At 38.5% G+C, this 71,070-nt stretch overlaps 5 protein-coding genes and 1 long non-coding RNA gene across 14 annotated transcripts; 5 read left to right on the top strand and 1 right to left on the bottom strand.

Annotated features, from left to right (window-relative positions):
- Positions 1–29,929: 29,929 nt before the first annotated feature.
- On the top strand, positions 29,930–31,573 carry LOC148212135 (mitogen-activated protein kinase kinase kinase 18-like). Its single transcript, XM_088121417.1, has one exon. It carries the CDS (start codon positions 30,095–30,097, stop codon positions 31,556–31,558), a length of 1,464 nt encoding a protein of 487 aa, XP_087977543.1. The 5' UTR covers positions 29,930–30,094; the 3' UTR covers positions 31,559–31,573.
- Positions 31,574–37,736: 6,163 nt separating this feature from the next.
- LOC111018963 (ran-binding protein 1 homolog b) lies at positions 37,737–40,729 on the top strand. The gene is made up of 4 exons (XM_022295238.2): positions 37,737–38,041; positions 38,132–38,283; positions 38,413–38,538; positions 40,104–40,729. Exons 1-4 carry the CDS (start codon positions 37,893–37,895, stop codon positions 40,334–40,336), a joined length of 660 nt encoding a protein of 219 aa, XP_022150930.1. The 5' UTR covers positions 37,737–37,892; the 3' UTR covers positions 40,337–40,729.
- Positions 40,730–42,085: 1,356 nt separating this feature from the next.
- Positions 42,086–46,153, top strand: LOC111018967 (ran-binding protein 1 homolog b). Its single transcript, XM_022295243.2, has 4 exons — positions 42,086–43,020; positions 43,124–43,275; positions 43,357–43,482; positions 45,477–46,153. Exons 1-4 carry the CDS (start codon positions 42,872–42,874, stop codon positions 45,659–45,661), a joined length of 612 nt encoding a protein of 203 aa, XP_022150935.1. The 5' UTR covers positions 42,086–42,871; the 3' UTR covers positions 45,662–46,153.
- Positions 46,154–59,215: 13,062 nt separating this feature from the next.
- LOC111018962 (uncharacterized) lies at positions 59,216–60,482 on the bottom strand. 2 transcript variants are annotated; one of them, XR_002602462.2, is made up of 3 exons: positions 60,244–60,482; positions 59,688–59,887; positions 59,216–59,598 (listed from the first exon to the last, which is right to left on the bottom strand). It is a non-coding gene; the product is annotated as an uncharacterized LOC111018962 (long non-coding RNA). The 2 variants fall into 2 exon arrangements; XR_015789687.1 differs by having other exon boundaries at positions 59,216–59,887.
- An 84-nt stretch (positions 60,483–60,566) lies between these two features.
- Positions 60,567–66,357, top strand: KT1 (potassium transporter 1). 8 transcript variants are annotated; one of them, XM_022295232.2, is made up of 10 exons: positions 60,567–60,694; positions 61,815–61,917; positions 62,738–62,981; positions 63,243–63,488; positions 63,659–63,709; positions 63,810–64,070; positions 64,142–64,194; positions 64,283–64,397; positions 64,865–65,119; positions 65,205–66,357. In XM_022295232.2, the coding sequence occupies exons 2-10, from the start codon at positions 61,864–61,866 to the stop codon at positions 66,203–66,205; spliced, it is 2,280 nt and encodes a 759-aa protein (XP_022150924.1). In that variant the 5' UTR covers positions 60,567–60,694; positions 61,815–61,863; the 3' UTR covers positions 66,206–66,357. The 8 variants fall into 8 exon arrangements, with proteins under 8 accessions (XP_022150924.1, XP_087977644.1, XP_087977646.1 ...); XM_022295233.2 differs by lacking the exon at positions 60,567–60,694 and adding an exon at positions 61,997–62,096 and having other exon boundaries at positions 61,754–61,917; XM_088121518.1 differs by lacking the exon at positions 60,567–60,694 and having other exon boundaries at positions 61,748–61,917; positions 63,843–64,070.
- Positions 66,358–66,504: 147 nt separating this feature from the next.
- Positions 66,505–69,771, top strand: LOC111018977 (pyruvate decarboxylase 2). Its single transcript, XM_022295255.2, has 6 exons — positions 66,505–67,517; positions 67,583–67,746; positions 68,129–68,779; positions 68,879–68,996; positions 69,116–69,304; positions 69,389–69,771. Exons 1-6 carry the CDS (start codon positions 66,891–66,893, stop codon positions 69,557–69,559), a joined length of 1,920 nt encoding a protein of 639 aa, XP_022150947.2. The 5' UTR covers positions 66,505–66,890; the 3' UTR covers positions 69,560–69,771.
- Positions 69,772–71,070: the final 1,299 nt, after the last annotated feature.

The following is a 71,070-nucleotide window of genomic DNA, read 5'->3' as shown; positions in this document are numbered from 1 at the left end:
AAATTTGTAAAAATGAAAATTATATATAATATCTCAAAGGTAGATAGAGAGGTAGGAATTTATCGAACGAACCGCACTCCTTGGTATATGTTAGGAGTCCATTGATGAGAAGTGACTGAAAAAGCTTGAACTCAATTCCTACCGCGATGAATATAATCGTAATTGAAATTCTTAGGAGTTATAAATTTGTAAATTGAGTAACTTGTAAAACTATAAATAATAAAAGTTAAAAACCTTAAATAGTCTTGAGAAAATTGCAAAAGCTGGTACATACAGAAAGGAATAAGAACCATGAGAAGAAAGGAAGAAGGGAAAAAACAAAACAAAACAACCAAAAACAAAAAAACAACCAACCCTGCAGAAATCGCATGCGATTTTCATAAGTACATTGGCTCCAACTTGGCAGCCATTAACTGCGATTTCACTATTATACTTTTGAAAATATTTTCTAAGCTACATTATTTAAAAAAAACATTATTTAAAAAAAAAATCCAATTTGTGTTTTATTTAAATGATTGAACTTGATTTTCATTAAAAGTTTCTAAATTTGGATTTCTCATATATTCATATTTTTAAAAATTAATCCTTGTAGCCCTCCAATTTATTCTCCTATTTTTTTATCAAATAATAATTTCTAAATCATTCCATTTATAATAAAAATTCTCATTATCAATCCTCTCCACCTGCCGTATTTATTCTTTGCAATCATATACTTTTTTATATTTCTAAATTTATTATTGTTTAATTTTTCAGCAGTTGTTGTCTGAATTTTCCGGCATATATTATTTTTTTACGACGTTTTTTTTAATAATATGATAAATATATACTCCTCCAAAATTTTATATAATATATATTTTTTATTAGTTTATACTAAACTGTTAGATGCAGTTGTTGTCTGAATTTTCCGGCATATATTATTTTTTTACGACGTTTTTTTTAATAATATGATAAATATATACTCCTCCAAAATTTTATATAATATATATTTTTTATTAGTTTATACTAAACTGTTAGATTATATAATACGACTTTTATATAATAGATTTTTTGTTTTAATCTTATAATATACAGTATGATGAATATATAGTTCTCATTATATACTAAACTATAAACTACAAGGTTATATAATATATACCAGTATATACAATTTTATCTCTATTTTCTCCTTTAAAAAAAAAAAACAAAACTTTGGACACCTTTATCATTATATTCCTTTGACCAAGCTGCCTCCCTCTATTCTAGCCACCGCACAGCCTCCCTTGCCAACGATGACCCTCCATCAACTGCATCATCCCGGCGGCAGACACACAAACAGGGACGACATTCTCTTCGGCAGCGTGACAAGAAGAACTGACGTGCACGTCCTCTGGTGACCCTCCACAAACAGCAACAATGACCTTCTGCAATCCACAATTAGGTCTGCAACGACATCGACCCTCCAAGCAACATCCCTTTGCGAACAAATGTCGAATCTGGTTAGTAAGTTACTCGTTCGTGGGTGTTGCACCGCAGATATTGTCGTGGGGTGTTGGGCCGCAAATCTGGCCGAGGAGGTTGTCGCATATCTAATCGAGTTCGTGTCTGTTCGTGGGTGTTGCACTGCTATTGAGGTAACTGCAGATCTTGTCAAATTCCTGGCTGTTCGAGTAAGGGGTGGCTGGTTTTGGTGGGAGAGAAAGAGAGAGATTAAGGTTTAAATAAATGACAGGGAGAGGGAGAGATTGTGATTTTTGAGAGATAAAAGAGATTTGAAATGAAACCGATTTTTAAATTTTTCTTTAAAAATTTATTAAATATATATTTAAGATAGTACACTTGTAAAATTTCAGGGGGGTTTTGTTGGCCCATTTTAAGACAAAAATGTATAAAATATTAAACATGAATCCATTCATGTAATATGAATCTTCTTCTTCGTATAGTCTAGTAGTATACTTAATTTTAGTGGGTCGAGATTTGAATGATTTTGACTTAATCTTTGGACTTGACTCATTCGGGTCATAGGCTCAATCCTCAAGATTAAAACTTATTCAAATTTAGTTCTAAGTCAATAATTAATCTACTGTAATGATCTTAGGTTAATTTGGGACTTGAGTCAAATTACAATTTCGAACTATTTAACCTTGGGTTCAATTTTCACATGACTCAATTTGACCAAACTAACCCAATCAAATGTTCCCGAGAAAGACAAGTGGCAATATTTGGATTTAATTTTTCACTTATTTTCATTTAATAACATAATTTTGTCATGGACTAAAATTTGTGCTTCTACTAGAAGTTGAAAATTTTAAATATGTAATTAATTTGGGTTTATATTAGTTTTTTAGTCTATGAATTTTTATTATTTTATATTTTGCCCTAAACTCTTGAAATTTTCATTTTGGTTTCAATGATAATAATAAGGTTGTGGATCTTGCAAATAATTCAACACATATATCACTATAAAAATAGTAGAGATTTAGTTTTTTCAACATATGATGTGATCTTCTTTATTATTCATGACATATGTACATTACAATAATAGGGACTAACTGTGAAGTTTTCAAAAAAATTTTAGGACTAAAATTGAGATTTCAAAATTTTGAAGGATTAAAATAGCAAGTGAAAAAAAAATCAGAAACCAAAATAAAATTTTCAAAAATTTAAGAAGCAAAACTGAACTGAGTGGAGAATCTGGCCCTCGCCTTAGTCACCTCGGCCCGAAGACTTAGGCCGTACTTCCAAGCGCACACCGTCGTAGTACTCACCAACTTGCCCCTGAAAAACATCTTTCATAAGCCAGAAACATCAGGGCGTCTGATGAAGTGGGCAATGAAGTTGAGCGAGTACGACATCCATTTCGAGCCCAGAATTGCGTTGAAGGAGCAAGCAGTGGCAAACTTCATCGTGGAGCTCACCCCACCATCTCAGTCGGCCGAATTCGACCTCCCGTGGACAATCTACGTTGACGGATCTTCCAATGAGAGAGGGTGCAGAGCAGGAGTCCTGCGGTTCAACTTTCAGACTTCAAATAATGAGGCTGAGTACGAAGCGCTTCTGGCAGGCCTACGCATTGCCAAAGGACTGGGGGCCATCCACATCAAGGACTCCAAGATGGAAAAATATCTAGGCAAAGTCAAATCGCACCTCGTCCAGTTTGAGTCCTACGAGGTGAATCAAGTTCCAAGATCAGAAAATTCCAACGCAGATGCCTTAGCCAAATTGGCATCGGCATTTGAGACTGACCTGGCCAGATCGGTCCCGATCGAGATCCTGGACAATCCTTCAATCTTGGAGCCAGATTTGATGGAAGTTGACACTCCAGCACCCTCGTGGATGGATCCAATCGTGGAGTTCATCAAAGGAAATCCACCGCAAGATTCAAAAGAGCACAAGAAAATGGCGCGAAAAGTAGCTCAGTTCATACTCCGAGATGGAGCATTGTACCGACGTGGCTTCTCCCTGCCTTTGCTTAAGTGTGTAACTCCTGAAGAAGGTAATTACATCCTTAGGAAAATTCATGAAGGGGTGTATGGAAACCACTCTGGCGCCAGGTCGTTGTCGGCCAAGGTGGTTCGACAAGGGTACTATTGGCCCACCGTCAAGCAGGATGCAAAGCAGTTTGTGAAAACCTGCGACAACTGCCAGCGCTTTGCAAATATTATCCATCAGCCTCTCGAGCTACTCACCCCCATCTCGGCTCCACGACCATTCGCACAATGGGGAGTTGACATCATAGGTCCTTTTCCTCTAGGCAAAGGACAAACCAAGTTCGTGTTGTCGCTGTGGACTACTTCACCAAGTGGGCCGAGGCCGAGGCACTCACCCACATCACGGAGTCTAGAGTCACGTCTTTTATATGGACAAACATTGTATGCCGTTTCGATATACCAAACTCCATTGTGACGGACAACGGAAAGCAATTCGACAATGCAAAGTTCAAGGACTTTTGCAGGAAGCTGGGCATAAGCCATCTCAGTTCGTCCCCTGTGCATCCAAAAGCAAATGGGCAGGTTGAAGCGATAAATAAAATTATAAAGCGAGGACTCAAGTTGAGATTGGACTCCAGAAAGGGAAGATGGGCCGAGGAGCTACCCGAAGTATTATGGTCATATCAGACCACCCCAAGAGGGTCAACTGGCGAAACTCCGTTCTCACTGGCTTTTGGCTCTGAAGCTGTTGTTCCAGTTGAGATCGGCATGCCGACCGACAGGGTGGAGCAGTACGAACCGCTCAGAAACGAGGCCGAACTGCTCCTTAACCTCGACCTACTAGAAGAAAAGAGGGAAATGGCTCAGCTACAATTAGCAGAGTATCAAAACAGAATGGCCAGACATTACAATGCCCGAGTTCGACCTCGAAGCTTTCAAGTTGGACATTTGGTCCTCGAGAAGATTCAGAGTCATGTGGGCACCCTAGACCCAAGTTGGGAGGGACCGTTCGAGGTCAAAGGCATAGTCCGACCTGGAACGTACATGCTGGTCGACCTGGAAGGGAACGTGCTTGCGCATCCATGGAACGCAGAGCACTTAAAGCGTTACTACCCTTGAAATGTCAAAATGGTCATGAAATGGACTTGTAAAAATTTTCAAGGGAAGGAAGCTTTTAATAAAACGGAGGAATATTTAATTTCATTACTCCGAGTTCGATCAAAAATTAAATGGGGGTCACGGACTCCCATAAGACTTAAAACCTTAACTCAATCCTTTGAATGCTTAAGTTAAAGGTGCGATGTGGAAGGTCCAAGAAATTCAATCCTCTAAACCCACGGGTTCGAGGTGCGATGTGAATATTAATTATGGACTCAAAATTCAACCCTTTGAACATTTAAGTTAATAGTGCGATGTAGAAAGTTCAAATGGTTTAATGTTATCTTTTGGACTTCCGAGTTCGAGGAGAAATATCAAAGACCAGTGAAGGAAACTCTCAAATTCAAACCTTAAAAACAAACATAAGTAAAAAGGGCGATGTGGAAAGAGTTCCTCTCAAACTCAATCCTTTAAAGCTTACGAGTTAGAGGTATGAGATGAAATTATTCATATATGAGTTCAAATTTACAAAAGCGAGTTCAAAAGCTTAAGGAAAAAGCAATAAAAGAACAGTCAGAGTTCGATGTACAGAAGTGGAGAAATGAAGATTCCATTGATTAAAGGATAGAGCCAAAGCTTGTATACCTTGCAGCTCTGCCCAAAAACTTACACAAAAAATTCAAAAAAAAAAAACGAAATAGACAAGAAGCCTCAGCCACTCCCGAGGTGAGAAGACAGCTCGCCTTGGGAGCCAAGAAGGTTCATCTCCTGAGATCCGCCCTACTGTGAAGGGACGTCTTCTTGCTTGGTGCCGACATCAATTGGCTCCTGACTTGGAGCGTCTTCATCTTCCATGTCGGAGTAGTTAGAGTCCAACTCCCTGACATACTTCTCCACCAGCGACTGGCGGCCTGGAGTATTGTTAGGCCCTAGAGGCGCATTTTTCAACGTACTTCTTCTTCAGATCGCTGAGATCGATCTGAAGATGAGGCATGTCGGCAATGATGCCCTTCATCAAGAACTTGAAGCCCGCATCACTAAAGTCTTTGGCAAACCCATCAAAGTCTGGGTGTTGCCTGAAAGCTTCCTTCACCTCCTTGAGCTCGGCGGTAAGGCGCCCTAGCGAAGCGTCCTTCTCCTCAAGGACTTGGGCCAGGTCGTCCTTCTGCTTCAAGAGCTGGAACTTCTCCTTTTCCAGCCCTTTAGTGATGGCGTGGGCAGCTCGGAGGTGACTCTTATGTCTCTCATCCTCCTTCTTCAGCAGCTCAGCTTTGGCCTCCACTTCGGCCTTCAAGATATCCACCTCGCTCCGGGCCTTCAGTAGCTCGCCCTTCAGCGCGGTGGCAGCCTCTAAGGCAGCAGAGGAGTTCTCATTATCCTTCGCAGCCAAAGCCTCCCTTCATCCAACTCAGCCTTTACCGTAACAGCCGAGTGAATGGAAGCAATAAACGCCTGCAAATAGAAAAAACACGCGAGGGTTAGACCGAGCTACAAGTTGTAAAAATGAAAAAGAATAAAAGGAAAGCATGTCTTACCTCAGCGGCGTAGTTGGTGGTCCTCTGCAGCACGAACCCTGGGTCACTCACGAACTTGGACGCCCTGCGGAAGCAGCGATCCAAGCTTGAGGTCGAGATGCGGGACACCAGATCCTTCACCCTGGAGCTTGACGGTTCAACTCGGAACTGCATGGGTACGTCGGACGTCCCCCCATCCTCGCCTCGGGGTCGTCCACCAGGTCAACGTGGCTGGTAGGCAGGGCACCACGAGACCCCACCTCCGAGAAGGAGGTGGTCTTCTTCTTCTTTTTTCTCCTTTTCAGAGGAGATTCTCCCCTCATCTCGTTCAGGGGAGACACGTCTAGCACCTCAGGCTCACTCATTGAGCGTTTTCCCTTGGAGTGTTCCCCGGCAGAATCCAGCTCGATCACTGGAGTGGGAACTTCAGAAGACGGCCCAACGTTGTCTTGGGCCGCAGGTCGAGCCGCAGCAAAAGTTGCTGGCTCCGTGCTTTGAACGGTCTTAAAGGCGTGAGCACTACCCTTGGACTTACACTTCACACTACCTGTGAAACCGCACACCATTGCTGCAAGATAAACAAGTAAAAGGTTAGAGACCACGGTCAAAAGTTAAAATTGAAGCTGAGGTCGAACACAACTTACTGAACTCGGAGTTTGGCCTTGAGGCTTCGATTGGACGAGCTAAAGGGTTGTAATCCAACAACCCAGAGTCGAGGAGAAGCTTGTCGGTCACTAGAGTTCCGATCTTCCTGCCCTTCGGAAAGCGATCCTTGTAATACTTAAGTGTATTAAAGGATGCTTGAGTGAGTTCGGGGATTGGCCTGATTGACACTACACAAGAGAAAGGAAGGCTCGAGTTAGATATGAGAAGCAAAGAGTTAAAAGACTTAGAGCTACATAAAGAAAGCAAAAGCGACTCCATACCTAAGTTTTCAAACCTAGCGGAAACATCAAAGAAGGGATGACCTGACTCGTCCTTTGCCAGCCATTCCCCAGAGGCAAAGAACCACTTCTTCACCCATTCCTTTATGGAGGTCTGCCTTTTAACTATGTCGCATGCGCCTTTCCTTGCGCACATGTAGTACCGACCCGGCTTCTTAGCTATCCTCTTGGCCTCGAAGCACCCAAGGAGTTGGTCAACATTCAGCAGCTCGGCCTCGTCCTCGTCCCGAGGTCGCAACTAGAAAAGGATGGCCAAGGCAAAAATGACACCCCATCCATTGGGGGCCACTTGTGCAGGAACCAGTCCAGTTCGATTTAAGAACTCCTGGACAAAAGGGTGAAGAGGGAGTCTAAGGCCGTACTCAAACATTTTTAGGTAAAGAGTGACCCACCCCTCTGGAGGGTTGTCAGCTCTTTTCTCTTCCTCCGGAATCCTAAGGAGGATGTCATTTGGAATTTTAAACCCCCTACGGAGGGGTTCGAGATAGTGTTCGGGTATTTTTGACGGATCTTCCAAACCCTGGCCCGAGGTGGAAGCATCACTATCTTCCCCATCATCAGAAAATCTAAAATTCTCTACCTCTTCCAGCTCGGATTCTAACCTACGAGATAAGTCCTCCCCAGAGTCATTAGATTTAGGAGGGGAACTACTTATGGTCCGACCTGCGCTACCCATGCTACCACTATTGGAAGGGGATGATGCGAAAACTACCATATTCGAAATATAGATTAAAACAAGAATGACTGACCTATGGAGGGTTCGAGCTGATTCCAGATCGAACTCCAAAAATTCAAGAAGCGTAAGGTTTGACCTGAAGATTCGGAACTATTTATAGCAAACCGGGAAAGAATCTGCGCCACACACGTGTAACAAACGAGCGGCTGGATTCACTTTGGAATTCCGAACGCCGGGGTAATCAAGTGCTCCGACAGCTTGTCAGGTCGAAACGTATTCCGCTTCCGACAACAGTCATATTTCCGCTACAAATCAGAAGTCGCCACGTGTCCAAAATTGAACCAAATGACTTCTCTGTCAGATCAAGATCGAACTTGACAGAGAGGGGGCCAATGTTTGGGGAAGAGTTAATTGCGGACACATGGGGGACGCTCAGTGGAGCTTGAGATTAAATAAAAGAAATCTCCCAAGTCCACCTCGACCCTGCCGAGGAGACCGGGTTTGCCTGTGGACGAAGGCTAAGTATAAAGGCCGAGGTTCGACCTGCTTGGGGTTCGATCTACTGGGAATCCCGATAGGTTCGACATGAGAAAAGACAGATAACCGCTGGTCGTGAGTACTGTCGGGTCCACCACCTATAAATAGAGGGTCTCATTTCATGCTCAGGTATCAAATCTCACATTGAACTTAATATTGAGTCCGACCTACACTAACTTGAGCATTAGAGAGTTTGTCCTCTGGTGCAGGTTCACTCTTGTGTTCAGGTCGAGTCGGGGACCGGGTTCGAACTAAGTTCGTAAAATCCGCGTTGTGCAATTCTGTGTATAAACAAATTGAAATATTCAAAACATTTATTAGATAGTTGAAATTAAATGAGAAATCAAATGAAGGACTAAAAGGAAAATCACAAATTTATTTTCTCAAGCCACTCTTAAAATTGAAAAATTAAATGAGTCTTCAATTTTAAAGGATAATCATAAATAGGATCATATTTTCTTAAAACAAAAATAATTATAAAATACAATTTATTAGTATTGTAATTTTGTTGAAAACTTGTCTAAAAAATTGTTGAAAACTAAAATGTTTATCCAATTTTGGATATATATACTTCTTTATTAGTCTTAACACACCATTTTAAGTTCAAAAAAATAAAGCTGTGATATTTATTTAATCTAATAAATCTAAAATAGTAAATGAAAAAAAAATCTAAAAAATAATTACATTTTAAGTGGATACCTAATATATATAATGTATGCCAATAAAATAAAGTTTCTCTAACAAAATTGCAAACATATACTAAACAGAGTTCATTCAAAGCTATTTTTGCAATTATCTCAATAAAAGGAAAAAATAAAAATAATAAAAATAAAAGGACGTGTGTAATAACTCCAAAATTTTATTTCTCTCTCTCTCTTTTTTTTAAGATAATTTTTGTTTAAATATTCAATTACCTTTGTTTTAATAGAATCAAGTAGCTAGATTAAATTATAAATTAAAATACTAATTACTTTGATTGCTATGTCTATTTTACTCCTTGAATTTTAGGAAAATCTCAATTGTGTTATAGTTGATGTAGAATCATAGTTGATTTAAAAATGAATCAAAAAAATGTTATAGCTCTTCAATAATTTTTTTTCATTTTATCAACTATGTTTATGGAAAATAATAGAAAAGAATAAAATAAGTATCTATCCTCTCCTTCATCCAAACCCCACTTGATAAACATTGTTGATGCAGAAATTTGGTCTCCTGAGATCTCGCCAAATTTGCACCAATCTTCTAAGTATGAAAGTGATCGACGTGACATGGAAAACAGAATAGTACTAGAACCGGTGTGGCTTTGGCCACACATGCTCCTATCCTTAAGTTAGTATTGGAGAAGTCGAGTGAGGAGAGTATGCAGTTTTTACCTCTTTTTAGGGCGTGACTTACTCCCCTATTTATAGAGGTCAAATCCTAATCTCCCTTAGAATTTACAAGAGTTGAACCCTAACATCTTTAGGAGATCTAGACTTCTGGACCCATGTGTTTCGTTATAGGCCTAACGTTGGATCGAAGGTCGAGTTCGGGCGGGGGTTCGGATCGGGCTGCACATGAATCGAGGAGAACCAAATGAGTGTTCTCGATCATTTGGCCGAGAACACCTCGGCGCCGACAATGGATCAGCCCGGGTTGGCCCGGGCCGACGGTCCTCGATGCTTTCTTGCACGCTTCTCTCCCGTCCTCTACTCCCTTTCTGTCGCTTCCTCCGTTCTATGTATTCCTTCCCATAACAAACACGGAAAAAAATAATTGACTTATCAAATTATCTATCGGGCCATAAAAAAGATTCAACCAGTAAACATATCAAACAAATTTAGTATAAAGTGCAATGGGCTGGTTGTCCGACCTCTTGAGGCGATATTTGCAATTATCTCTAACACATCAACAAAAAGTTTATAAGTTTAATCATACATATGATGTGTCTGTTGGGTTTGTAAGGAGTGCAAACAAAGTTTCACATTGGCTAAGAAAGGTGGTAAATCTATAGTATATAAGGAAGGACAATTAGTGAGACCTTTTTGGGTGGAACCAAAAGCAAAGCCGTGAGAGTTATGCCCAAAGCGGAGATACTCGGGGTACAAGGGGCACCACTGTTCTTAACATGTCCAAACTCTACATATTTTGAATATGTCTAAATGCACAATCGCCTATAATAAAAGTTGGAAAGCAACATCAGAACAACTTTAATATAGTTCATGAGAATGCTATAACATTGTGCCGTTTTCTTTTATTTCAACACGTTATAAAGTGCAATTAAAAAAAAGAACTTTAATTTGAGTAGTACTCATCATGTGGTAGCTTTTGGGTGAATAATTAAGTGGAAATATAGATGAATAGTATAAGAGTGAGTTATTAGATGTTGATGGTTCGAGGAAATGATGATGAAGCTACGAGAGAGAGATTAGATATAAAAATTAGGTCAATGCATATATATAAAAAAAAAACCAAACACAAAACACACAAACAAAAACATGGGTCATATGTCATAAGTTGTATTGTCGGCCAATTGTGGCTGTCTTTTAAATATTGGTTCCCAGTAATAATTCAAATATGATAAAACGAAAGGTGTGTAATGAATAATTGTTTTATATTAATTTGTTAATGAATATATATATATTTTATGAATGGATTTTCCAGCATATGGAATATTTTGCATGATGTTGGGATGCTATTTTTAAGACATGGATTTGACCCAAATCTGCGTTTTGGTCTCCATTGTTGCCTACCACACCTTCTTCTTCAACCTCTCCTCTCTCTCTCCCACGCCTTCCATTCAGCATAATCATGTCTTAATATGATATTTGCATGAGACTTAAGTAATTAATTAAAATTTCTGATGTAGAGCTTCCAACTTAATTAAGATTTTTTATACCTAAAGCCTTCCACGGATGTTAATCTTATAACGTTAGAGTTGAGATTATAGATTGACATGAGCTTATAATTGAACTATTCAAGACATTATTTAACTCTCTAAAAGTTAGAGGTTCAAATTTCGTACGTACTCGATATGAAAATATATAAATTATTGATATGAACCAGCAAGCCTACCATCAAACTTCATTGAAGATACAAACTTGACGATTATGTTAATTTCGTTTATTTTCATTTTAGTTAGAGGCTTAGTCAACTAGGCCTTAGTTTCTTTATTTTTGGCCAAGTATTGATCTTAATATTATTTAATTATTTTAGTGGTTTATTTTATTTATTTTTACCGACATAAATTAGGATTAGTATTTGACGTCACCTAGGTTCTTTTTATCCATAAGTCATATATAAGCTTATCATTTAGGTTGTAAGCAGACCAGTTTTTTGAATGGAACTTTGAACTTTCAACCGTTTCTTCAAGCTAGTCAAGAGTGCTTGAATTTTGCCATTCTTGATCTAGGTTACAAATTAAACTTGGAACATTCAAGATGAGTTTGATCAACTGTGGAGTGTTCGACCTCGAGTTATGTGAACTAGTTCTCCAACAAAGTAACTTTATTCTAATACTTCTTTCAAGTTGTGCTAAATTGATTTTGGGATTTTAGTATTTGTAAATTAGGAGTTAACCTGCCAAAGGTTCCTAATTCTAATTTTCAAATCAATTATTTTCAAAGGGTCACTATGATTTTCGGAAAGTATTTTGTGGAGGAACTAATTTTTCTTCTTTTATCTGTGAGAATTTAGATTAAAATTATTACTATTCTAGTGATCTTTCGTGGTTTGAGTTTTGAGTTTTGATTTTGATTTGATATTTATGATTTTTAAAGTTCCATTATAGTTTAAATAGGGGTTTGGTTAAATAATTTCCAATCTCCAATGTTATTAGTGCTGCCACATTTTTGTTATGTGACACATTAACATGTTAGAAAGATCAGAAAATGGGGTGAATTTGAAGAATTAGGGTTTTTGAAAATGTGCATCAACAATATCACCCTCTCGGCACAACTGTTTTTTCTCTCTTTATTAGTTATTACCCAACTTAAACCATAATACAATCAACCAATTTTTTGGAATCGATGTCGTGTGATTTATGCTAGTGGATTTCTGTAACTGAGACTCATTTCTTGGGCTGATCAGTAACAATGCAACCTGCAAGGCTCGAACACAAGCCCTTATGGTAAGACGTGATACCAAAATATCTCATGTCCTTGCTATTGGGCCATCTCAAGAGATATTTTCAGGTATAAATCTTAATATTCATCAATAGTGTGCTCTATCACTCTTCTTTGTTATGTCCAAAGAAAATAGGCTATGGACCCTATAAGAAATTTGTTAACATCTAGAAGTAACATTAAGGCATTTGGACTATAATAAAACTCTGGAAGAAGTACTCACACTCATAGTCATTCAAGATGATTTCTCACCAATCACGTGTGTTGTCATCTCATAGACTAGGAATAGTGAGAATTGACATATAATGAATCACTAAGAAGAAAGACAATAGCTCGGACCTCTCTGAAGGCCGAGCCGAACTATCTATTTTAGGTCGTAGGTATATTGTATGCGGAGCTAATCTACACACCTTTATACCTCAATCATTTGAGTTAACAGCCGAATCGACCTTTATTAGTGACTGCAGGCACAAACCTCTAACAAAATCTCAAATAACATGCCACGATTCTTGAGACTGTTGGAGAGCTGTTGAAGCCCTGTCAGAGGTCTTATCAGAAACTCAATCTATAAATAGAGATTCCCGCCTCATTTTCAAGAACACGAAACTATACTCTCTCGAGCATAGATTGGACAAACACTGATTTAGACGAACACCATATTCAACTTTCTCAACAACAACTATAGGCACTTACTCTCTGTTTTGCAAGTCCCTCACTCGCTTGTCAGTTCGTCGGTCCCACTTTTGCAGTGTTGATCATTTTTCGGATCAAACAACCCTCCTATAGTTTTGAGAGCATCAAAGACATTATATTATAGACACATTATATGCATAATATTCCTTATTAGGTAATTTGATTCCTTTAATTTAATAATGTTTTTCCATATACAAAATCACATAGAAAGGCAAGCAAAAACCTAGACCTATAAGGTTGTTGAGGTGTACAAAGACAAGAACATCTTTTGAACAAACTCCTGTATTTGATTGTGAGAGAGCGCGTGTTGGTCATGCGCATCTACTTGTCGGCCGGCCGTTAAATCCATGTCTTAATTTGTGACGACATCTGCCCGCCTTATCCGACATCCAAATTGCAGCCCCCTTTTTCTTTTTTCTTTTTTTTTTCTTTGGCAATAATTGGATATATATATATATATATTTTATAAAACTAAATAATTAAAATATTCTTTGTGCTACGCTGACCAATTTCATTTCTCCTTTCCATATGTTACATTAATTGCTAAATATAATATCCCCTTATGAGTTTAAAATAAACATTTTTTTCACCATACTCAGTTTCCCATTATTTGAAATCAAATATAATCTCATCAAAATCGGAAGTAACATTCCGTCAACCTCTCGATCCATCGTTGTATTCTTTGTAAAAAAATGGAATTATCTAAAAGCTACATGCTAAGGAGGTATTCAAATAGTTTCGTTCGAGATGAGAATTGATAATGAAGTTGGCTTATGATCACCGACTTTTAGTAATTCTTTTTATTAAATAAAGGAAGAACTAAAAAAGAATACTAGAATTCTAAAAGGTAAGATTTAACAAGTTTCTAATACAGCTACTTTAGGGAGTGATTTCTCCAACTTTTCGAAGATCCTAACACACATTCATTACAATTTCATTGGCGATGTGATCTCTTTGATCATCTTGTTGTATCATCTTGTTGTATGTTTTAAGGAATCCACTTTTAGATTGTTAGTCATCCTATGTACCTCAATAATGGTGAACAAAGACTTTCAAAAGGTCAATTTTTGCTCTATCTAGAATGAGAATTGCTTCAAGGTAATCTAACTCCACATGGAATGTCTCCAAATTGATCGATCGTAATTGATATCAACTTTAATCATGGAGCATATTATCTATTTAGGAACACAGGTTTGTCGCAAGTCTATCTATTTTGAAAATGTTTAGCTCATTATGTTTTGAATAAGCATGAATTTATGAAATTCGAGATAAGAAAAATTGGATTTGAATGGTCTAAAACGAATTAAAACTTAGGTTTGACAGAAAATAATAATAAACTATCGATAGTAAAAATGTTAGTTTCATACGCATGACTTTAAGTAAAAAAAAAAACACAAATTCATGTACCAATGAATTATAGAAGGCTAATTTAAACTAGTCAAATCATAAATATATGACCATATGAGAAGTAATAGAAATGTTCTTTTTTTCTAAATGAAAATAAAAGGAGTTTTTCGAAAAATCCAATGGCCAATTATGAATAATGGCTCGTGGCAATAATTGATGTTGTAGCATTTATTGGGTGATATAATTATGAATAAATGGCAAGTTTCGTAATGATGTTATTCCTTAAAAATTAAAAAAAGAAGAGCATAGTGAATTGTGATGGTAATTATTTTAAAAACCTTGCTATCATCTTTTGAATTATTATGAATTCACACTCAGAAAAATATCTACTTTTCTTAATGGAATAATACGTAGATTCAAATTTTTTGATTGAAGATACTAACTTAATTAGTTGGTACAAGAAACAAATCTATTCATTCTTACTAATAGGAAAAAAAATGTAATCACTTTGCAAATTATAATAATAATAATAATAATAATAATAATAATTTATAGGAAAATTATATAATAAATATAGTGTTTCATTTAATTAATTTAAATGAATGATAGTTTAGTGGTAATTGTCATCCGTTCCCTCCTATAAATTCGGAGATTCAAACTTCCATAACTCTCAAATCGTTTGTTCTAAAACCAAAAAAAAAAAAGAGTATAACTAGTAATGATTAATTGATACATATGTTTTTTTACACTTGTGACTATTTTTAAATTATAATTTTTTTAGTATTCATCCTCGAACATTTTAAATTAAAAGTTTTTTTTAATTCAAAATTCAAACTTTTTAATAAAAAATATATGAGCAAACTGATGACTCCAAATTAAAAGTTGATCATTATGGATCAAAATAGATTAATGATGTCACATTCAAATAAAAAGAAATCAAAATCCCCACCAAAGAAAATTGATCTCTCTTTGTTAGAGAGAGAAAAAAGTTTACCATTTGTTAACCAAATTTAAACAAGTGACATAATTGATAATACAAAGCTTCTTCCCTCTCAAATGGGACCTTTCTCTAAATCATGAATTAAATTTATATACTTTTAAACATTGTATCTATTAAAACTCAAAATTTTAAAACATTTCAACTAATATACGAGTTATTTTTCTGTTTAATTCATATTGTTAACATAATCAACAAAAAAATAAAATATTAAGAAATTTTCACGTTCGTTATTGTATGTATAATATGTTTTAACCAATATTTCTAAATTTTAAAACTTTATGTGGTTATAAATTTATATTTTGTTTTAAAAGTTACTTTTAAATTTTTATTGATTTAAACAATAAAGCCTGTGTTTTTTAGAATTATATTTTCTCTATTTTTAAATTTTAATTGAGAAGATGTCATAAATATTTTTAATTTAACGCAATTCATTTAATTGAACATAAATGTTGTTTTGAATGTTTTTTAAAAATAACAAAATAAAAAAATCATAGATTATAAATTTCAAAGTATATATAAAAGATAAACATGTCTGTTTGGGGGGAAAGAATACCCTGGACACGTGGAGGACAGCCATTGGTGCCCCAAGGTGACCAATGAGTCATGCCCCAGCTCGGACCGCCGAGATCACCACCACTAGCGTTGACAGATGCTAAGTATGAGGGCCGAGATGAACCTGGCCGAGGTCCGACCTACCGGGAAGCTCGGTGGGGACCGATGTGAGTTACTGTCAGCAGGCGTGATTATCGGGGGTAACCGCCGATCCCGAGATTACCGGGTGTAACCGACGGTCCCGAGATTACCGGGTGTAACCGACGGTCCCGAGATTACCGGGTGTAACCGTCGGGAGATTAGCGGGACTACCACCCATAAGTAGAGGACTTCACTCCACGATCAGGTACGATGATTTCTGACCTCGAACTAAACTGGGAATCCGACCTATACTGACTTGATCGTCGGAGTGCTCACCTTTTTGTGCAGGTCCGCCCAAGTATTCAGATCGGTCCGGAGGCTGAGTTCGAGCTGCAATCTGAAATACACTGTTGTGCATATCCTTGCATAAACATTTGGCGCCGTCTGTGGGAACGACAATCTAAGTCATCCCAATTCTTTTAAAACAACACGCGAGCGAAAATGGTTCAACCAGCAAACTCGACCAATACGGCAGATCGAAGGACTCTAGCTGCCAGCGATGCCCACCAGAGGGAGGTCGGAGCAGCAGTGGTAGAGGGGCAAGGTCACGACGGCCTAGCAACAGAACCCTCCGCAGGTCGGCACGAATAACCGAGCCTGTCCTACCACTTGCGCACCCAAGGACATCCAAGGCCACCCGTGGCCGAGGTGGGACCTCTAAGAAGGGCGCCCGGGGTCCAGCCCCGGCTCCAACAAGTGAGAACTTTGACGCACTCCAGAGAGAAATGGAGGCAATGCGCACACAAATGCGGTCCATGGAGGAAATGTATAACGAGATGATACTAGCTGCAGGCGCAGGGTCCCGATCTGAAAATCGAATGACGCGCATTGACATACGCGAGCAAAGGGGTTCCCACCTCGGCCCAGTCGAGGAAGAACATCCCGAAGACAACGAGAGCGAGGGACACACTCGCCGGAGGGGAGACCTCCGTGAGCATCTCAACAGAAAGAGAGGCTCATCTCTCCGAAAAGGACAGTCACCATCCCGCTCACACCGGAGCTCCAACCAGCAGGCTGAATCCTCTCACAACCCAGGAACTCCCGCAGGGGTGATCACAAGGGCGGAGTTCGACCAGCTGAGGGGCAAGCTCGACGCTCAGGTGGAGGACTTAAAGGCCAAATGTGAGCAGAAAGAAGGTCCACTGAACGATGGCGACTTGGGAGAATCGCCCTTCACCTCGGACGTTTTGGAAGCACCGATCCCTCCGAAGTTCAAAGCTCCTACCGTGAAACCTTATGATGGGTTGAAGGACCCCAAGGATTATGTTGAGGTCTTTGAAGGCCTCATGGATTTCCAAGCGGCATCAGACGCAATCAAATGCCGCGCCTTTCAGATCGCGCTTACCGGTAGCGCGCGTTTGTGGTATCGGAGACTGCCAGCCAGGTCGATCTCGACCTACGCTCAGCTGAGAAGGGAGTTCCTTGCCCAGTTCTCTTCTCGGCACTATGACAAAAAGACAGCGACCCATCTCGCCACCATCAGGCAAAAGGAAGGTAAGACGCTGCGGGAATATGTCACCAGATTCCAGGAGGAACAATTGAATGTCGCACACTGCTCTGATGACTAGACCATGTGCTACTTTCTCACCGGCCTAGCCGACGAACCCTCACGGTGAAGCTTGGAGAGGAGGCCCCGGCCACCTTCGCCGAAGTGCTGCAGAAGGCGAAGAAAGTCATCGATGGGCAGGAGCTCCTCCGAACCAAAACCAATCGACCAGAACGAAGGATCGGCCGGGATAGAAGCAGAAAAGATGAAAAGGCGGATCCCAAGTCCAAGGACAAGGGATCTTTCTCCAGTGGCCGAGATGAGTTTCGAAGGGCGGTGAACGGACCCACCAGGAGCCGACCTTACGAACGCTTCACCCCGACCACGATTCCAATTTCCGAGATCCTAACGAACATCGAGGAGTCCGGAATGGAAAAACTACTCAAACGTCCTGAGAAGCTTCGGGGAGCCCCAGAGAGGCGCAGCAAGGACAAGTATTACCGCTTCCATCGGGAGCACGGCCACAACACGTCGGACTGCTGGGAGTTGAAGCGCCAAATTGAGGATCTAATTCAAGATGACTACTTCAAGAAATTTGTGGGAAAGCCCAGGACCAGCTCGGCAGAGAAAAAGGAAGAGCGGAAGCGCACTGACCGACCTGCGGTCATCAATACCATTTTCGGAGGGCCAAGCGGGGGTCAGTCCGGACATAAAAGAAAGGAGTTAGCTCGTGCAGCCAGGCGCGAGGTGTGCATCATCAGGGAGCAGAGGCCGACCTGCCCAATCACCTTCGACAGTACAAACTTAGAGGAGGTCCACCTGCCCCACAATGATGCACTTGTGATCGCTCCCTTGATTGATCATGTGGTGGTCAGGAGGGTTCTGGTAGACGGAGGCGCATCCGCTAACATCCTGTCCTTACCGACCTACCTCGCCCTGGGATGGACGAGGTCGCAATTGACGAAAAGCCTGACACCGCTGGTTGGGTTCTCTGGAGAATCGGTCATCCCAGAGGGTTGCATCGACTTGCCGGTCACACTTGGGCAGGACCAAACTCAGGTCACCCAAATGGCCGAGTTCGTGGTAATTGACGGTAGATCGGCCTATAGCGCCATCTTTGGGAGACCCATCATCCACTCATTTCGGGTCATTCCCTCGACACTTCATCAAGTTTTGAAGTATTCCACCCCCAATGGCGTGGGCACGGTCCGAGGAGAACAGACCGCTTCGAGGGAGTGTTATGCCTCCGCACTCAAAGGCTCATCGGTCTGCGCCCTCGAAACTCTCGTCGGTAGGGATGGGACGCTCGAGTTCGAGGCCGACCTGCCGAGGAGGGAGTTTGCCGCACCCACTGAGGAGCTCGAGCTTGTTCCTCTGCTTAGTCCCGAGAAGCAAGTAAGCATAGGAACCAAGCTGGGGGCCACCGACAGAGAGGAGCTAATCCACTTTCTCAGATCCAACTCGGATGTCTTTGCGTGGTCCCATGAGGACATGCCTGGCATTGACCCGAAAATTATGACGCATCGCCTCAGCATAGATCCGTCATTCCGACCTGTAAAGCAAAAAAGAAGACCTATAAACAAGGAGCGGAGTGATGTAATTGTTGAGGAAGTTAGCAAACTTTTGAAAGCTGAATACATAAGAGAAATTTCGTATTTCGAGTGGCTCTCCAATGTTGTATTGGTTAAAAAACCTAACGGAAAGTGGAGAATGTGCGTAGATTTTACGAACTTAAATAAGGCATGCCCGAAAGATTGCTTCCCACTGCCGAGGATTGATCAACTCGTGGACGCCACAGCCGGGCACGAACTGCTCACCTTCATGGACGCCTACTCTGGGTACAATCAAATCAAGATGCATGTCCCAGATCAAGATCATACCGCATTCATAACGGACCAAGGACTGTACTGTTACAAGGTTATGCCCTTCGGTTTAAAGAACGCAGGAGCGACCTACCAGAGAATGGTGAACAAAATGTTCGCCAAGCAGATCGGCCGGAATATGGAAGTGTATGTAGACGACATGCTTGTCAAGAGCAAGCAGTCTAAGTCGCATCTCTCCGATCTGACCGAAGCCTTCGAGGTTCTGAGGACATATCAAATGAAGCTCAACCCAGCTAAATGTGCCTTTGGAGTCTCTTCGGGAAAATTCCTTGGCTTCATGGTGAACAACCGGGGAATCGAGGCCAACCCCGAAAAGATTAAAGCCGTGCTCGAGATGGAGGCACCTAAGACGCTGAAGCAGCTTCAGTGCCTCAATGGCAGGATTGCGGCCCAGAATCGGTTTGTTTCAAGATCGACAGATAAGTGCCTTCCTTTCTTCAAAGTCCTACGAAAGAAAGGGCTGTTTGAATGGACAGCGGAGTGCGAGCAAGCATTTCAGCAGTTGAAAAGTTACCTCTGCTCGGCACCTCTGCTCGCCAAACCCCTGCCAGGGGACAAGCTCCAGTTGTACTTACCAGTGTCTGACAGTGCCGTCAGCTCGGCCCTAATCAGGCAAGAGGAAGCGCGGCAAAACCCGGTCTACTACACAAGCAAGGCTATGACCGAAGCCGAGACCAGATACCCTCAAATGGAAAAGTTGGCTCTCGCTTTAGTCACCTCGGCTCGACGGCTTAGACCATACTTCCAAGCCCATACTGTGGTGGTGCTCACTAACTTGCCCCTAAAAAACATCTTCCAAAGGCCAGAAGCTTCTGGACGCCTGATGAAGTGGGCAATGGAGCTAAGTGGGTACGACATCCAGTTCGAACCCAGAACTGCGTTGAAAGGACAAGCAGCGGCGGATTTCATAGCCGAGCTCAACCACCTTCCGAGCTGAGCGAGTCCGACCTACTGTGGACAATCTATGTCGACGGATCCTCCAATGAGAAGGGGTGCGGGGCCGGGGTCCTCTTGCTCGGACCAGGAGGCGAGCGATTTGAGTATGCCTTGCGGTTTGGCTTCCGGACTTCTAACAACGAGGCTGAGTATGAAGCATTTATTGCCGGTCTGCGAATCGCTGGAGCATTGGGGGCCTCTTGTGTTAAGGTCTTCAGCGACTCTCAGCTGGTTGTGAGCCAGATCAAGGAAGAGTACCAAGCCAAAGACTCCCGAATGGAGAAGTATTTGGGCAAGGTCAGATCGTACCTCGCCCAGTTTCGAACTTACGAAGTAAGCCGGGTTCCCCGAGCAGAAAATTCTAATGCTGACGCCTTGACCAAGTTAGCATCAACGTATGAGACCGACCTGACCAGGTCGGTCCCCGTCGAGATCTTAGATAATCCCTCGATCTCAAAGCCAGATCTGATGGAGATCGGCGCTCCAGAGTCCTCATGGATGGACCCGATTGCGGACTTCATTAGAGGCAATTCACCACAAGACCCCAAGGAGCGCAGAAAGTTGGCAAGGCGAGCAGCTCGATTCGTGGTCCGAGGTGGAGCATTGTACCGACGCGGTTTTTCCCTACCTCTATTGAGATGCCTAACCCCTGAAGAGGGCCTATACGTCCTCAGAGAAATCCACGAAGGAGTGTGCGGCAATCACTCAGGCGCCCGGTCGCTGTCAGCCAAAGTGATCCGACAAGGATACTATTGACCGACCCTCAGCCAGGACGCCAAGAAGTTCGTTAGAACTTGCGACAATTGCCAACGCTACGGAACCATAATCCACCAACCTCCCGAGCTGCTCACCCCCATCTCGGCCCCGTGGCCATTCGCGCAGTGGGGGGTAGATATCATTGGTCCTTTCCTTTTGGGCAAGGGCCAGACCAAGTTCGCTGTGGTTGCTGTGGACTACTTCACAAAGTGGGCCGAGGCCGAGGCACTCTCCCACATAACGGAATCCAGAGTCACGTCCTTTGTATGGACAAATATCGTATGTCGCTTTGGTATACCGAAGGCCATTGTGACAGATAATGGGAAGCAGTTTGACAACGCAAAGTTCAAAGACTTTTGTAGCAAGCTTGGCATAAGTCACCTTAGCTCGTCCCCCGCACACCCGCAAGCAAACGGGCAGGTGGAGGCAGTCAATAAGATCATCAATCGAGACATCAAATTTAGACTGGACTCCAAGAAAAGCAGGTGGGCCGAGGAGCTACCAGAGGTTCTATGGTCGTACCGGACCACCCAAAGAGAATCGACGGGTGAGACCCCGTTCTCCCTGGCCTTCGGCTCCGAAGCTGTAGTCCCGGTTGAGATCGGCATGCCATCTGACAGAGTAGAGCATTACGAGCCTACAGCAAATGAGGAAGAGCTGCTCCTCAACCTCGACTTGTTGGAAGAAAGAAGAGCAATGGCGCAGCTACGCCTGGCGGAATATCAGGGCAGAATGGCCAGACACTACAACGCCCGCGTTCGACCTCGAACCTTCCAAGTCGGACATCTGGTCTTAAGGAAGGTCCAAACCCATGTGGGTGCCCTTGACTCGACCTGGGAGGGGCCGTTTGAAGTCAAGGGAATAGTCCGACCTGAGACGTACATGTTGGCCGATCTGAAAGGAGACGTCCTCGCGCACCCATGGAACGCGGAGCACCTGAAGCGTTATTATCCTTGAAATGCCGAAATGGTTTTCAATGGATCTGTAAAAATTGTTTCAATCGGAAATGTGATGATTTAATTTCATGATTCCGAGTTCGACCAGAAATTAAATGGGGGCCACGGATTCCCACACGGTCACATTCCAGCAGTCGGTTAAAATCCAATCCTCCAAAACCTAAGGGTACGAGGTGCGATGCCAAAACCACTGACGAACTTAACATTCAAACCTTCAAGGTAAAGGGGCGATGTGAAAAGTTCAAAATGATCAAGCCTTTGAACTTGAGGGTACGAGGTGCGATATGAAGAACAGCTACGGACTTAGGATTTTAGCCTTTTAACGTTTTTTAAGTTGAGGGTGCGATGTTAAAAAATCCAGAGTTGGTACAATGTATTGAATACTAGACAGAGATTCGAATTCAAAATTTCAAGTATTTTTGAAGGCGCGACCTCAAAAGTACGAGGTGCGAGGTGACATTGGCTTTAGCTTAAAGAAAAAGCAAAGAAAGGAAGGCAACAAAGTAAAAACAAATGGGAGCTTCTTTCTTGAATGGAGAGCAGAGCCAAGGCTTATAGACCTTGCAGCTCTGCCCTGACACTTACAAACAAAGGAGAAGAGAATAAAGCCAGAGAAAGGCCTCATGAAGGATGATCGCCTAAGAGCCTGCCTGAGGAGCGCCCTCTTGAGTGGTGCCGACCTGGTCCTCTTCGAGATCGGAGTAGTCAGAGTCCAGATCTCTGACATACTTATCCACCAACGCTTGGGGGCCAGAGGTGCCGCCAGGCCCAGACGCCCACTGCTCGGCATACCTCTTTTTCAGACCACTAAGATCGATCTGAAGGTCAGGCATGTCGGAAGCAATGCCCTTCATGAGGAACTTGAAGCCCGCGTCAGAGAAGTCTTTAGCAAATCCATCGAAGTCAGGATGTTGCCTAAACGATTCCTCCAATAGGACTCCATTGCTGAGACGCTCCTTCGCCGTTTCCAGCTCGGCAGTCGCATGCTTCAGCTCCTCATCCTTCGCTTCAAGCGCCTGGAGCATGTCGTCCTTCTCCTTCTCCAAGCCCCTGGTGATAGCATGGGCAGCTCGGAGCTGGGCCTTGCGTTTGTCCTCTTCCTTCTTCAGCAGCTCGGCCTTGGTCTCCACCTCGGCCTTCAAAATTTCCACCTCAGAGTGAGCCTTCAGCAGCTCATCCTTCATGGTGGAGGAAGCAGCCTCCAAGGCAGTAGATAACTCCTCTTTCTCCCTCGCTGCCAGAACTTCCCTCCCATCCAGCTCGGCCTTTACAGCCAGAGCCGATTGAATGGAAGCAACAAACGCCTGAGGAAAAACACCAAGAAGAAAATTAGACCGAGCTACCTGTGAGGTAAATTGAGCAAAAATGGAGACACCAGTCTTACCTCAGCGGCGTAGTCGATGGTCCTCTGCAGAACGGACCCTGGGTCACTTACGAATTTGGACGCCCTCCTTAGGCAGCGGTCCAAACTTGCAGCCGAGATGCGGGACACCTGGTCCCTCACCCCAGAACTTGACGGCTCAACTCTGAACCGTGTCGCCACGTCGAACGTCCCGCCCATCCTGGCTTCAGGATCGTCCACCCGATCTGCGAAGCTCGCAGGCAGGACCCCACGAACTCTGACCTCCAAGGGGGAGGTGGTCTTCTTCTTTTTCCTCCTTCGCTTCAGAGGGACTTCCTCCCTCACCTCCTCGCCCAAGGGCGAGACGTTCACCGCCTCGGTCTGATCCCTGGGGCGCTTCTCCCTCGAAGGACCCCCAGAAGACTCCAGCTCGATCACTGGGGCTGGATCTTCCGAGGCTGGCCCTACCACAGCAGGAGTGGCAGGTTTCGAACTCTGGGCGGCCTCAAGAGCATGGGCTCGGCCCTTGGACTTGCGTTTCACGTTACTCGCGAACCCGCAAACCATGGCTGCAAAACAAAGGAAAAAAATCAGCACAAAGTTAGAGGAAAGGGAGGGGGCAGCAAGCTCGGCATACCTAATTCGGAGTTCGGCCTTGAGGATTCAATAGGACGAACTGCAGGGTTGTAATCTAGCAGCCCGGACTCAAGCAGCAACTTGTCGGTCACCAAGGTTCCGACCTTCCTACCCCTCGGAAAATGTTCCTTGTAATATTTCAACGTGTCGAAGGAAGCTTGCGTAAGCTCGGGGACTGGTCGGATTGAAACTGCGCGAAGACAAAATCCGAGTTAGACCTGAATGACAGGAAAGAAGATCACAAAAAGTGAGAACTACTCCGTACCTAGGTTCCCAAACCTAGTGGGAACGTCAAAGAAGGAACGACCTGACTCGTCCTTTGCAAGCCATTCCCCAGAAGCGTAGAACCACTTCCTCACCCATCCCTTGATGGAGGTCGGCCCCTTAACTATACCGCCTGCGCCTTTCCTTGCGCACATATAGAACCGACCAGGCTTCTTAGCTATCCTTTTCGCTTCGAAGCACGCGAGGAGCTGGTCTACGTCCAACAGCTCGGCCTCCTCACTATCCCGAGCTCGTAGCCAAAAAAGGATGGCCAAAGCGAAAATGACACCCCACCCATTGGAGGCCACTTGAGTCGGAGCCAACCCAGTCCGGAAGAGAAATTCTTGGACAAAAGGGTGAAGGGGAAGCCTAAGGCCGTACTCAAACATTTTGAAGTAGAGAGTGACCCATCCCTCTGGAGGATTGTCAGCTCTCTCCCCCTCCTCCGGAATCCTAAGGAGGATGTTCTCAGGGATAGCGAACCCCCTACGAAGGGATCTGAGGTAGTGCTCGGGTATCCTAGAAGGGTATTCCAAACCCTGACCCGAGGTGGAGGCATCACTATCCTCCCCGTCATCGGAGAACCTAAAGTTTTCTATCTCCTCGAGCTCGGACTCTAACCTACGAGCTAAATCCTCATCGGATCCTAAGTTGCTGCTAAAAGAGGACGACATGGCAACTACGTTCGAAAGAGAAAGTGAGGGAAGAGACCGACCTACCAAGGGTTCGAGCTGCCTTCAGATCGAACTCCAAGAATTCAGGAAACGTAAGGTATGACCTGAAGGGTTGGGGGTATTTATAGCTCGTCGGAAAAATTTCCCCATCATACATGTATAATCAACGAGCGGCTAGGATCCTCCCGGAGATCCGAAGCGTCGGAATATTTGAATATTCCGATGATAAATCCACCGCAACGGTTATGTTTTCCCAGGAACAGGGAGTCGCCACGTGTCCGAAGCAAATCAAATGAACTTCTCTGCCAGGTCGAGATTGGACCAGACAGAGAGGGGACCAATGTTTGGGGGAAAGAATACCCTGGACACGTGGAGGACAGCCATTGGTGCCCCAAGGTGACCCATGAGTCATGCCCCAGCTCGGACCGCCGAGATCACCACCACTAGCGTTGACAGATGCTAAGTATGAGGGCCGAGATGAACCTGGCTGAGGTCCGACCTACCGGGAAGCTCGGTGGGGGCCGATGTGAGTTACTGTCAGCAGGCGTGATTATCGGGGGTAACCGTCGATCCCGAGATTACCGGGTGTAACCGTCGATCCCGAGATTACCAGGTGTAACCGACGGTCCCGAGATTACCGGGTGTAACCGTCGGGAGATTAGCGGGACTACCACCCATAAGTAGAGGACTTCACTCCACGATCAGGTACGATGATTTCTGACCTCGAACTAAACTGGGAATCCGACCTATACTGACTTGATCGTCGGAGTGCTCACCTTTTTTGTGCAGGTCCGCCCAAGTATTCAGATCGGTCCGGAGGCCGAGTTCGAGCTGCAATCTGAAATACACTGTTGTGCATATCCTTGCATAAACAATGTCTAAAATTGATTCTCAATTCTCTCCTCTTAACAAAAATAAATTATATACTTAGATAAAGGAAATGGAAAAATATAAATTCTAGCAACGGGACGCGGCTAAGATTGCAATTTTCGAATTCGCCAATCCCATTCTAAATTCCTCAATCATCTTTTGTTTCTTATTGTCGCTTCTATGTGATTCACAATAACGACCTCCACCCCGTCAAGAACGCCACCGGGGACGTTGATTTTATCAAGCTCCGACTCCAATGAACTTAATGTGGATGAGATTAGGGCTACTCATCTGAGCTAGTGGAGGCACCGAAAATGAAGAGAGATTTGAATGTGCTGTGGCGGAGAGGAGGGAGAGACGATGGGTGTCGAAGGAGAAGAATGGGCAGCCACCTAATCCAAAATTTCAAAAAAAAAAAAAAAATTATCTCATCGATGTGGGACTTATTTTTGCATGTTCTCGAAGACAAAATTCTCATAAAAACAACGAAATGAAATGGAGGCAAGTGGGAGGTTTCGCTGTCTAAAAAAGAAACACATTTCTGTACATTATTGAATGGAGAATTAGAAACTTGGAGGGGAAAAAAAGTTGTCTTTATCAAAGAGTTGGTTTCAGTTGGGAGGCGTTACTAGTTTTTTTATGTGGACAAATTCATCCCCCTTCTTTTCTTGTCTTCTTTCTATGCCGTGTAAAATTCTTCTTACTTATCACAAATCCCAATTCCTTGGCTGCACGTTTTGTAAAGCAAAAAATATATTATTTTTGTTCCACTAATTTTATTATTATCAATTAATAATATATGTGTATAAAAAAAGGCCTTAATCTTTTAGGTGAATTATGCCACAATGATGCTATTTGATTCATGAAATCCAACTCATCTATTAACAAAACTCGACCCGCTTATCAACGAAGTCTAAAAGTGGCATATTCACGTGTCCAAATAGAATTTAACGACACATCAACTTCTATTAATAAATTTAAACATATTTGTTTATGGGAAGACTTGATAATTTTAAAAAAAAAAAAAAAAAGATTTTTTTTTCTTTTTTTTTTTGGTGCATTGAGGACATTTGGCAAAAGCTTTGTCGTTAAGCATCCACTTGGCTTTTTGTAAATAAAAACTAAAACGTTTCTCCATTTTCAGCAACTCTCTCACTTTCATCACTTTTCCTAATTTTCAACTCAATCCTTTTTTTTTATTATTAATTTGTCCCGTTTCCAAGGACTATTGAAATTACATCCACCTTTTTTACATGTGTTTGAACAACAAAGTTCAAAATTTCTCCCAATACTATAGTTAGTTTGTCGTATCCTATCGGTCGTAGAATAAACATTATAAATTTAGGATTACAGTCTCTCCAAATATCACATTGTGTTTTTATAATTAGTTGGTTTCTTCTCAAATAATGAAAATCGTCAATTTCTAACTAGTAGTATTGACTAAATGTATGCCTATGTTATAGCTCACTCCTCAAATACTTAGAATATACATGGACTTGGATTTATCGAGGCTTTAAGATTAAAAGCATCAAGACTTTTTCATTTTTCTTTACAGATAACGATGACTTCTTAACGTAGTCAATGAACACGTCAATTTGACTTTATTTTATTTATCAAAATTGTTGTGCGGTTTTCAAACTTACCTTACGAATGTTTCGTTTTAAAAAAGGTTGAAAATTGACTTTTATGAAAAAGAAATGGATCCTCCTACCAAACTAACTAAATTAGCTTCCTTTGATAATTTTTTTTTTTAATTTATGAAATTGAACTAACCAATATCTATGGATCAAACCAACCCTATTCGGTTAACTTATTCATTATTTTATTTTAGGATACTAAAATTGATACCAAATAAATTGAAAATAAAAAAGAAAAAAAAAGAAGATTAAATGGAAATTAAATCCAATTAAAATCCAACTTGATCCTTAAAATCTAGTGTTTTTAAATTTTAATACACCACATTAATTATTTTTTATACATGCATAAAATTTTAATTACCTAATATCATTCTTTCAAAAAAAAAAATTACGTAATATCATCTTTATCAATAAATGACAAAGGCTTTATCACCCAAAAAGGCCAAAACTTTTTGGTCAACTTTTCGATAACGGATGGATATTAAAAATAAAAAATTAAAAAAAAAAAATTGGTACATGCATGTATGGATAATATTAAGCCAAAACTACATATTAAAATCTCCCACGTGTTTTGTTATCAAAATATTCCAATTCCCACGAGTTAATTAAGTATTTTCCTTTTTTTGGGAAAATACTTAATTAAGTAAGATTAGAGATTCAATATAAACACAATTAACCATTTATTCATTTTCTAAAAATGATTTAAATTCCATTTTGGTCTCAAACTTTTACATTTATTCCATTTTCATCCTTAAATGGTTAAAATGTGTATTATTATTATTATTATTTTTAAAAGAAATGTCTATTATATAATTATTTTAATCATATAAAATAATTATTTTAATCATATTTATGATGGAGCCTTCGAAATAAAATAATCGTGTGAGAGGTAGATGCAAACTAAATCTTTGAAGAAACTTATCTAACTCATAAACATGGTTTAATAATAATATGGATCAATTGGGATAGTAACTACAACAACTACAGCAATATTAAAAAAATTTCCTATTCTCCAATTAAGCTATATTTCTCAATTTGTTTATCAAAATATAGCTCAATTGACATAAGATAATCCTTGTCGAGTTTAGAGGTTTTTAATCTAGAGGTTCGAATATTCATTAAAAAGACAAATACAGTTAAAAAAAAAAACTAATATTGAAAATATAATAATAAATGAATAAGGAGGAAAAGGAAGGAAATGAATTAATGAATTAAATTAATGGTAATGGAAAAGTGATGGGCCACGTCAACGGAATTCCACCGGCAATTCTCACGCAGACACTAATCGTGGGAATCCACTTCACACGTCTTTCCTCATTCTCTCTCTCTCTCTTCTGCTTACGTGTCCTACCACCATTCCGCCACGTCACCAACCGAAAACCTCCCCCTTTTTCTTTTAATTTTATTTTTTTCTGCATATTTATCTCATGGGGTTCGCTTATCACTCTTTCTTTTCTTCTTTTTTATTTTTATTTTTTTGGGTATAATCGTATGTGGGGGCATTGACGACATTTTCATGCAAGACCACGACAAGACCACTGAATCAGAAAAGTCAACTTGACCTCAGTCATCAAATCGGACGGCTCTCACCCACCCACAAACCTTTACTTACTCCCTAATTCCCCAGTAATTATCCAAAAAAAATTATAAAAGATTCCCTTAAAACAAAAATTTTTACTTTTTAAAATTTATAAACAAATTAGAAATTTTGTCTTTTCTAATATAATAATATATGGAGGTAGGAATTACAACACACGATTCAAATGTGATTTACTTTTTCGTACGTTGATTTTGGCTATAAGTTTTACTTTTCAAACTTAATTTTTTAAAATTTAATTCTAGAGAGAATTTCACAGCCTAACATAAATTTAATATGTAATATAATATAAGTGTGGGTTTCTTATTGCATTTTATATCACATTGGTATTACTTTCATTTAAATTGTGCTATTTTTATAAAATTTCAAACTTTTTACCATTTTTGAGAGATACTATTCATTTTATTAAATAATAATATGTTTTTGGAGAGGGAGTCATCTTCTAGCTTTGCTAGTTGCATAGTAGCGGGATTTGAACTTATAACCTTGATTGTTCTTTTATCAATTTTTATTTCTTCATTTTTAAATCTAGTACAAATTTGATTTTTTCTCATATATCTTACTTTATAATTAAGTTCGACTTTAATTCGAATTATATATATTTTTTTTGTAAAATTCTAAATTTTCTACCCTATCTCAAGGAAAAAAAATTACTTATAATTTTACGTAATTGCGAACAAATTTGAGGGAAAAAAAAAAGAAAGAGCTGTTTTTTTTTTTATTAAAAGCGAGGGGTGAGATTGAGATGGATAAGGATAAAATCCAAAAAATGAACTCTTCGAAAATCCAAAAGACTGGGTGCAGATCAACCCAATTAAATTCCGCCTCATGCCATTTTAACCGCTTCTTCCGATTATCCATTTCTCAGTCGCATTCCAAAACATAAAAAAAATTTCAAAATCTTTTTCCATAATCAAATCAAATCAATCACCCACGCGCCTATATATATTGCCCCATCTGCGATTTTCTATTTGGGTCCTCCATCCAAAAACATACCACTTTCTCTGCAACTTTTTACTCTGTTTCAGCTTTTTGGGCACTGAAAATGTCGGAATCGGCGGCGGCTTCCTGGTCCAGAACTAAGTTTGTCGTCGGAAAAGGAGCCTTTGGGACGGTCAGCGTCGGATTCAACCAATCCGGCGGCGGTCGGATTTTCGCGGTGAAGTCCGTGGAGCAGAGCATCGGATTTCGCCGTCAGATTGAGTCTCTGGAGAACGAAATTCGGATTCTCCGGTCGTTGGATTCTCCGTACGTGGTGGGATTTCTCGGCGATGACGTTTCCCACGAGTCTCCGACGGCGTCGTTTCGGAACCTCCACATGGAGTTTCTGCCGGGTGGCACCGTCGCTGACTTCCCCGCCGGCGCCGGAGACGAGAAGCTTTTACGGGCCCGGACGTGGTGCGTCGTCACGGCGTTGAATTACGTCCATTCCAGAGGAATCGTCCACTGCGATGTCAAGGGGAGGAATATTCTCGTCGGCCGGAATCCCAATTTCGTGAAGCTCGCCGATTTCGGCTCTGCGATTGAATTCTCCGGCGACGGGGACGCGTGTCGCGAGCGTGTGCTGCCACGTGGAAGTCCGCTGTGGATGGCGCCGGAGGTGGTCCGGGGGGAGTCGCAGGGGCCGGAATCGGACGTGTGGGCCCTCGGGTGTACGGTCATCGAAATGTTCACCGGGAGACCGGCGTGGGACGATTGCGCGGCCCACACGCTGACTCGGATCGGCTACTCGGACGAGTTGCCGGAGTTTCCGACTCGGTTGTCGGAAACCGGCCGGGATTTTCTCCGGAAGTGTCTCAGGAGAAAGCCGAGTGAACGGTGGAGCTGCGATCGGCTGCTGCAGCATCCATTTTTAGCGTCGGCCTCGCCGGAGATCGCCGTCGAGTCGTCCCCCCGGTGCGTGCTCGACTGGGTCAACGCCGATTTCGACGACGACGACGAGGAAGAGGCCATCTCCGGCGAAACCTCCGGCTCCGACTGCCGGAATAGTGAGATCTCCGTCAGGGACAGAATTGGGGAATTGAGTACAAGTGAATGGCCGAATTGGGCATCGGACGGGTGGTCGGCGGTGAGAGGCGTGGAGAGTGAAGCGGCGGCGCCGGCCAGGTGCGACGGCGAAGAAGGGGAAGGGACAGATTGGGAATATGTGAATTTGAGGGGGAGAGAAGTGGAAACGGAGGGGACAAGTTCGGAATATTGGGGAATTGTAAAGGACAATCACGGAAGATTAAATGCTGAATATTCAAATCCTGGCGGCATGGAGTTTCGGGAGCGGCCACGTAATAATTGCCAGATCATGTGCGGCGGCGGTGGCGGTGGATCAAGCGGCGGGCTGCGGGCGTTTGAAATTTGCATATATTCAATTGAATTGATATTATGTTATTATCGGAAAATATTAATGAAGCAATTGGTATTATTTGCGAATTACACTTTACCTTTCTTCTTTCCCTCCAAAAATTGCCCAAAAATATTTTCCAGAGAAAGAAAAAGTAAGATTTCGATCCTATGATTTAAAACCTAGAAAATCGATTAAAGTTAAAATATGATTCATTAGTGTGTGTATATATAATCAAAGTCCCAACTCGAGGAGACATCAAGATTCTTTATATTAGGTTCATCCAAAATTTGAAACTTCTAAATCAGTATGATCAAAAAAATCTAAATCTTTGCCAAGTTAATATGATTCACTTAGTATATTACGAGGATAAAAATTGGTATTTTTAGTTTTAACGTCTTTCCAATGTAGTTTTTATATGTATTTTTTTATTATGAATTTAGAGCTTACTATACGTGTACATATCATTAGTATGGAATAATAAAAATCCAAATTGAAACTAAAATTAAAATGGGTAGAGATGAATGGAAATTGGGCATATAGGATAGTGGGATGAAGAGGGGTAGAATAGGAAGATGTGGTTGGTTTTGGTGTTATGATATATAAATGGTTTCACACACATAGAATTTAGTCGCATTTGATGGGTTGGTTTTAGGACAAGGCCAACAATGAATCCATTGTGTTGTCTCAACTAACAATTGCTCTACATCTCATACTCTACCATGTGGGATGCCCTATCACTCCCTATGTCACACTTTGTCTAGAGATCTCTCCTTTAAATTTTCTTCTTTTTTGTTCTCTCCTTTTACCTTTTTTTTTTCCTTTTACGTTGTATTGATTCGATCATGTTTTGATGAAACATGTGGGGATGGAGATTCGAACCTCCAATCTTTTGATCGATGATATATGTCTTGACCAGTTGAATTATATTTTGATTGATAAATGTTTTCTATTTTTAACTTGAGTCAAATTCGATATTTGAGTTTTGGATAACTTTTAAAAGAAACGTTTTTAACTAGTTAAGTATGTGTTCAAAATTTTCATAGTGTTTACTTGGTCATATAATATAAAAATGGTCTAGAAAAATCTAAATATCGTGTGTTTGAGGAAGTGTTTCGCGTTTTTCACTCAAATCACCATATTTTAAAGGGTGTCTATGTATCCTTTTTTACAAGTAAAAAAATCACTCTAAAAGTGATTTATAAAAAGGTACTCAGCAGAGTGTTTTTGTTAAGGAATCATTTTTAAGAGCGTGGAACAAAATATCAGAAAAGATTGGTTTTTTATTTTAATAAGTTGCTTACAATTAGGGTACTTTATTTTTTTTATGTTTTTTAATACAACATATGGGATGTGGAATCAAAGATATATATTAATTACCGCTAAGTTATTATTGTCTTTTTTTATGTTTTTTAATACAATATATGGGATGTGGAATCAAAGATATATATTAATTACCGCTAAGTTATTATTGTCTTGACCAATTACTTTGTTAAAATTACTTATTTTGAATAGCACCCTCAATTGATATATATATATATATATATATATTCAAAATGTAACATAAATTTTAAATAAAGAGTAAGCACTTACACTTTGATTAAAATTAATAATGTTTGAAATCTTTGATAATGTTTAATTAAATGATTAAAAAAATGTCAACATGAGTTAGGTTCAATTAGGGGTATATCGGTCGAGTTAGTTTTTCGACCAAAACTCTCGTCGACTGTCGTATGGTTGGGGTTTCCAAAAATGGAAACCGACCGACCCAACTAGACAAAGATCCCACTGCGACCATTTGTCGGTTCAGTCGGTTGGTTGTCGACAAACCGACCTCTCCCTTTCTTTTTAGCTTTGTTGTTTCTCGAGCGACGAGATCTATGTGGCTGGGTAGCGGCTGAAACGATGCAGCGAAGGATTAGGTGCGACGATACGAGGCAAGGCGACAGAGTGTGTGACGGAAAGGGAGCAGCAGTGGGTGGGGGTTGATAGCTCGAGGCTAGGCTAGGTGGGGTCGATGGCGATCACAACGTGAGGTGAAGCCGTGAAGGACAAGGAGAGTCGGAGAGGGAGAGAGAGGAGACTGAGAGAGAAGACCCTAAATCCTAAACATTATATACGTATACCTATACATATGTGTGTGTGTATATATATATATATACAAATAATTTTGTTTTAAAATGTATATGTCAGTTGGTTATAGGGGGTTTTGGTTGGGCGACCGACATTATGAAAAAATGCCAAACATATTGGTGACTAAAATTGATCTAATTCAGTTAGTCGAGTCAGTTTGGCATTGACATATGTACACCCTAGGATCAAGAGTTAAGGCATCTTAGCTTGCTCATTTTCTAGAGGTTGGAGGTTCAACCTCCCATCTCCATATTTATTGTACTAAAACACTATTAAAAAAATTTTAAAAACACTTCTAAAATTTATTTAGGGAAAATATTTATAGCCCATTACTGGATCACATCAATTGATTCTACTTCTAGATGTATATACTTTTTTATGTTTAGGGAATCGAGTGGATCTCTATAATCGAGATTCATTGCCTCGAACGTGAGACCTCAGGGTAGGTGGTACCTCAAGGTCCCAAATTCTTCCCATTACATCAGATCACGAATTCTTATTTTCTTAAAGTAAACTTGCCTTAATTAATTAATACTTCTCCCACTAAATTGTGATGACTTTTAAAAAGAAATATATTTTGAAGTAAAATCTCTCTTCTGCAAAAGATGCTTCTTCTAATATTATTGAGTTTTATCTTTAGTGCTTTTACAATTTTGAAAATAATTTTTGTTATCTAACCAAAATATTTAAAAAGAAATTTACCCTTCTTAAAAGACCATGAGTGTGGTGAGATTTGAACTGAAATTTTGATTTTTATTTGTAAAGAATTTTCGCTATGAGAAATGTACAACTCCACTCATAAATACGTGTTTATAAGTTATTATAAATTTATAATGGGAGTTTGAGGAGTAAATGTTTGAATGATATACAACAACTTGATTGTCACATGAAAACAATGTCTTTTGAATGCATGATTTTTACATTTATTTATAATAATGATAAAAAAAATTGTTTACTTGATTATAACAATTAATAAAAGTGACTAATAATACCAAAATATATACCAAAAAAATTCATTATTTGCACAAAAGTAAATGACTTCTCTCCATACTTTCGTTTTTTGGATTTTTTTTAAATAATTAGTTTTAAAAAACAAATGACAAAACTAGTATAGGTTTCAAAGCAATTACAAAAATGGGGAAGATAAATCGCAGGCAACGATCGACTGCAACTTAGACCGAAATCCAATCATTGACTATGATAAAATGGAAGTCGCAGCTGCCCTTGACGTGCCCGACTGACGTTCCAAAATTAAAAAAAAAAAAGAAATTGATCTACTTCCCACCTCCCTTTGTTCTTCTTCTTCTTTTTCTTTTCTTTTTTTACATATTTTGAATTTTATTTTAAAAAACCATAATTTAAGAAAAACACTTATAATCTTAATTTTCTTCATATTTGAAAAAAAATATCATGTATTAACTATCATGGGCTAAAGTTAAATTTTCTCCATATTTTAGATGTGAAGTTCGGCAGGTTTAAATAATAATCATGTTTGTTTTGCAGTAAATTTATAATGATGTTGGGGAATATTTAAATAAATATGTTATTGACTTTGTACAATGCTCGAAAATTATATATTTATTCTAAAAAAATTACGTATATTCATGTAATTTATACCTTGACTTTTATGTTTTCATTAATTTAATAATCTTTTATCGATTTAATTTATTTTAAATTTAAATGTTGTTTTGTAGAATATATAAGCACAAAAAGCTGAAATGACATTTTAACAATTGAATTGGTTTTAATCTAATTTTAAACTTTCAGACTTTAAATGACATTTTAATCAAAATTTAATCACATCTTAATAAAATTTTGAAATATTAACAAAATAACAATATAAAAACTGAAATAAAAATAAAAAATAAAAAGGTTGTGCCGTGTAATGTACGTGATTTCCAAAAAAAAAAACTAAAAGGTGGAAGTTGCCTACAGTACGCGACTTCCAAAAAAAGAAAAGAAGTCACCTGCCACGTCAAATATACACATTTGCATGGAAATGCAGACATTGTAGGCGAGTTTTGACTTTCATTTTGCCATAACCTATTTTTGTCAATAATTTTGAAAACCTAACTTAGTTTTGAATTTATTTATTTAAATTACATTTATTTTGTTATTATTTTTAAAGAAATTTATTTTTAAAACTAAATTATTCTAAAACTTTGTCCTTCTGGATTGGTTTTATCTGAATAAATATATAGTATGCAATCTTCTATTCTCCAATATTAGTTTTTCTTTATTTTGTATTGAATAATTTTTTTTCAATCTTCTTTATTTTCCGCCTCGACCCCTCTCTCATCCCAGATTTTTAAAAATAATTAATACATATTTATAAATATTTTATTAAATTATTTACAAAAGCATTTAAATATTTTAAAATCAATTATTTAAATTAATAAATTATGTAAATACTATTTTTTTTTTATATATTTATAGATATTTAATTCTTTAACTAAAAATAAATATTCAACAAGTTTCTTTGCATAGTTGACTCAATCATGATTCCCAAGTTAGGGCTAGGGTTAGGATCAGAGGATATCCTCTTCCCCGCTTTGCCTCGTCGTCATTCCTATTAATGCTACAATTATAGTCTTTTTTTAAAGTTAGATAAAATGACAAGAATAGAGAAGAAAAATAGATAACACCTAACAAAAAAAGGTTCAGGTTCTTATAAAAGTAGCTTTTCAGCTAAGCCAATCGAACAAAGTTTTTGTTTTTCTTTGAGTTCAACCACATATAAGAATGAGTATTCAAATCTCAGATATTTTAGTTAATATGATATATACCTTAACCAATTGAACTATGATCAGGTTCGTTCGACAGAGTACTAAAATATCACAATATCACAGGTTAAACTTTTGAGTAACGTTGAGAAAAATCAGAGTAGGGTATTTTCATGGCTGAATTGGGAAATGGGCTGGACTCAGAGAGAAAAAAAAAGCAATGGAAGCAAAAACCCATTAAAATTGGGCCTAAAAGAAGCATATGTCATAGGCAAATCAATATTTTATGGGTTGATGATCTAAAATGTGTGGATAAAAATATAAGAGGGGAAAAAATTAATTTTTACCTCAAATTTTGTAAGGTATGTCAATTTGTACCCTTAATTTTTATTTTTTAAATGGCAAGGAAAGTATTCTAATGAATTAACTGGTACAAAATTGATGGTATTTAAGAAAAAAAACAACATTAGAGACTTCTTACAAGTTTTTACATTGTTTAAAATTGTAATGCTCATGTAAGTTGATGAAATTGAGTATTTTGGGTGAAAATTGACCCACCTTGCCAAGTTAAGGGAATAAAAAACAATAAAGAGTTACAAAATACATTCATATTTCATTTTAAAATACATAAAGAAAATAATAATGATTATCAAATAAGTTTTCATTTCTCGTTAAAAAAAACACACAAAAAATAAATAATAAATAGTAAAACAAGAAACCGAACCTAACCAAATACATCTAAGTGGTTATACTACTTATTAGGTTAGTTGGTTCACTTATTTATTTTGTTTGATCGAAACTTTATTCTAAGAATATTACATCACAGTTATGAGAAGAAAATTCAAGAAAATTCAAGAATATTATATAATAAGTACAAATATCTTAATTATAAAGTGAGTGACTCAAAATTTTAAAGGCTATTGTCATCTATCAAATCTATCCAACACTTTGTTAATATATTTTTCTATTATTTAGATTTTAAATACTATTTTGGTTTTTTATTTCCGACTTTTTTCAATTTTGATGTCTACTCTCAAAATGTCTATTTTAGTTAATGTAATTTCTAATTTTTGTCATTTTAATTCTCATACTTTCAAAACTTTTACTGTATTAAAAAAAATTTATGAGTATATTTTTTACTAAAATTTTGATCGAGAATGAAAATACTAGAAGTGAAACAAAATTTTCATACTTTCAAAATTTTTACTGTATTAAAAAAATTTATGAGTATATTTTTTACTAAAATTTGATCGAGAATGAAAATACTAGAAGTAAAACAAAATTTTCGTGTGGTAAAAAAAACGAAATCGAAAAGATAAAATGAAAAAAGTTAAAAATATAAAAACAAAAATAGCCGTTTTAAAATAGAGAGACATCAATCAACTAGAGGCGAAATTACATATTATTTATAAATAAAATTGAAATTAGGTATTTTTTTTGGTCCAAAAAAAAAAGAAAGAAAAAAGAGAATTAGGGTTAAAAGAATGCGAAATGAAATCTTAAGACTGAAGTCAGGCTTCATCTTCATTCTCACTCAGTTCCTCACTCGCCTTTATAAACCCTACTTTCTCCGCCTGCCTTCCCCGAATTCCGATCCATTTCTTCGTCTTCCTTTCAATTTCGCTTCCAAATTCTTGACGAAACTATCTCCCATGGCCAGCACCGATACCGAGCGCAGAGAAGAGGAGGAGGCTCCAGTTGGAGAGGATGAAGATACTGGAGCCCAAGTCGCCCCAATCGTCAAGTTGGAGGCCGTCGCCGTCACCACTGGCGAAGAAGATGAAGACGCTATTCTTGATCTGTATGGTTTTCTCCGATGCTTGTTTATCTGATATGCTTAATCTAGGTTTTGGGGTTGATTTGTTTCGTGTCGGGTAATTCATTGTTTCAGGAAATCCAAACTCTACCGATTCGATAAGGATGGGAACCAATGGAAGGAGAGGGGTGCTGGTACTGTCAAGTTTTTGAAACATAAGGAGTCCGGCAAGGTTCGCCTTGTTATGAGACAGTCTAAGACTCTCAAGATCTGCGCTAACCATCTTGGTTCGTTCTTAGTTTTCCGCTTACTGTTGCTGCGCCTATATATGGACATGGAGCTCCTTTGAGTTCTCTTTCTTTCTTGATTTTGATTTAGTTGTTCTTCAATTCATCGTTTGATTTTCGTGCTTGTAGTTCTTTCATCAATGTCGGTTCAAGAACACGCTGGAAATGAGAAATCGTGTGTGTGGCATGCGACTGACTTTGCTGATGGTGAATTGAAAGATGAGCTTTTTTGTATCAGATTCCCATCTATTGAGAGTGAGTACAAATGTCTGGTTTGCATGTGGTTTAGCTTGTACAGTTTGTCGCCATAAGAACTACAGTATAGTCAACTATCATGGGTATGATTTTAAGTTGAATGTTTGCCCTAATACATGTTAATATTTGGTTTTATTAAAGATTAGAGCATGGAATTTAATATTAAAATCCATAGTATAATTATAGTGCTTTCACTAGATTATTTTATCCATGTATTACCCTGCTTATTTTAACTGATGATTGATTCTAACAATGAAAATATTTATTTTCATTTTGATTGATATTTGTTTTTCCTATTAAAGAAACGAGGAAGTTCTCTATTCATGCATCCATCTCTTGTACTCTGCACAGTCTCTTCAGTTATCTAATCTTGGAAACTTTGACTTTGTGTGCCAATTGTGGCAGTGGCAGAGTTGAAGGTAGGTGACTGAAAATAGGAAGTGGGAATTTATATTTTATTTAATGACGATTATCTCATAGAATTTGACCGAAAAAGTTGAAGAAGAGGCGAGTGGTTACAATGGTGGATAGATAGGGAACTGTGGCGCAGTGGCAGGGTCGGGAGTTTTCAAGGGTGAAAAGAGGGAGGGGATACAGTTGTAATTTTATTTAAGAGGATTTTAATAATAAAAACTGAGAGAAAAAGGGGTGAAGATATTAATGGTGCAGATGAAAATTTCCTAGGTAATAATTATCAGTACTTGTGTTTCTCTTGGAGGTGTATAGTTAACACATTCGATGATTAGGATTTTCATCCTTAAATAATTCAATGTGGTCCTTTAAATTCATTTAAGCATCTTCTCTGGCATGGCCTCATCTTGGTATTAGCAAGGAAATTGCATTTGCATTCAAATCTGTAACTTTTAAATTAAATCAAGTTAAAGCTGGTCTTGTAGGTTATCTTTTATTTGTTTTTGTTCGTGTAATTACTAAATTAGTAATACAACAGCAGAGGATATGGTTGTGTTTCTGCTCATTTCCTAAGTTTTAATTCTTGTTAACTTGCTCTATGTTCAATCTGTTTATAAATATTTGACTTATGAAGCATGCAGACATGCATGTTGGTGCAAGCTTTTGTACACTACACTTATAGATTTAAAGGCTTGGACACTCTGCACATTCTTTGTTCAAATTTTCATTTCTAGTGCATTTGAAATGGAGAAAAGATACCTGCCTGCTTATTAACTCACTTTATTATGTTTCCATTCTTTTAATCTCTCATCAAATTTTACTCGGCTTTCCCAATTTGCAGTATAATTTAGTCTCAAAACTTTTCATTTTGTGGTTTTGGTACTTATTTGTATCATTTCTAAATATTTTAATTTCCTTTATTTCTCCCAAACAAACATTTCATCTGGGATCCTGAGGTAGGTTAGAAAGAAAGTAAAAATTCTAGGACTTGTAAGCCGCACACTTGTGTCTAGTCCAACATTTGTGGAACTTATATTTTATAGAGAATGTCATCTTATCATTTTAGTTTTTTCCCCCTTAAGATAGATACTTTATCAGCTATGCTAGTAAGTCTTTTTTCTCTTGGTTAAAAATATTTTCTTTGTATTATTTAGACTGCAAGACCTTCATGGAAACGTTCCAAGAAGTTGCGGAGTCCCAAATGAAGAAAGAGGAAAATAAAGATGCATCTGCAGCAGCTGGTCTACTTGAAAAGTTGAGCGTTGAAGAAGAAAAGAAAGCTGAGGACAAATCTGAGGATAAATCTGAGGACACACCCGCAAAATCCAAGGAAGAGGATACTCCTGAGGGTGAGCCAGGAAAATCAGATGCAGAGAAGAGCAAATAGGAGGAGGTTATTTGCCCTTACAGATATATCTGGTAGCAGAGACTACGATGAGGTTGACGTCTCTTCCTTCCATCCATGTCTTGGTACGTTTAAACATAGTCAATTCTTGGATTGGATAACTTTTTGTGGGCTGGAGAACTGGGAGTCGTCTGAATCATACGTGGGTCAGTCGGTCAGTTGGTTGGAGTCGTTTTCTTCATTTCCTTTCAAAATGAGGTTGATTTGTAGTCAGTGTGTGTCAAGTAGTCGTGTGGTGGCGGTTTGTGAATCCTCAAAGTTGAATAGCAGTTTTAGAATACCATGAAGTTTGTGCGCTGAAAATACTGCAAAAGGGGTTGGATTAGTAGCCAAACAAGAGTAATTATATATACACTTTTTGGTTTGATTTGCTCAGTTCCGATGATTTTCAGCTTCCGGATAATGAGAAAATTATGCTCTGTCTTGTGGTGTGGTGTCTATTATTTAAGTTTTAGCTATGTTCTATTGTGCAGTGTGCTTGCATTTTGACTGCTTTGCTTTATATTGTATCATCTGTTTTTGAGGATGGTTTGTATTGTATTTCTCAGAGGTGGTGCTCACATAAATACAACATCAATGATCGATGTTTTTTTAATATCTGTGTGTCCGCGAGTCAGCTTGCTCGCACCTTGACTAATCACAGGCTAACTACTTGATTGAATAGCTTTTGTTGAGTAATGTTACGATTGATGCCTGTCGCTCAATAATCCTAATGATTTGAATTTAGGGTTCATCTTCTAATTTCACTATTGCTATCTAGCTTTTTGATATAATATTGTGTTTTGGGTAAGGTATCAATTATAGTCCAACTTAAATCCTATGAGTGATTTTCTGTTTAATTAGTTTTTGTATTTTAAAATTGTTTTATTTTATTTTCAATTGACATTTTGATGTCATAAAAAAATAGGAATAATGTTAATAATAAGAATATGTTGAGGTGAAATATTTTTTTATGAATTTATTGACTTTTATGATTTTTCTAGAAATATTTCTCAAGTTATTTTATTGGCATGAGACTTATTTTTTATGTCGATATTTAAAACCTTATTTTAAATTTTGTGTTAGTAGATTTTTGAACTTTTAATTTTGTGTTTAATGAGTTTTTTTTGACCTATTCTACAATTTTTAAAGGTGTAAAATTTATTTATTTTTGGTAGGATTTAATTTTGTGTCTAATAGGACTACTGCATTTTAATACAATGTTTGATAAATATTTAATAATACAATGTTTGATAATTTTTTTATTTTTTAAATGTATAATAAATTATTTTTTTTGTTTCTTTTTGGGGAATTCACGTTTTCTATTAAAAAAAATAGTACATATATATTTCTAAATATTTTTTTTTGAGAATAATATATTTTTAAATATTTAAATGATGTTGTAAATTAAAACTCGTAAATAATTAAAGGTCAACATACTATTTTAATATCTATATTTTTTTTCCTTCATTCGTTTTGGTCTATATTTTAAATATAGTTTTTGTTAATAACAATACTTTTGAAATTTTCATTTTGGTTCTATACTTTCAAATTTTGATCGTTTTGGTATCTTCATCTTATTTTATTTTATCTAATTTTTAATCACAATTTCAACCTGACATTAGACTCAAATACTTTTTAAAATGTATTCATAACTTTAAATTATTAGGTTTTAAAAGTCCAGTACATTTTATTTTCTATCTCTTGTTTGATCTAAATTTTAACATGATTTTGAAATGTATTCCTAATTTTATATTTAAAATTTTCGTGGTCTAGAAGTTGTACTAAAATTTTTTAAACATGGACTAAAATTGGTTACTTTTTTTTCCTTGAGTACAACAATATGGAGATGTGAGGGATAAGGATAAGGATGTTCATTTTCCCCACGAAGTTCCATCTCCACAGGGACCCGCCTAAATGGGGTGGGAAATCCCCGTTTAAATTCTCCACAGGGCAGGATGCATTTTTTTCCCGTCACCTAAATAGGGATAGGGACGAATAATGCATTCCCCATTTCCCGCCCTGCCTCGCATTTAAAAAAAAAATTTATATCGAAATTTTCTTAAAAAAATGCTTAATTGAAAAATAATTTAAAATTAAAAGAATAAACGGGGATAAAAAATCCCCACTAGAAACCCGATCCTCGTAAATTCTCCACAGAGATTTTCCATCTGTGAAATTTTGTAGGGAATGAAATGGAGGGCGGAGATGGGGAGGCCTCCTCGTTCCCACCCTATCCATGAACATCCCTAATGAGGGATCGAACATAAGTATAGCTCAAAGTTAAAAGTAAAATAAATCTCCAAACATGTTGTGAGTTCGAGGTCCCGTAGTCAAAACCATTGCCATTTCTATTTATAATAATTACAGAATAAAATTTAAACAACCGTCATGTGTTTTTTCTTTGTTTAAAAAGATAAATCTGAGGAGGGAGAGTTCTTGATTTGTCATTCCTGATAATAATAAAAACCCTACTTTCTTTCTTCTCCCACTCTGCCTTTGCCTTCCCCGAATTCCGATCCATTCCTTCGTTCATTCATGGCGAGCACCGATCCCGAGCGCAGAGACGACGACGAGGCTCCGGCTGGAGACGATGAGGACACTGGGGCTCAAGTCGCCCCGATCGTCAAGTTGGAGGAGGTCGCCGTTACCACCGGCGAAGAAGACGAGGACGCTGTTCTCGATCTGTACGCTTATCTCTCCACTTCTTAATTCAAACTCGGTTTCTTAGGGTTTATCTGATCTGTTGTTCAGTCTAGTCTGAATGTGATTTGTTTCATGCCGTTTTAGGAAAGCCAAACTCTACCGATTCGATAAAGATGGAAACCAGTGGAAGGAGAGGGGTGCTGGTACTGTCAAGTTTTTGAAGCATAAGGAGACTGGCAAGGTTCGCCTTGTTATGAGACAGTCTAAGACCCTCAAGATCTGCGCTAATCATCTTGGTTCGTTCCACCTCCATTGAGTTCGTCATTTCGTTTTCTCTCCTAGTTTTTTGATTTATCGTTTGGTTGTTGTGCTTGTAGTGCTTCCGTCAATGACGGTTCAAGAACACGCTGGAAATGACAAATCGTGTGTGTGGCATGCCACTGACTTTGCGGATGGTGAATTGAAAGACGAGCTTTTCTGCATCAGATTCCCATCTATTGAGAGTGAGTACAACTCGGCTTTTTTTTTTTCCCTCAAATATTTGGCTGTAGGTTAAACTGTAGATTCTCTGAGCCTTTTGATCTATTATTGCGGGGCAATATCAATAGTATGATGGTTGTTAAACAAGTGATCTCTAGTTGTGTCTGATTCATTAGTTTTGACACAAAAGGTTCACTCATATTCACCCCTTTTGTTCACCTGAATGGCTTCAAAGTATGCGGATTAAAGAAACTATAGTATAGTCTACTATCATGATATGGTTCTAAGTTTAACGTTTACCTTGTAATAGTACTTGATTCTATAAAAGATTAAATCATAGAATGTATTCTTATAATCCAGTATAATTCTAATGTTTTCGTTAGACGATTTCATAAATGGAACTTTTACTACTCTCTTTCTCTGTCTATCTTTTATGAAAGAAATTATATGTACTAATTATTAATTTGACAATTGACAATATTTCTTTTCATTTTGATTAACATTTAGTTATTTCTAATGAAAAGGGGAGCAATATATGCCCATACATCCGTCTTTATTGATCTGCACGGTTTCCTTTGTCATTTAATTCTGAAAATTTTCACATCATGTGTGACATTATGGCGGTGGCTGAGTAGAAGATTGGTTGCATCAAAAAGAAGTATTGAATTTCAATATTATTTAATGAAATATTTTCTAATAAAATTTGATAAAAGAAAAGTGGGTGAAAAGGAGAGTGGTTTTAATGGTGTGAATGTATAGAGGTGGCAGTAGTAAATTAGGAGGTATGTGGGAAAATAGGAAGGATGAATTGAAATTTTTTTAAGGTAATTTAAATAATATAATTGAATAGAAAAAGTGGGTGAATGGATTTTAATTGTGAAGAGAGAGGATTGTGGCAATGGCAGAGTATGAGGATTTGAAGGTGAAAGGTAGGAGGCAATTGGGATTTCTCTCCTTTAAATGTGATCAAGCACCTTGCATACGATAAAATTAGAAGTCTGGGTAATTCTATTGTTTTCACTGTTTATCAAGACTAATTTAAGAAACATATTACATGATAAATCAAGGTCTCTTAACATCTAATTGGATTACCTTGATTATTAATCTAGTTCATCTCCCTCTACTTTCAGGAGATATTACATGTTCAGTCATCGTAATTTTTAGTTGACGTGTCACCAATGAATGTCTGTGCGTCAAAGTTACCTAGAAATAAGTTCTTTGTCATTGTAACTTTCAATTAGATAGGAACCTTGTACAAATCAAGAGTTGATCCTGTTATTTTCACTTAAGCATCAACTCTGCCATCGCTTGATCTTGATGATAGCTAGGAAATCAATTTTTCTTTGAAACCTGTAACTACTAAATTAACTCAAGTTAATTGTCTTGTAGGTAACCTCTTATTCGTCTGTGTTTTGCGTAATCACTAAATTATTAATTAACAAGGTCCCAAAGATATTGTGTTTGCGTCTGCTCATAAGATCATGAAGTTTTATCATCGTATTCTTACTATATTTTCAAAACATTTATAGACATTTTACTTGGGAAGTGCACATCGTGGTGCCTTAGATTTTTGAGAGAATAAATGGCACATAACTTCGGTTTTAGATTTAGAGGCTGGGACACGCTACGTGTTCTTTGTCCAATTTCTCATTTCCATGTACACGAAATGGGAAATGATACCCATATTTTCTTTTTTCACAATTCTTGAACTCCATTTTATTACTTTTTTTGTCTTCCTTTTTTATTTTATTTGGTACCATTTCTACTTCTTTTCTCAACTTCGTCATTTAGTCTCAAGAGTTCTCAATTTTTTTCCCTGGTTTTGGTACTCATTTTTATCATTCCTCAACATTTGAAATTTCCTTTATTGCTTATATGCCTGCTTACTCCAAGATAGCTAGAGCATTATTTGGAGAATGTTCATCTTATCATTTTTTTTTATCTTAGATAGCTAACATTATTGACTATTCTAGTTGGTTTATTTTTCCTTGGTGGTAACGAATATTCTTTGCTTTAGACTGCAAGAGTTTCAGGGAAACATTCCAAGAAATTGCCGAGTCGCAACAGAAGAAAGAGGAAAATAAGGATGCATCTGCAGCAGCTGGATTACTTGAGAAATTGAGCGTTGAAGAGAAGAAAGCTGAGGACGACAGCAAGGGCGAGCCAGCAAAATCAGATGCAGAGAAGAAGAATGATGAGTAGCCTGCTTCCTCCACTAGATACATCCGAGATTATGATACGGTTGACCTTGCTTCCATACATGTCTTGGTACGTTAAAACATAGTCAGTTCTTGGATTGGATTTCTTCTGGGGTTGGGATAGTGGGAGTCGTCTAAATTGGTGTACTTGGTTAGAGTCCCTTTCCATTTCTTTTTTTGTTCCCTTCTTTTCAAAATGAGATTTCTAGTCACTGTGGTTCAAATGGGGGTCGTGTGGCGTCTTGCGGTTCGTGAATCTTCAAGGTTGTAGAATTCAGGATTGTATGGAGTCTTGTGTGCAGGGCCTGAGCTCAAGATGCTGCAAGAGCAAGGTTTAGTAGTCAAACAAGAGTAATTTGCAGAAGACATATACACACTCATTTTTTTGGTTTTGATTTGCTCAGTACCGGAGATTTTTACCCTTCCGGATGATGAAAATTATGATTGGTCTTGTGTTGTGGGCTTTTATTTAAGCTTTAGCTCCTTTTATTGTGCAGTGTCTTGCTTTCTTTTTTACTCCCTTTTTATTGTATCTGTTCCCTGTAATGGTGGTTTTGAAGTAAACCTGTATTCAATTTAACATCTTTTTTAATGAGAAATAATTTCACTAAATCCTACCCAACATAGTAATAAAAAACTTCTCCAATTCGATATAAGAGTGTTCAGGAGACATTTTAAAATCAGGTGTTGGGAGGCGGAGGAGTGTTTTTCTTCAGAAAGCCTAGAATTCCTCTTTCTCCGAGTTGAAGCCAAAGGGTAGGGCTTAATTCCCGACTTAAAAAATCGACCTTCTTCGGAAAGGATGCTTTCTAGATGCCTTGTAAAGAGAAGTTGTGGAGGGGTTGGAATCTAGTGAAGGATTTTACAGTGAAGCTCCCATGTTTGTGTAGGTTCCAAGGCCAAAAATCATCAGTATCCAAATATAGAGTAGATCACCCAGTTCCAACCGTGCATTGGATGTCTTGCTGATTGAAGAGAAGAAATCATTGGGTTTGGCCGCAATAGTGTTCAATAAGACATCATTTTCGATTTGTTGGGTTCCCTGTTGATAATGTGAAAATTTAATTATAAGAACTGCTATTGTAAAAATGTCGACTGCTTATTTAATTACATGAAGGGACAAACTTCTGTTAGAGATTGGATTTTGAGGGATAAACAAGAAACGTGAGAGGAGGGAGAGGGGCTAGTAGAAAGATCTCATGCAAAGATTGAGGCCCACAACCCTGGTCTTGCTGCTTGGCTCGTCCAAGCTGACGAGGTCGACCAACTTTGGCTGGTTGGCTCGCCTTGGCCAACCTGCAAGGCCGACTAGTAGTTGCGTGGGCTTGTCCGATCGCTCGATCGACCATCTTCTGATTAGTCAAGACGAGATCGTTATTCTACAATCGACTTAAACTCATCTTACTTTGATAGCCTTCATGTACATAATGAGTTCCAAGATCTAAGGGATTCAAATTGATCTTATAGGAATTCAAAAGAAGATAGATACCCTATCGACTCTAGATTTTTCCTTCTATAAATAAAGGAAAAAACCTCATAATCAAGTACACTACAGAGTGTGTGATTAGCACCACTCGTGTGTAATTGAACAAAATTTTTCTTTATTACATAGTTGTAAGGTGGAATCTTCACTTCAATAATATCCCTGTCAATTTGAATACTTTCAATATTGATATTTCTAATTTCCGAATTTTCTCCATGTATTTGTGAGGTAGTATTCTAGAAAGAAAATAAAAAATTAGGAAACAAATGAATATTCTCTTCTATTTTTTTAATTAAAAAACTCTGTACATAAAGAAATGCTTTGTATTTGACTCCCAACTACCCCATTTAAAGCCATTGTCTGCTGTTTTTTTTTTATTTCTTTTTTTTTATATAATTAATTTAGGTAGCGTTTGAATTAAGTTCATTTTTTAAATGAAATTTCGGACACATATTTGTCTTTGAACATGTCAAGATATTTATAACTTTATATTTAGAGAACACTTCTAAATTGATTACCATCTCTAATTTTTAAGTTTTATATTTGTATTTTATTAAAGAGAAAATATATTATGTACATTTGTAACTATTTCAATAACTGAACTTTTATTTTTATCTTCTTTACTATATTAAAAAAAGGATTATATCAACAGAATTTTCGTCTCCTTTATCCTTCTTACATTTTAAAAATTGTAAATCCCACCCCTTTTTTAAAATTACCTTTATTTTTTGCTTTAATAAAAGTAAATTAAAAGTCGGTATATTGTAGGTTTCTTGAGTTAATTTCTTAATTTTTTTTCTTTTTATTCACCTCTTCATTTTTATTATTTTAGTTTCATTTAGTTATTATTTACACTTTCTTATATTTCTCCTTTTTAATGATTGGCTCTTCCTTTGATTTTTGTATATTTATATCTAAATCTATTATAATTACAATTTCTAAACCTAGCCACAAAATCAAGTCCATCAAAAAATTTTAAAACTCAATAGAAAATTTTGGATTAATTCACCTAAAATTAGGTGCAATTGACCCACCATTTTCATTACCTTTGCATGTGTTTATTTAATTTTGGGTCAAAAAATGTGTTTGACATGACGATGAAGTGATTGTATGCTATACCTTCTATGTAATAAATGCATTAATTTAGGGTGTGTTCACAATAAATACTTTAGTAAAAAATAGGTTAAAAAATAGTCCTTGTACTTTCGCTAAAGTAACGATCGAGTCTCTAGACTTTAATTTGTAATAATTTAGTCTCTATACTTTCAAATTGGTGTAACAACTTGGTCCCTATAGTTTAAAATTTGTTACAATTTAGTCTTTATAGTAAAAAATTCCATTAAAATTAAGTGTCAGAAGGAGTCAAGAATCTGACCTTTTGCTTCAAGAATTTCCAAACGAAAACAAGCCAACTAGATTTGGCACCAATCTTCTTCTTCTTCAATAGCTCTGAGACCAATTTGTTGCGGAATCAAGCTAACTATCAAGTAAGATAAAAGCAAGAAGAGGTAGAAGAAGAGAGAACAACAAATGTTTATAGTGGTTCGACATTCAATGTCTACATCCACTGTCAATCAGAGAGCTTTTCTTTATTATCAAATGAAACTATTCACCAAGTACAGTACTCCAGAGTAGTCTTTATCTTAGGTATTTAAACCCAACCCCCTTCTAGATTGTTTTGTTTAACCAAATAAATGAAACTAGAAGCAGTTAACTAACTAATTGTGGGTGAGTTAACTCTAGTGAGAAGAATGAGTCAACTCCTTTAACTATGGTTAAAAACTACAATGACATTGATAGTACACCACATGAACGACATTTCATGAGGTTTTCATTGGAATTATTTGTCAATTTTCATTTGCTCATGACAAATTTACATACATAAGTCATATTTTGCACGAATGAGAAATTCAGAGAGAACGAGACACTATTGGATCAAAGTAAGAGAAAAATTATAGCCCGGAGAAAAAAAGAAGACATTTCAATGCTAGTTGGAGCCAAGAATCCGAGGGGACAGCATTGAGACGCTGCCAAGACCCGACAAGGTAGCTAACGCTACCCAGGAGCATCTCTATACTCCGAACACGGAGGTTCTACGCACAAGCAAGTTCGGAGTGTCCCAACATTACCTAGAGCATCTCAATGCTTCAATTGAGATTCCTCGCTTATTTAGGATACAGAGTTGAGATGCTACCTCTAGCATTGCTATCACTATTTTATAAATACGATATTTAGCCGCATCCAAAAGGACTTTTGGAGAATTCTAGAGATTTAAGCGGCGAGAAGGATGAGGAGACTGTTTTGAAGGCTCAAGATCGGGTGATTGAGTTAGAGACAATCAATCAACACGATGAATTAAGTTTCTTTTCTTTCCCTTATCTGTTTTTATTTTGATTATGAACTTCTCATCGAGATTTTATTGTACTTTCAAGAACATGAATAGCTAAATTTCTTGTTCTAGGGATTGAGATTTATGTAGCCGCTGGATTTATGAGTTAGATTAAATGATTTGTTCTTTATCTATTTGTACATTTGTTTGCTTAATTCTTTTAATCTCTTGATCACATATTAATTGTTGACAAATCTGAATCTTACGCTCAGGAGAGGTGGTTTAGATTGGAACTTGAATGCATGACTGAGTTAGTTCTAAGATAGAGCCTTTGTTTGTTAACGAAACTAGATAGAGATGTTGGTTTCTTAATAAGTGGGAGAATCAATTGTGCCCGGGAGAGACAGTTATGAATTGTATTTTCTTGACTTATAGATTAATTGCACACTCAATCTTGGTGTGTTTAATTTTTATGCTCTTAAATTCAGTTGGTGAAGTCAATTCCCTTATATTTGTTCCCCATAAAAGTTCTTTCTTTATTCTTTGTGTTTGTAACGCCATTGTTGTTTCTGTAAATAAATCGGGGAATCGGGGATTAGTATTTATGGTGCTTGAGTGGACTAGAAAACCCAATCCGATTGACGTGTTGGTATTTACTTACCATTTTTATTAAAACTTGACCCCTGTACACTTGCGGATAAGCAATTTTTGTTTAATTTATGACGTGTTCAAGAGTGGTTCTAGAATAAATAATTTAGTAAAAATTAGGTTAAACATACATTTGGTCCCTGTACTTTTGCCAAAAGTAACATTTTAGTCTCTAGACTTTAATTTCTAACAATTTAGTCTCTGTACTTCCAAATTGACGTAACAATTTGATCCCTATAGTTTAAATTCCTTACCATGAAAAATTCCATCAAAATTAATCGTCATTTTTATGATGTGTAAGAATTTATTTTTTGTAATTTATAAATACATTTGGTCTATCATCAGTTTATTAATCTACATACATAAGAAACTTAACAAAAAATTTCACGATATGCACTACATTGTTACAAACTTTAAACTACATGTACTAAATTATTACCTACTAAAAATTATTAAATTATTACCAAATCATTACTTCATAAAAGTACAGGATCAAATTTGTTTTTCAACCTAAAAATACTTCGATAAGAATGCATTTTGATGTTTTATTCTGCCCACTTAAAAGCACTTCTTAAGTACATAAAAGACAAAAATATTTTACTAAGTACTTTTCACCTTTTCAAACACACTTTTATGTCACTCCCTAACATATTATTTTAGAAGAAAAGAACTACCTATGGAAAAACTACTTGATTAGATGATGGAAATACCAGCATCTATAAATAATGGACTTATACGAATATTTCTTTCATTAATCATTCATTGAGTGCTCAAACCCATTTCACAATTTGAATACGTAATGTTATGAATGAGAAAATCTCAATTCCCTTCAACGGATTCAAAAGAGAAGATATTTTGATGACATTTAGATTCAGGAGAAGATATCCTATATTCAAAAGTAGAAGATTTCCCAGATAACACAATCCCTAGGATCAGGATTCAACTTCTATAAATAGGGAAGTAAGTCAAATTTAGGAGGCGGCAAATCTCTACTCTTTGCTATGCTCACAACACTCTACATTTTATACTCAACTACTTCGATTTCAACTTAAGCATCGGAGCTTGTGTGGCAAGAGCCACACCGGTCTTTAATGCTATTCTGTTTTGCAAGTCTCGTCGATCCCTTTTATTCATGAAGATTGATGTGAATTTGACGGAATTTCATGAGACCAAATTTCTACATCAACACCTAACACATTATATTATATCACATCATACGTAAATATATCTACTCATCACATAAATAAATAAAATATATACATAATGCAACTGGTTAAAGTATTATAAATCTTTACAAAAGATCATAGATTCAAATCCTCACTTTCTTGTATGAATTTTAGTACTAGGGAAAAAAATGACTAAGAGACCATAAACGTGTCGGGAAATTAGGCACTCAAAACAATTTTCTTTTTTACAGTTATATCCAGTTATCTAAGCTAATCACAAAATACAAGAGAAATATAAGAAAATCAATAAACGACACAATAATTTATACTGGTTAGCCCCAATAGATTATGAGTTACGTCCAATCTTCCGCTCAGATGCGGGTTTCATTAATAATGAAATTGGATAGAAGCACTCAAATATATCTCCCCATAGATATTCACCCTCTAGAGCTCCCAACAAAAACTATCTAGCTTGTAAATTAGATCATGATTCTATTATGAGTTTTTCATTCATGTACCTAAGTATAGTGTATTATACTTAGGTACATGAATGAAAAGCTCACAATAGAATCAAGATCTAATTACCCCAAATAAGAAGATCTTGATCTGCCCCGATGTTACTGCCAATACCCCGAGCCTCTACCTCAAAACAGCCACAAGATGCTCTCAAAACGACTTCTAAACTCAAAAAACCTAAAATCGAAGTTGTTATATTTATAGAACATCATTACAGTACCATGGCGCTACAGACGGAACGTTGCCTGCATGCACCCCATCGTGATAGCGGCAGCGCTACGGATGCTCCCTCCTTGGCCATCCTTGCCTGCAGCTCTGCTTCTTCTAACCTTTTCATTCCTGCTTCATCTCGACTCGCTCCAGACTCGTCCCGACATCGATTTGGCTCCACCAATCCCAACAAAAAAATTATATAAAGATGTATGGACTACAAATGTGTAATTTGTAGTTATCCTAATACAAAATTTGGAGTAATTCAACAAAATTAGGTGAGCTTGTGAATGATAATAATCATTGGCTACTTTCAATTGACCCACCAAAACGAAAACCATTTTATTGCTTTTAGAAGTAGTTGTTTTCATTTTGGGACCTAAAAATAATGTGTGTTGACATTGTTGATGCTGGGATTCTGGTAGACTGAATCTCTCCGCTCCGCGCACCAACTCGAATACTTCAGGACCGAATACCTGCAAAACGGAATAAAAACCCTAACCTGGTGTGACTTCAGTCACACTGGCTCCGATGCCTAAGTTAGCAAAAGGAGAGATTACTTAAACAAGTAATGGACTTAAAAGTGTAGTCTTGGTTTACCTTGGAGAGGTGACCTCCTCCCTATTTATAGTTGAATAATCCCTAGGATTTCGTAATCTTTCACCCTAGGTTTCAGATTTCGTGGGCCCGCACGCAAGAAAAACAATAGCCCTAGGTCTGGTCGATCATCGAAAGACAGAGGGCGGGGCTCGACTTTGGGCTGAGCCCTGCTCAGTTCGGCCCACCATTCACGGGTCGGCCCGCATGGTCCGTCTATGTTGTTATCTTTTACCCACAACAATTGCCCCTACTCTTGAAGTGATATATTTATTATTATTATTATTTTATTCTTATCATTTTGAGAGTATACTTACCGGTGGGCCATACCATGTGTTGTGCTGTCAACTTCGGGTTTTGAATCTAACAAACTCAAGAGGGATGGGTCACGTCAGTCACTACCTTGTCGCCTCCTAGTCAGGATTCTGGCCCGAGGTGGCTTCTTCCTTGGCTGCCGAGCCGAGTCGTGTCGTTGGAGTTTGTGACTAAGTTGTCACTATCCTTGACTGTCGAGCCACTTTTTGTGGATTCCCGTGCAGGTATGGTCACGTCATCGGTTTCCGTGGGATGTGTTGTCATGTCGAGTATCGGTTTCTGCATAGGTGAGGTCACGTCATCGATTCCCGCGAGATGTGTTGTCATGTCCCTGCTGGATCGATGACCGAGGTTGTCCTGGACTTCCGGGTAGCCAAGCAGGTCTCTGATCTAACGATCTTTGACCATGCGTCTAAATTGCATTCCCACACTATTGTTGCTATATAAACCCGTTCTCATTTCTTAATTTTCCACTCACTTCTTCCATCCGAGGTAATCATCTACACTTCCTTGCTATTTGCTTTACCTCCATGACTTCTAGTAGTGATCTAAATTTCGAGTGGACTACTTTCGAATTTCGATGATGAGTCATCATCCCACTTGTCGTCTGAGCTTCGTCCCTTTCGTCCCTTTTGGATGGACAACTCCATGCTTACAACGAGGGATTTGCACCGCCTCCGCTCGAAATATCGCATACCCGATTCAATCAACCTCCGCCTATCGAATCTCGGGGAGAGTGTCGATGGATCTTTTCCCGGAGAAGTCGTATTTTATGCGGCTATATTTAAATTTGGCGTTCGCCTTCCACTGCACCTATTTCTTCAAAATTTTCTAGCTTTTAACCAAGTGGCTCCCTATCAAATTGTTCCTAATGGGTGGTCCACATTGATCAGTTGCTTCATTCTGTGTTCCTATCTTGGGGGTGACCAACCCTTGACCGCGACCACCTTTATGTCGCTTTATTATCTTAAGCACAGCTTTGATGACAACTTTCATTTTTATATTAGCTCACGAAATCAAATTCTTATTTCGGGCCCTTCTTCTATAAAGCATTGGAAGGATGAGTGGTTCCTTGTCGGCGGTGACTGGCTTGCTCGAGACGACCATAGATTACATTTTCCTGTCCCGACAGAGTGTAGGGAGTTAGGTATGTAGCTTCCCGAACTCTCATCGGGACGTTCATACATCACATTCTAAACTCCTTCTTTCTCTTTTGTTGGCAGCTGCCCGTCCTACGAACTCTCTGCCGAAGCGTTGAATTTTTACTACTCCGTCCTCCAGCTGCTTGACGTTGAGCGGTGGGGTCCAGATCTGGTGAGCGAGCAGAACCTGGTGGATTTCGGCCTCTTCTACCCCCAGGTATCCATCTGAAGCTTTCTTTAAATTTGCTTTCAGTTGATCCTTATGTCATACTCTCTTTGTAGAAATGTCGAGATGGGCTACTTCCTTATTTGAAAGGGAATGTCGTCAGAATGCTCGAAGCTCGGGTGCTGGATCTAGTCGAGCTTCTGATGTCAAAATTACCGACTTGACGGAGGATGATCCCTTCTCTCGAGATCGGGCTCCATCGTCAAGACCTCTTACCGCACCCCGCCGCTCTACTCGGCTTCAAGGGACTTCAACTCCCTCCTCATCTCATGGCCCTCCCGGGTCTTATTCCCAGGTGTCGGCCTTCCCCTTTTTGGGCCCGTATGAAACCGAAATCGACGGGGCAGTTTATCTAGAGAGGGCTTTTACCCTTTGACAGTGATTGGGAGAGTCATCCAGTGGATCAAGCTTTGATTATTCTAACCCTCAGCAAAGCATCCATACTTGCCTCGACGATCTCCACCAGGTCAAAATCATAGTCGGTTTTCAATTTCTAATGTCGCTTCCTGCCAACACTGCTGTTGACTTTTGACAAGTTTTCAACCGCTTGGTTGTTTTTTCGGGTAGAGTCGCTGACGAAATTAACCATCTCCATGGTCATTATGCTCCTTGGGACGAGTTGGATTAGACCCTCGCCTCTCTAGATCAAGCCAATACGTTGTTGGCAAATGCCCAACACGACCAGGAGGTTGAATGGAGAAAATCCCGAGATGACCTCGCTGCTCTACAAAGGAAGCTCGACGAGGCTAATGATCGGTTATCTAACTCCAAATTCCTGGCCGCTGAGTTTAAGAAGACTCAGGACTATGTTGATCTACAGAATGCCGCCATGGAATGTGGCGTGTCCTGATCCCTCCGCCAAGTCTCTGAAAAGCATCCCGATGTTGACTATTCCTTTCTTCAGGAGCGTTTTCGGGATGAATGCAATGCTTCTGATGACATGGATGATAGTGACGACGACGAGTAGGGGTCGAATCATCTGTTGATGTTTTCATGCTTCAAAAAGCTTTCTATTTCTGTTGTCTTTGTTACCATTGTTAGTTGTATGTCGGAATTTTCAATGAAATCCCTTTAAATTTCTATTCGTTTAAGGCTCTTCATTTTGGCGGAGTTTACTTTGTCTGCTCTTAAGTTTTTGTGGGTTTCTAACATGCTGATTACATCTAGTAGTTTTATACCCTCCTCTTGCGCTCATTGGGTTCTTTGTCCGCCTTGTGTTTTAACCGTGCTAGGCCAAGTGGCTGCTTTTGGTTTAGCCTTTGATTGAGATTTAGTCGATCCGTAATATTATCTTGCCCCCACTTGATGAACTCATGAGAAGTAGTGACAATGGTTGCTTAAGTAAGTAATATGAATTTCATTAAACTGAAATAAATGTATAACCATAAAAAAGAAAAAGAAAAACAAACAGAAAAACAAAAATAAAAACTGCCTCTAAATCCTATCTCATCTGTCACTGATGTGGTCAAAATTACTTTGAAGTAGATGCCCCTGAGTTGTAACCCCTTAGCGAGGTATAGTAGCACACGTGTGATACTCGTTTCTTTCCTCTGACTTCACCTACCCCTCTAGGCGTTGAGAATTTCATAGATTGGTGGTATGTCGAGGGTATTGCCTTGAGCGTGTGTATGGTCGGTCTTCCCAATATTGCTTTGTAAGAAGACGAGTAATCGACGACGAGAAATTCTACCACTTTGATGACGCTTTTCAGCCCACTTCCAAATGTGACTGGTAGCTCCACTCTTCCTTCCGGAATGACTTGCTCCCCTCCAAACCCTACTGCTCTTAAGGATTTTCTCTCCTAGGTACATAGTCTTGTAGGCTGCTAAGGAGATGATGTCGGCTGAGTTGCCCTCGTTGACCAAAATCTGGTGCACCTTTGTGTTGGCTACTTGAAGGTGATAACCAACGCATTGTTGTGTGGGTGGAAGAGGTGAACAGTCTCAACTTCCGAAAATTCTATCCTTATGGGTCGTTCGGCAAAAGCTGCGTGGTAGACCTCATATTACCCTAGGCCCATTCTTGCTTCCCGTACACTTGTATTTCTCTTCCTGCCAGACTCCTGTTCTGTTGAACCTCCAATGATCGTACGAATTTCCCTGATAGGGGATTTGTTGTCATTTTCCCTATTCGGAGTTGCTTTGAGATCATCCACATATTCTTTGAGGTACCCTTTCCGGATGAGCCCTTCTACCACTTCCTTGAGATCAAAGCAATCCTGTGTAACATGTCCATGGTCTATTTGGAGGAGGCAGTATCGCCCTTTGCTTCTCTTGTTCGGAGGCGCCTTCATCCTCTCTGGCCATTTAAGTAGCTTTTGGTCTTTGATCTCCATCAATACCTGCTCCAATGGAACCGTGGTCGGAGTATACTTTTCAAACTTCATAGGTAGATCCTTCTGTCCGACGACCCGATCTCGCTTCTCCCACTTCGAGCTTAGGGGCTTTTCCCTTGATCTCTCTCTTTTCTGGTCGGCGCGCCTCCCTTCAGACTCTTTCTTTGAATGGAAGAACTCCCCAGGACTTATGTATTTCTAAGCTCGGCTTAGTGCTTCCGCGAAACTGCTCTGAGTTTTCTTTCTGAATGAAAATTACAGGTGCTCGTCCTTGATGCCTGACATGAATGCTAATAGCGATACTGCATCAGTTAGACCCTCCATCTATAGCTTCTTCTCGTTGAACCGTGCCACCTAATCATGGAGGCTCTCCGCCGTTCTCTGCTTAATGGTTAAGAGATACGCCACCGGCCGACTCTGATTCCAACCTCCTACAAACTGGGTTACAAATGCCCTGGCCAAGCTTTTGAAGCTTGAAATCGACCCTCGCTTTAGTTGTCGGAACCAAACCCTAACTGATCCATCTAGGGCGAAAGAGAAAACGCGGCATTGGATTGCCTCTGAGACCCTGTAGATGTCCATCCATTCTCGGTAAGCATCAAGATGATCAACCAGGCCAGTCGTTCCGTCGAACTGCTTTAGAGATGGTAGCTTGAATTTCGGAGGGACTTTCTCCCCCATTATCTCCTCCGTGAACGAGGAATCTGCTTGATCTATTAGTTCTTCCAGGTCGAAGCCTTTCTCTTTCAAGCTTACTTGCTTCTTGGATAACTCGGGCCCGCTCTCCAAGCTTTTCTTTGTCAAAGTCCCCTTGCCCGAGATCTCCTCAGGTATTCGGCTCATCTTTGCCCTCAGCAGGTGTTGGAGACTTGGGTCGTCCCTTGTCAGCATTCGGCTGGCCTTGCGAGTCAAAGATCCGAGTTCTCCGCTTGTGGTTTCCCTCCAGTTTTAATTTGCTCTGCGCACTGTTTGACGACTCATCTGCCTCACTCAGAGCCGAGCCCTTTCCCTTTCGGGGGTCTCTGACAAGTGGCGGTAGACTTGCTTCCCTCTGTTTCAATTGTTGAAGCAGTTGGGTCATGCGCTGGTACATCCCTTTGACCTTCTCCTCTAGAACAACAAATCGGTTTTCGGACTGCACCTGCATCTCGGCCTATAGATCCTCTGGCAAGCCTTCTCAACACTTCGGATCGGCTCGGCTCGGCTCAGCATCAATGCCTCCACTCAGAGGGTCGTCCATGTTCAACCTCCTCTTTAGGTGGCAGTCGCCATCGGAACGCTGCGGGGCTTTTCCGGGTTCATGTTTCCTTGATCGAACGTGCTTTGTATCGTCCCCACAGACGGTGCCAAATGTTGATGTTGGGATTCTGGTAGATCGGATCTCTCTGCTCCATGCACCAACTCGAATACTTCAGGATCAGATACCTACAAAACCGAACAAAAATCCTAACCCGGTGTGACTTCAGTCACACTGGCTCCAATGCCTAAGTTAGCAAAAGGAGAGATTAGTTAAACAATTAAGGGACTTAAAGTGTGGTCTTGGCTTACCTTAGAGAGGTAACCCCTCCCTATTTATAGTTGAATAATCTCCTAGGGTTTCGTAATCTTTCACCTTAGGTTTCAGATTTCGTGGGTCTGCACGCACAAAAACAATAGCCCTAGGTATGGCCGACCATCGAAAGACAGAGGGCGGGGCTCGGCCGGCCGAGTCCTGCTCGGTTCGGCCCACCATTCACGGGTCGGCCCACATGGTCCATCGGTCTATACTGTTATCTTTTACCCACAACAGACATGATGGTAAAGTGATTGTATGCTATACCTCGACCCTCCATAATAAACGCACTTATTTAACGTTTCTCTGTGTAAATTTCTATCTCTTTGCTCTTGTGCATCATCAAATTTTAAAAAATAACAATTTTAGTCTATGAATTTTTAAAAGATCTGTTTTACTTTTTAAGTTCTCAATTTTTTTTTTCTTTTCTTATTTTGAAGTTTAAACTAAAAAATAAATTTTAAAAATTTATGGATCTAAATAAAATCAACCTGAAAGATTAACGATCAAAATGAAAAAAAAATCTAAGAAGACCAGGGACCAAAATAATATTTAAACCTAAACATTTTTGTATTATATGCTAATATATATATATTCTTATTTTATATTCTATTTTAATCTCTAAACTTCATCCAATCAACTATGTTTAAACTTTTGTACCTTACCTCCCAACTTTCAAATATTTTATTTGAATTCCTTGAAATTGAATAAAATATTTTTTTATCCTTGTTAATATTTTCCATTATCAATTAATAAGAAATAAAATTCATTTTGAAATTTGATACCGGACTTTAACCACTGGTTCACATAGACAATTACTCATCAAGTAAATGAACAAAAAACAAACCTATATTATGTTTTTATTAAAAATTTGATTAGAAAATTAACAATGACTAAAATAGTTTTTCGATGGAACTAAATCATGATGTTTGAAAGCATAACTACCAAAAATAGAGGAGACATGATGAAATATAATTCGAAACAAAAATTTTTCCAATATACAATAATTTAGTGGCTACAAAAAAAAGATAGCAAGAAATGAAAATAATTAATTCATCAACATCAATGCCAAATAATATCATAAGGATAAGAATATGGAGAAAATTATAATGGCACTCTTTTCCTTTCTATTTTTTAAAAAACTAAAAACCAGTCAAATTCTTATTGGGTTCGTTAATGATGAGTGCGGATAAGCATGCAATATTGTTTATCTTAATACAACAAATGGAGGGAGGGGATTCGAACTCATGACCTCTTGGTCAAAACAGGTATCCATCGCTAAGCTAAGCTCATGTTGGCAGCATCATTCTATTTTGATTCCGCTCGCAAACGAACAAGATTCGGATTTTACAAGAGAGTCGGTGGCTGCTGAAGCTTGCTTTGAGAAAACACACGCATTCCGTTTCTAGTGTTTGATTTTGGCTGCATAATATATCACATCATTTTCAATTTCCATTGTTGTGATAAAAAAAAAGGAAAAAAAGAAAAAAAAAAGCTTCCATCTTTTTTACTTGTTTGGCCCTTAAAATCTCTCCAAAAGACCAAACAAGGCTTTAGAGTCTTCTGAAGCTTCAATATCATAAGTTTTCCTTTTCCATTATTAAGCTTCAAGAATCAAATTCAGAATTCATCAAAGCAAACCAAGCCTCCCCAATGAGGTGGAGGAGAATCCAATTCTCATTTCTCAACACCACCAGCTTGCAAGTTGCAGCTGCAAATTTATGGAACAATGGAGAATTGGATGCCAATGTCAGATTTGATGGTTACAGAACAATCCAATGGCAGAGAATTATAGAAAGAAGAAACAAACAAACAAACAAAAAAAAAAACCCACAGTTTTGACTAGAGGCTGAATCAAGAAGATTGAGAGATGAATTTTTTCTTTCTTTTTTTCAAGTGGGCAAGTTGCAAATGAGTTCAATTATCAACCCCAACCACCATATTAACTCTCTGACTCTGTCTCAGCCCAAACTATTGGATTCCATTCAGTGAGGCATTATCACAAACACATTATGGGCAGAGCAGATAATCGAGTGATTTTAAAACTATGAGAAGTCAGATTCTTACCTTCCAAAAACCATTGATCTTTGATTGTTCCATCTCTCCCACCGTACCACGTCTTCTACTCATAAGTACACTGAATGACAGAGAGAAATTTTGAAAGCAACAACGGAGAAGGATTACGAATTAGGTATAACATCCATGTCACAAAGTTTAGAGATCTGTTAGGGATTTGAGTGTGACCCCAAAGTTCCAGTCAATTTCTTACGGAGGATAATGATGGCGAAATGGCGTTAGCTTTCTTATCTGTCGGCCATGGGAGAGTAATGAAAGAAAAAGACTCACATCTGCTTCTTCTTCTTCTTCTGAATGGATGGTTTTGGGTACCCATTGTTCGAATTTTTCTTCTTCCGATCGCTTTTTTGTAATCGGATTTTCAGGCTTATGAGTCCGTCTTTCCTGTTTCATCAATCATTGTAAAGGGTTTCTCTCCAATTCTTCCAAAAGAGAATCTGTGGTATGCACGACCAACATTGCCTATTTTAGTAAATTTTTATAAATTTGTTGCAAACCTTTCTTTATTTTGAGAGCAATTGTTGCATTTGAACCAATGTTTTAAATGTCACGTCGATCGAAATGTCTATTTCTTAATTTCATGCAAATATTTATGAAAATATCCATATCGATGATATTTCTGTAAAAATTAGAAAAATTCTAAAAATCGTAAAAAATATTAAATGAACAAATAAATATTTTCCTATTTCTAGATTATGACCTCTCAATAAGAGATGAATGCCTTAACCACTCGGTTTGGCTTAATATTATGTATATATTAGTGACATTTTGTTGATATTTTTCATATTTTGTCGATTTTCTTGTACTATGATGGAAACGTCGATTTACCACTCATGTCGATGTCGAACCCATGAAAACATGTATGTGTCGACGTATCGACGGATATTTAAAATCATATTTTGAACTGCAATAATTTGGATATATGGGAGATCGAATCTCCGACCTTAAAAGAAAGAATACATGTTAATTATTGCTAATCTATGCTTACTCTTATTAATTGTCAATTTAAAGATGACATTCGATAGTATTTAAAGATTACACGACATGCTGATTTCAAGTAATTTCTAATATTTGGTACAGTGAACTTACATTAAAATGTTTTTGCAGTTGATAATGACTTATTAGGCACAGTATTGTATTAATCTAAAAAGTTCAATAACATATCTAAACTAAATAGATATCATTTGTTATATTGGACCATAGCTTTATTCTTTAGGTTAATTTTGGGATCTTCAATCTTCCATCTCAAATTTCTTGTACTAAAAAAGTAACAGCCATTTTTTAAAGTCTAAATAGGGATTGTTATATGAACAATTTAAAGACTATATATTTACGTGTTTGGTGAAGATTTGAATTTTCTATCTTTTTTAATTGAAATATATGTCCAAAAATTGAAGGATATATCTTAACCGTTTATTTGGAACGACGAAAAAAAAAAAAAAAGAAGATTTAAAATGGTTGAAACTTATATAGTATGACAGTGAAAGGTGTTGCTAATTTGGTTATGGTTAGTTTTGAATGATGATGGCCATATTTTATTTATTTACCTTGCCTCTCTGCAGAGGACTTGCCCGCTTCCCCTCTCTTTTCTTTTTTTGTGTGTATGTAGCCATGAACAGCGACCCATCAGAGGAGAATGTTGAAACAGAAGGCATCTCTCCCAAGGTATTCTTCTGCCCTAAAACTTCCTCCAACCAAATCAACATTTTCATACGGATTCTCATTTCTGCTTTGTCCCACACAGCTGAGAAATTGCAGTAGCTGTATTGTATGACTGTGTTGCTTTACGGGTCCATATGGGAAGTGGGTTCGCTTTGGATTTGAGTGAAATGCATTTTTACATGGTAGATTCCCTCAAAGTCTCCTTTTCAGCCTGAAATTTGGGATGAATCTGTAACCTTCTTCGTTTGGGGGCAGTTCTCCATTTTTTTGCTTGTTTGTTTGTTTGAGAATGTTGATGGGAAGATGGGCTTGGTAGCTTTGATAGTGGGTTTGAGTGTTTTTATCAAAATTGCTTCTATCTTAATGATGAATACTTTGTTGTTTGGTTCCAATATTTCAAATAGGATGTTTAGGGCACACTCATGGGAGGCCTTTCACAGTTGCATGAACATTTTCACGGCGACACAAGTGGTCGAATTTTTTTTAGTACAACATGTGGGGGGTAGGGATCGAATTCACACTCTCTTGGTTGGAGATATATACCAATTACCACTAAGCTATATTCGCTTTGGCGACACAGGTGGTCAGTTTGATTTCCTTAAGGACCAAACTTCTTCTATTCTTCTCTGATTCAAGACAAATTGAACAAGAATTAGAGAATAAAGAGATTGGTGAAAAAATGTGTGTCAAGAGAAGCTAGTGAGAGACTTTTGTGTAAAGAATAATTAGATTGAGTGTTTAAGCTAACAGTACTTTGTAAAACACTTGTCTCAATTACTTATTTCAAAAGTACAACCAACTATTTTTTACTATTTCTGATCAGAATGTGAAGAATGAGTCCTACAGAAGTGTGCTTATGTTGGCTTACCAAAGTCTAGGAGTGGTTTATGGCGACCTCAGCACCTCCCCTCTATATGTTTACAAAACCACTTTCTCTGGGAAACTGAGCCTCCATGAGAATGATGAAGAGATTTATGGGGTTCTATCCTTCATCTTCTGGACATTTACACTCATTGCTCTCTTCAAATACGTTTTCATTGTCATGTCAGCCGACGATAATGGCGAAGGTAAAAAGTTTTTCTGCTCATCCATTATAAGAAATAGTCGTTTGATTTAATTGTTAGAGACACGAACATAGTCCCATACGGTTCGAAGTGAGGAAGATTTTAGATATATAAGGACAACATCTTTAAAGCCTTTTTTCTGAACGTTAACTTCGAGATTTTTGGAAAATATGTAACTGTAAAGGACTCATTAGCTTGAAGCGCAATATTTAGATAGTTGGAAATGAAAACTTGATTATTTCAGAACATTGGCTTGTGATGCAGGGGGTACCTTTGCACTGTACTCTCTTCTCTGCAGGCACGCAAGATTATGCATTCTACCGAATCAAGAGCCGGTAGATGAAAAGCTATCGGCGTACGACATGAAGGGAATCCCAGAAACGAGGCCGAGTGCCACTCTGAAGTCCTTTTTTCAGCTTCATCCATCTTTTAGAAATTTTTTTTTGGTGTTTGTTCTCTTTGGAACCTGTATGGGTATTGGTGATGGAGTCCTCACTCCTGCAATATCAGGTCACTGCATTTACTTTTAGCTTAGATCATCCTAACATCTCAAGATATAAGTTGAATGCCACTGCTAATTCTAAAAATATTGATTTAGTTGATAATTTTAAAATGACTACATAATTGATTTCTTGGATTTGCTAATTCTTAAAATGATTTATAAGTATCTGTCCTTTCAGTTCTTTCAGCAGTCTCAGGAGTCAAACAAAAGATCACTGGACTCCATGAGAGTAAGTACTATCAGCCTCTCAACCTCTCTATAATGGTTGCATTCCCATATATAGCAAAACAATTAAAACATGCCAAAATTTGTGTGTTTCTCACTTTCAGATTATGTTGTTTTAATCTCGTGCGTCATCTTAGTTGGATTCTTCTCCCTTCAGCATCGTGGAACACACAAAGTCGCTTTCATGTTTGCTCCGATCATCACGGCATGGCTTGCCTGTATTAGCGTTATCGGAATGTACAATATCATCAAGTGGAATCCATGTATATATCATGCGCTCTCTCCAGTTTATATGCTGAAGTTTCTGAGAAGCACAGGCGTCGAAGGTTGGATTTCATTAGGCGGAGTCGTTCTCTCAATCACAGGTGCCTTTAATTACATCTCAAATCGTACGGTTTCGTGATTGAGTTCATTCCTTATGGGATATTTATCATAGGTGTGGAGGCAATGTTTGCTGACTTAGGCCACTTCTCTTCGCTTTCAATCAAGGTAACTCGTAACTGTTTTTCTTTTCTAAATATAATAAGTCAAAGCCATCATGATCCTAATGTGGTTGTAATCCTCATTTAAATCACAGTTTGCCTTTACATTTCTTGTATATCCCTCTTTGATTCTTGCTTATCTGGGTGAGGCTGCATTCCTATCTAAGCACCATGAAGATATTCAAAGGAGCTTCTACAAAGCAATACCTGGTAGGAACTAGGAAGTTAATAAGTTTAGTCTATGAACTTTTAGTATTACTGTGTCTAATAGGTCCTTAAATTTTCAATTTTATGTCTAATAGATCACTAAATTTTAAAAATGTCTAATATGCCCTTGAACTTTCTACCTTTGTGTATAACAAGTTTATGAAACATTTTATAAAATTCATAGCTCTATTCTTGACCCTCTAGTTTTGTTTCTAATAGATCTATGAATTTAAAAAAAATGTCGAATAGACAGCAACTTATTAGAGGCAAAATTAAAAGTTTAAGGACCTTGGACACTTCTTAATTTTAAGAACCTATTAGACGCAAAATTGAAAGTTTAGACTTTAGAGACCTATTAGACACATTTTAAAGTTCATATAACTTTCGACCAAACTTGTAATTTAACTCACAAAGACCGTAGGTTGATGTACTCATATCTTAACATGACACTATATTGTTTGTCGGTGTAGAGGCTGCATTTTGGCCAGTGTTCGTCGTTGCCACTTTTGCCTCTGTTGTAGGAAGCCAGGCTGTGATATCAGCTACGTTCTCCCTCGTAAATCAATGTTGTGCTTTGAATTGCTTCCCCCATGTAAAAACTATGCACACTTCAAACAAGATATATGGGCAGATTTATATCCCAGAAGTTAATTGGATGCTAATGTGCCTCTGTTTAGCTGTGACAATTGGGTTGAGAGACACAAATATGATAGGCCATGCATATGGTACAAGTCTTAGAATTGTGATCCTTTGGGCTTAGATTTTGAATTTCTTGAGAAAGAAATCTGATTTTCTTTTATGGGTTTGTAGGGCTGGCAGTCACAATCGTTATGTTTGTCACAACTTGCTTGATGTCACTTGTGATAATTCTGGTTTGGAAGCAGAGGTTGATCAATGCCATTGCATTTTTCATGTTTTTCGGGTCAATAGAACTACTCTACATCTCGGCGTCGATCAGCAAAGTTCATGAAGGCGGGTGGATTCCCATCGTTCTTTCTATGATCTTTATGTGTTCGATGTATGCATGGAACTATGGGACGATGAAGAAGCAAGAATACGATGACGAGAACAAAGTGTCGATGAATCAGATACTTTCTTCAGGGCCTAGCCTTGGCATAGTGCGTGTGCCCGGGATTGGACTCATATATACTAATTTGGTGACTGGGGTTCCTGCTGTTTTTGGTCACTTTGTGACCACTTTGCCTGCATTTCATCAAGTGCTTGTATTTGTTTGTATTAAATACGTTCAAGTTCCCCATATCAACGAAGAAGACCGTTTGGTCATTACAAGGGTCGGGCCGAAAGAATGCGACATGTTTCGGTGCATCGTGAGGTACGGTTACAAGGATTTGCTACAAGAAAACTACGATTTTGAGAACAGATTGGTGTTTGCTCTAGTGCATTATGTAGAAACAGAAGGTCACTTTTGGAAACCAATGACTCGCGTCCCTAGAGGGTGTGAAAATTCAGAGGAAGAGCCATGTGAATATGAACCATTGGAGCAGGCTTTTACAAGCTCAAATATGTTGCAGTCTTCTTGCAAATATCAGGTAACGGACACTGCAGTCGACGATCGGGAGAAGTCGATCCGTAATGAGGAAGTGATGCAGATATTGAGAGCAAAAGAATCGGGAATCACGTACATTTTCGGTCATTGCTCAGTCAAGGCAAAGAAATCATCATCCATTTTCAAGAAGCTGGCCATTGATATTGTGTATGCTTTTTTGAATCAGAATTGCAGAGCGCCTGAAGTTATTCTGAATGTGCCTCACACTTCTCTTTTTGAAGTTGGCATGGTTTATTATGTATAGTTTCAATTTCAACCCAAAATATATATACACACACACACACACTAAGTAGTTCATTCCTAGGCCTTGCCCTTCATGTTTTCACATTAAGATGTAGCTTTGTTTTTATACTTTCATCTCAACAAAATAACAAAAATTTAACTACGTTTACCTTACTTACTAGCTAGCCTAACAAGAGAAGTACAGGCCAATGGAAGTACTTGGCCTATCCGAGCCTATCAATAAAGGAGAGGCGGACAGAGAGTCGGCTAAGCCATATTTATTGAGTAGAATGAATGTATGTGGAAGAGGTATATGCATGAGTATATCACAAGGAAATTAAATACTTTTAAATAACAAATTCGAGTTGAAAACTTGAAGAGTCCATAGACTGCTTGATGTGTCTTTTCATCAGGTAGAGAAGTAATCTTGGGAAGATTGCTCGCAACCATACAAAGTATCATATAGTGCAAGTTCATGGTCCATCTTATGTTTAATTCGATATCTCACTATCACTCTTTTGTATGATAGAAGGGTACGTCAAAACAAACTTAAATTATAACTTAAACGAACTCGATATTTAAATTCGTTCGACACCCAATAATATCCTACCATAAAGGTAAAAGGAGAAACTAAAGGCATGGAAATATGGTTAGAAAGATTAGTTCTCTATTCTTTCTTATACTAGGCCACACTTATTCACAAACACATGGAGAGAATGAGTCTTCCCCCTCCAAAATTGGCCTATATATATATATATCACACCCTCCCTCCTCTCCATCTCCACATTTCTCTCCCAAAACAAACAGTTATGGATACTGTGATCGGAGCTCTCGATTCATGCAAGCCATTCAACAACGACGTAGCTTCTGCGCCCCAAACCGGGTCTCTCGCCATCCCCGACTCGCACTCCTCATCCTCCATCGTGTCCCCAGATGCGACGCTCGGGCGCCACCTCGCCCGGCGATTGGTCCAAATAGGGGTGAGCGACGTATTCTCCATCCCTGGCGACTTCAACTTGACCTTGCTGGACCACCTAATCGCCGAGCCAGGGCTGTGCAACGTCGGGTGCTGCAACGAGCTCAATGCAGGCTATGCAGCCGACGGGTATGCGAGGAGTCGTGGGGTCGGGGCCTGTGTGGTCACATTCACGGTTGGAGGACTCAGCGTTCTCAACGCCATCGCTGGAGCTTACAGCGAGAATCTTCCTGTGATCTGTATTGTTGGAGGGCCTAACACCAATGACTATGGAACCAGTAGAATTCTCCACCACACCATTGGCTTGTCTGATTTCAGCCAAGAACTCAGATGCTTTCAAACTGTCACATGTTATCAGGTAACATAAAATATGACAAATTTTAAATTAGAAGTTGATTGAAATTGATTATTATTATGTGTTAGGGAGTGATAAACAACATAGAAGAAGCGCATGCTCAGATTGATAAGGCAATTTCTACTGCACTGATTGAGAGCAAGCCTGTGTACCTCAGCATCAGCTGCAACTTACCCGGCATCCCTCACCCTACTTTCAGCCGAGAGCCTATTCCATTTTCTATATCTCCAAGGTAATTCAAACTCTGTACTTTTCCTTGTCTTCGGTCCCGTCCGGTCCGGTCGATCCACTTATCTATTAAATAGAATCGAAATAGCCTAGTGAAAAATGTGTAACAATTTAGACCTCACCATTCAAGCGTCGATTTTTATCATAGGTGTTTGTAATTTATAAACACGTTTGGCCTCTGTTATCGATGTATAAACATTTTTTAAGATAGAGACTGATGATCGTTTAAAACTTCAAACTACAATGACTAAATTGTTCTCTATTTGATAGTATAACTTCAAACTACCATGACTAAATTATTCTCAATTTGATAGTATATTCACCTGAATTGTTACCACCTAAAGTTTATAAACTAAATCGTTACTTAAAATATCTGGTTGGTGCAGAATGAGCAATAAGATGGGGTTGGAAGCGGCAGTGGAGGTGACAGCGGCATTCCTAAACAAGGCCGTGAAGCCAGTGATGGTCGGCGGGCCGAAGCTGCGAGTGGCCAAAGCTTGTGATGCATTGGTCGAGCTGGCCGATGCCTGTGGCTACGCTTTGGCCGTGATGCCGTCGGCCAAAGGCCTCGTCCCGGAGCACCACCCCCACTTCATCGGAACATATTGGGGAGCCGTTGGCACCGCCTTCTGCGGCGAGATCGTGGAGTCCGCCGATGCATATTTGTTCGCCGGCCCCATCTTCAACGACTACAGCTCCGTCGGGTATTCCCTCCTTCTTAAAAAAGAGAAGGCTGTAATCGTGCAGCCCGATCATGTCATGATCGCCAATGGACCAACTTTCGGGTGTATTCTAATGAAGGATTTTCTTCAAGAACTCGCCAAGAAACTGAAAAGGAACACAACGGCGTACGAGAACTACCATCGGATCTTTGTCCCCGACGGCCAGCCACTGAAATGCAAGCCCAATGAGCCGCTGAGGGTCAACGTTATGTTTCAGCACATACAGAAGATGCTGTCGGCCGAGACCGCGGTGATCGCCGAGACCGGAGATTCCTGGTTCAACTGCCAGAAACTCAAGCTCCCTAAAGGTTGCGGGTAAGAGATCAAACTCCAACCCTAATATGTTCTGTGTTCGAATCCTTACATCGTAATATTATTTTTTATAAATATTATCGGGGCTCGAAAATGGACTAGGTACGAATTCCAAATGCAATATGGTTCGATTGGATGGTCTGTTGGGGCGACATTGGGATATGCTCAATCGATTCCAAGTAAGCGTGTAATTGCTTGCATCGGTGATGGAAGCTTTCAGGTTTTAAACTTAATTTATATTATTCCTTTCACTTCTACCAGATCATCATATTTATTTGAATATGATCCACGTTGTTGCAATTGCTTTTAAGATAGTGGTTCTTTTCCTTTTTAACATAGGTGACAGCACAAGATGTGTCGACCATGATTAGATGCGAGCAAAAGACGATAATCTTCCTAATCAACAACGGAGGTTACACCATCGAAGTCGAGATCCACGACGGACCGTACAACGTAATCAAGAACTGGAACTACACAGCACTGGTGGATGCAATCCACAATGGTGAAGGCAAATGCTGGACGACAAAGGTTTAATCTTCAGAAAGAACTTCTATCAATTAAGCTTGAAATTTTCTTGCCCTTTATTTTGATGTTCATGTCTTTTGCTCTCAGGCGCGTAGTGAGGAGGAGCTGATCACAGCGATTAATACCGCGACGGGAGAGAAAAAGGATTGTTTATGTTTCATCGAAATTATTGTTCATAAAGATGATACAAGTAAAGAACTACTCGAGTGGGGATCGAGAGTTTGTGCTGCGAATAGCCGCCCGCCAAATCCTCAATAGATGAAGCCTAAATCGAGTTCTAGATGATCAGTTGGAGTTGCAATAAAAAGTATGATATATAGGTGAATTTGAATGAGTTTTTGTTGCCTAATGAGTATTTTCTCATTCAATTTGTTCGGAAAAGAAAATCAAAGTATTTTGCGGAAAACTATTTAGTGTATTGTGTGGATTGATCTCTACTCATTGATTATATATATGTAACATAAATTACTGTGGAATATATTTCTTTTAATAGACCCAAATTCTTTAACTCTAAACTTAGAAAAATGTTATAATTTTTATCCCTCGATCAACATTTTGCTAATTCACCTATTAATTAAAAAATCCATAAAAACTCACTAATTTAACAAAAATCAAGTTTCTCAATTGATTAATGTAAAAAATCAACCATTAAATAATTCAACCAAAGCTTACAAATATTAGAACAATTCTCATGTCCGACTGAGTGTATGTTTTCTTATTCATTTGACACATGAGATTATTTTCTTCAACAAAATTTCAAATGAAAATCTATTGAAAAAGTAAATTTTGTGACACATTTAAAGGTTAAGGTGAAAAAAACAACATTATCTAACAGTGAGGTGTAAATTTAATATTGTCAAGTTCAGGTTTAAATTTAATATTTTTCTGTTATATGTTTATATGTATTTATGTCCCTCTCACATAAAATTCTACCTTCCCACAAAATAAATGTAAGAATCAAGATACTCGTCCAATGAAAATGTTGGATTCTCACCAAACAAACGGCTCCGAAAAAACTTTATGCAGGGTGAGTTTACAAAAAGTAAATTATCTCATAAAAATACATCTTCATCATTGGAATGAGATATTTTGCCAAAGTCGTTCCATAATTAGTTGAATTGCCAGGTTTTGTCAACTATATATATATATATATATTTTTTCTTCAAAAATTACTTCATATATAACAAATAAAACATATTATTAAGATGATGAAAAAAAAGGAAAACAGAGGTAAAGGGCTAAAATTATGGGTTTTTTCTAATTTGGAATGATTCACTAGTTCTAAATTTAATTCAATTTAACTAATATTACATCCAACCCTCCAAAATGAAAGAACTATCTTTAGCATGGGTTCCTTAAAATGATTATGTCCATTTCTCTTAATCATTTTAGTAGGTATTTTACTATTCTTAACAACACATTTAAATTCTAATCAAATTTAGAAATAGAAAAAAATGTTTTTATAGCAATCCGAAATAGCTAAATGGATAAGGCATGTTTATAATTTCAGAAGTTTATGGCTCAACTCTCACTCCGCAATTGTTGAATTAAAAAAAAACGACATTTTCAAAAATTACTTTTTTTTAGCTCTCAAAACTTTAACATTGATTTTGAAAACTTTTTTAAAATGTAGATATATAACAAAGTAAAGAAACACGCAAATAAAAGTTATTGATGTTAAATTCTATTGAACTATTGAAGGTCGGCTACGTCTTCACTAGACGAGCTTCGAAGTGTCTATTTCCTTCTTTCAGATCTTCATTCGGACG

This window comes from Momordica charantia (genome assembly GCF_013281855.1).
Source record: "Momordica charantia cultivar OHB3-1 chromosome 3 unlocalized genomic scaffold, Mcharantia_2.0 BLBB01000003.1, whole genome shotgun sequence".
Taxonomy (NCBI): Eukaryota; Viridiplantae; Streptophyta; class Magnoliopsida; order Cucurbitales; family Cucurbitaceae; genus Momordica; species Momordica charantia.
The sequence above is the reverse complement of the archived record's forward strand: the minus strand, read 5'-3'. Positions and strand labels throughout refer to the sequence as shown.

Coding starts and splice junctions, on each gene's coding strand:
- LOC148212135 (XM_088121417.1), top strand. CDS start 30,095: ATGTCGGAATCGGCGGCGGCTTCCTGGTCCAGAACTAAGTTTGTCGTC.
- LOC111018963 (XM_022295238.2), top strand. CDS start 37,893: ATGGCCAGCACCGATACCGAGCGCAGAGAAGAGGAGGAGGCTCCAGTT. Junction 38,042..38,131: donor GAAGACGCTATTCTTGATCT/GTATGGTTTTCT, acceptor TCATTGTTTCAG/GAAATCCAAACTCTACCGAT. Junction 38,539..40,103: donor CAGATTCCCATCTATTGAGA/GTGAGTACAAAT, acceptor TGTATTATTTAG/ACTGCAAGACCTTCATGGAA.
- LOC111018967 (XM_022295243.2), top strand. CDS start 42,872: ATGGCGAGCACCGATCCCGAGCGCAGAGACGACGACGAGGCTCCGGCT. Junction 43,276..43,356: donor GATCTGCGCTAATCATCTTG/GTTCGTTCCACC, acceptor TTGTGCTTGTAG/TGCTTCCGTCAATGACGGTT. Junction 43,483..45,476: donor CAGATTCCCATCTATTGAGA/GTGAGTACAACT, acceptor TCTTTGCTTTAG/ACTGCAAGAGTTTCAGGGAA.
- KT1 (XM_088121517.1), top strand. CDS start 61,771: ATGATGATGGCCATATTTTATTTATTTACCTTGCCTCTCTGCAGAGGA. Junction 63,710..63,809: donor GATCACTGGACTCCATGAGA/GTAAGTACTATC, acceptor TCTCACTTTCAG/ATTATGTTGTTTTAATCTCG. Junction 64,195..64,282: donor TCTCTTCGCTTTCAATCAAG/GTAACTCGTAAC, acceptor TTTAAATCACAG/TTTGCCTTTACATTTCTTGT.
- LOC111018977 (XM_022295255.2), top strand. CDS start 66,891: ATGGAGAGAATGAGTCTTCCCCCTCCAAAATTGGCCTATATATATATA. Junction 68,780..68,878: donor AAGCTCCCTAAAGGTTGCGG/GTAAGAGATCAA, acceptor AAAATGGACTAG/GTACGAATTCCAAATGCAAT. Junction 68,997..69,115: donor TCGGTGATGGAAGCTTTCAG/GTTTTAAACTTA, acceptor TTTTTAACATAG/GTGACAGCACAAGATGTGTC.